The sequence below is a fragment of the Glandiceps talaboti genome, chromosome 1, assembly GCF_964340395.1.
Source record: "Glandiceps talaboti chromosome 1, keGlaTala1.1, whole genome shotgun sequence".
Taxonomy (NCBI): Eukaryota; Metazoa; Hemichordata; class Enteropneusta; family Spengelidae; genus Glandiceps; species Glandiceps talaboti.
The window spans coordinates 23,273,488-23,345,576 of record NC_135549.1 but is presented as its reverse complement, the minus strand read 5'-3'; the positions used below and the strand labels follow the sequence as shown (position 1 = coordinate 23,345,576).

The 72,089-nt window shown below is 35.9% G+C and overlaps 2 protein-coding genes across 3 annotated transcripts; one reads left to right on the top strand and one right to left on the bottom strand.

The window, feature by feature from the left end:
• The first annotated feature begins 31,713 nt into the window (after positions 1-31,713).
• LOC144438770 (uncharacterized) lies at positions 31,714-49,116 on the top strand. Its single transcript, XM_078127933.1, has 13 exons — positions 31,714-31,864; positions 33,930-34,098; positions 35,700-35,747; positions 36,660-36,894; positions 37,471-37,572; positions 40,506-40,712; positions 41,395-41,601; positions 42,162-42,312; positions 43,126-43,309; positions 44,056-44,671; positions 45,229-45,434; positions 46,536-46,693; positions 48,290-49,116. Exons 1-13 carry the CDS (start codon positions 31,774-31,776, stop codon positions 48,487-48,489), a joined length of 2,574 nt encoding a protein of 857 aa, XP_077984059.1. The 5' UTR covers positions 31,714-31,773; the 3' UTR covers positions 48,490-49,116.
• A 5,502-nt stretch (positions 49,117-54,618) lies between these two features.
• On the bottom strand, positions 54,619-67,602 carry LOC144437124 (transmembrane protein 209-like). 2 transcript variants are annotated; one of them, XM_078125985.1, is made up of 14 exons: positions 67,337-67,602; positions 66,211-66,387; positions 65,230-65,426; positions 64,171-64,457; positions 63,002-63,131; positions 62,264-62,350; positions 61,667-61,908; positions 61,077-61,173; positions 59,797-59,922; positions 59,353-59,450; positions 58,835-58,949; positions 58,291-58,388; positions 57,464-57,537; positions 54,619-56,351 (listed from the first exon to the last, which is right to left on the bottom strand). In XM_078125985.1, exons 2-14 carry the CDS (start codon positions 66,366-66,368, stop codon positions 56,297-56,299), a joined length of 1,764 nt encoding a protein of 587 aa, XP_077982111.1. In that variant the 5' UTR covers positions 66,369-66,387; positions 67,337-67,602; the 3' UTR covers positions 54,619-56,296. The 2 variants fall into 2 exon arrangements, with proteins under 2 accessions (XP_077982111.1, XP_077982118.1); XM_078125992.1 differs by having other exon boundaries at positions 62,264-62,341.
• Between the last annotated feature and the right edge of the window lie 4,487 nt (positions 67,603-72,089).

The window sequence follows — 72,089 nt, the reverse complement described above, 5'->3', positions numbered from 1 at the left end:
TAAATTGGACCAAATTTTCTCTCCTAAAATAATTTGCTCAGATGAAGGGTTTCTTCTACAATTCAAAACATTACCTAAGTACTAACCAGGTTAGTCCAGATGGCTTTCACAAATTCACAATCAACAAACAGGTGTATCAAAGTCTCAGATGTTCTATGACAAAATGTACAAGAGTACTCGTCTGTATTCACTAAAAGATGACTTCATCTTGAAAAGCATAGAATTTGTATGGGAAATGTTGTGACTTACTTTCCATTGAAATTCACAAATGGTAACATTTCTTGTTCTTAATTATCCGAGTGCTTTGTTATGCATTATAAAACATTGTGTATGTATGTGTTTGTGTCTATCTGTCTCTCTATCTGTCTGTGTCAGTGCGTGCATGTACAGACAGACAGACAGACAGACAGACAGACAGACAGACAGACAGAAAGAAAGAAAGAAAGAAAGAAAGAAAGAAAGAAAGAAAGAAAGAAAGAAAGAAAGAAAGAAAGAAAGAAAGAAAGAAAGAAAGAAAGAAAGAAAGAAAGAAAGAAAGAAAAAGACGTACACTTACCTAGCAATACTCCATGGGAGAAATACAAGAATTCTAAGCTTGGAGCAAATGTATTTGCAATTAAGCCGATAGTACCAATGATACCACCAGCTAACATTGTCAACCTTTCACCAAATTTACGGACAAAGTATCCTGCTACAGGACCTGAAGAAGGTAATGATACAATAAAAATAATGTATATGGGTTAAAAGGTAGGGGAAAATATTGCATTTGTCTATTTATGGATGAGTTTTTAACGTCAATATGAAACAAGATTTGATTTTAAAACACGTCAATCTCGATGTTGGTTAAGGTTTCATTGAAGGTAGTCAGGCTTTACAACATTTCACTTTCTTTTCTTTCTTATTTTTTACACTTAAAACTAGTAAGCATGAAAAAAGAACGTCGACTCTTAACGCGAAAAATCTTATTAACATTGTTACATTTGATTGTGTCCATATGGGATACATCGATTAAATTTACAATTAATATTTTATACGTTTTAAACTAAATGCATTCCCTAAGGGCAAAATCATAGATTCTTGGGCCAACCCACACTGTTGGAATACACAATTCTGAACAACAGATAAAGACTGCATTCTAAAGGTATTGCCTAATTATCAAAATGTTAATATACAAGAAAATTCAAATAGCACTTTTTAGCATACTCAACTTGCCATAATGGCATATTCTTTTCACACAAACACAGACACAGAGACACAGACGGACACAAACACACATATACACAGATGCGCGAGCATGGATATATATATATATATATATATATATATATATATATATATATATATATATATATATATATATATATATATATATGTGTGTGTGTGTGTGTGTGTGTGTGTGTGTGTGTGTGTATATATATATATATATATATATATATATATATATATATATATATATATATATATATATATATATATATATATATATATATATATATATATATATATATATATAACTCGGTGAGTATCAATCTGCTAAGACAGTGCTCTATACCGCAGTGGCAGAGCCTAATAGTTTTGGTAGTACTGGAACTCTTTCTTGAATGCAACTCGGAGTTTCACGCATAGTGCGATCGTCAGACAACAGATGTAACCAAGGTACGCCTATTTGGTAAGGTTTTCTTTGTAGGGAGTTGCCTGACGATCGCACTATGCGTGAAACTCCGAGTTACAACCAAGAAAGAGTTCCAGTACTACCAAAACTATATATATATATATATATATATATATATATATATATATATATATATATATATATATATATATATATATATATATATATATATATATATATATATAGCACTTTTTAGCCTACTCAACTTGCCATAATGGCATTTTCTTTTCACACAAACACAGACACACAGAGACATAGACGGACACACACACACACTGACGTGCGAGCGTGCATATATATATATATATATATATATATATATATATATATATATATATATATATATATATATATATATATATATATATATATATATATACAAATATTATTGTACCTGCAATAGATGCCGTGGCTCCTGATATTGCAATGACCATGGATGTAGAAGTAGCACTCTCTCCAAAATAGTTCAGTAAGGCAATAAAAAACACTCCCATAGAGGCATAAAATCCAATGTTTAAAAGGCAAGCTACATGGGTACTTAATACAATTACCCAACCCCAGCCACCATCAGGCTCTGTTCCCTCTTCCATCGTTGATGAAGAGCAGACCGTGGCAAGAGGTGAAGTTAAATTGAGATGTAACCAAGGTACGCCTATTTGGTAAGGTTTTCTTTCTTTTGTTCCACGCTGTCTGCGAACCTCAGCAGCCTTGAAATTTGCCTGAAAGTATGCAACAGTATCCTTAGGTTAGTTGTAGAAATGTCGATTCAAATTGAAAATGTCTGCTGTTTTAGATACGGGAACATCCGATCATGTTGACTTATGTTTTTATAACTTAGCAACTTCGTTTCTTCATGATTGTAAACAACGCCATCTATCATGTAGTAAACAAAGTCGCGAGTTTGCTCACAGCTTATCAAAATATGTTGTGTGTATTGGTTCGAATTTTAGTAATTTTAGAAGATCTCTCCGTTATTAGCCACTGAATCCTCTGGGTGGCACTTTTTATCATGAACTGGTTGACCCTTATTTCTGTGATGTAATGACATGACTTTAAAAAATCATCGCCTTCTGAGGCCGAAAATCACAACGTCCGTGGTGGTAAAACTCCGACATCACCAGCGTGTATCAATCTTATTAGAATCCAATGTAGTGTACACTTTGCACTTTATCTTTGGCTGTTACGTTTACTGTCGTTTGTTCTTTTGTGAGCTCTCTTTACATACATCATTTACCATGCAGTGAATCAATTGTTATCTAAAGTGTAAGGAGAGGGATGTGTTTCACAGGGGTGAAGGGGAAACAACATGGATATTAGGGATACATATGGTGAAGTGGGGATGTTGACCTAGGTCCCAATAATATCAGTAGAGCACCCATCTATTGTCTTGTAGTTCTGGCTTTCAGGCCTGCCAATTAACTAATGTAGGAAACGAATTATGCTTTTTAGATTACTGAAATTGTGAATGTGGCATCAAGTCCTTACCATTGATTCTGGGACTTGTCCTTTTTCATCTCTGACAGCATTTTAACTCATGTTTATTATTGAAATATTTAAACAGGGGAGCATCATGTTTTAAAGACACGAAAAACGTGCCTCACTTTTGTTCAATGATGTCTTGATATGTAATACATTCATATTCACATTCATATATTGATCACTCTTGATTTCCCTGGAAATCATCATCAGCATGGGGTAGTGGCGGTACATATAAAGCACTGATCACTCCATCCTTGACCAAGTGGTTCTTCTTCTGAACACGATCTGTTACGAGTCAACTGATGCATTCAGATCAGGTCATGTATAATGCATACCTCTGCCACACTGTTCAAGTGTGACTGGGGGCAAGGGTTAGTTTCCCTTATACCTGTCTTCATTTTGCTACGAAAAACAAGCCAAGCCTCGAAAGGACAGATCTCAACGGAAACGATGTATCTGTGGCCTACAATCTAACATCAGAGAACTTGCAAACCTATGCATGGAGAAAGTACCAACCATTGTCATAATAGTGAAAACTTTCCTTGACTCAGCTGTCCAAGATGGTGCTGACTGCATTACAATCCCAAGTTATACCGTGTGCTGCCGGAAAGACAGGACTGGAACATCAGGAGGTGGTATTGCTGTATATTGCTTAGAAGGAGTTGTCCTCCACCATGACCCACTAAGATATCTTAAAGACCTGGAACTTATTTGGCTTTCAGTAACTCGTCAATCCCAGAAGTTACTTGTAGGAGCTGTATACTGACCATCCAGTGCTAATAATGACATCATTGACTACTTAGACTCTAACACCATGTTAAAGTTTGGAGTTCACTCTGTCAGGCTTGTGGGTGACTTCAATGTACACCATGAAGACTGGCTAGGAAGCCATAGCACAAACACTGCTGGATGCCGGACACTTCAGCTTGCTAATTACCTTGGCTTGGAACAAATAGTAAACGATCAAACAACAGGGGACCAAATCCTTGACCTTGTTCTCACAGATTTACCTGCTTCTTCCACTACTTTTTACATCTGTGATGCCATGGACCTATACATTCCTAGCAAAACATCGTCATAAAGACGGGTGACAAAGCTTGGTTCAATGACAAATGCAAGAGGGCTGCAAGAAAGAAATGCCGAATTTGTCGTCAGCTTAAACAGGACAACACAACTGCCAACAAGGAGAAATTTACTAAAGCAAGACAATCTTACAACATGCATGGCAGAGTAAGAGGCTAGAAGGAACTACAACACCAAACTCAAAGAGGACCTTACCAACAACAACAATCTTAGCAGTAAGAAGTGGTGGAAGAGTTGATAACTCACTTGCTGGCAGAGCTGCTCACTCTGATATTCTAGTCATCATTCATGATGATGTTGCCCACATCACAACAGGGGGGGAAAGCTGAAGTGTTCTGCAAGGCCTTTGCAGAGAAATGCCATCTACCAGATGCAGGTGCTACTGCCCAAACATCTTGACCAATCCACAGCTATTATTAACACCATCTCCAAGCCTAAGATCATCAAAAGACTGTTGAAACAGCTTGCACCCGACAAAGCAACTGGCCCTGAACAAATTCTCGCCAGAGTCCTCAAAGAGTGCAGCACGGAACTTGCAAGTCCCCTGTGTCGCCTTTTCAATCTATGCTTCTCATGTGGAGTATTTCTGAGCCAGTGGAAAACAGCCACTGTCTCACCTATCCATAAAAGGGACACCAGATCTGACCCTTCAGAGTACCGGCCCATATCAATCGCTGCTCTGTATTATCAGCAAAGTCATGGAAGCAGTAGTCAACAAACAACCACAAAGCTACATGTTTCAGAACAACCTGATATCTAGCAGAAAGTTTGGTTTCAGACCAGGCCACAACACAGCAGATCTTCTCACGATTCTCTCATAGAAATGGAACAATACCTTGGACAAACGAGAAGAGGTACATGTTATAGCTTTGGATATAAAAGGAGCTTTTGACAAGGTGTGGCACAATGGACTTCGAGCCAAACTCGTGTCCAAGGGTGTCTCTGGAAACCTGTCTAGATGGTTACAGAGTTACCTACCTGAGAGATCAATTACAGTTGTCTTGTCAGGCCAGGACTCAGAAGCGCCCTTCACCAATGCTTCCATGCCTCAGGGATCTATACTTCGGCAACTTCTGTTCTCTATCTTCATTGATGATCTCGTAGATGTGTGTGAGAACAAACTCTACCTGTATGCTGACGACTAAACACTGTATGCTCCTATACCCTCACTTAAGGACAGAAACGAAGTTGCAGTTAGTCTCAACAGAGGTCTTGATGGGATGAAATCTTGGGCTGATGGATGGAAGGTCACATTTGAGCCAACAAAGTGTAATAATATCAAGAAAGCGAACCCCATCCAAATTGAATGTGTACTTTGGAGACTGTCAGCTAGCTGCGAAGGTCGAGCATGAAATTCTAGATGTAATCATCAACAGCAAGATTGCTTGGTCCAAACACATCTCATCCATTACCACCAGAGCTGGACAGAAACTTGGCGCTTTGAGAAAAGTATCCAACAAGCTTGATCCCATAGGCAGAGCAACGGTATACAAAGCAGTGTCATGGAATATGCATCTCTGTGTCGGATAAATGTTTCATTACCTACCCTCAGCCAACTCGACAACATCCAGAAGAAGGCACTCAAGATCATAGGTGTTGAAGAAGCCACTGCCTGCACTCAATTTTCCATCTAGCTAGTCTAACCCATAGACGACAGATTGCTGCAGTGATGTCAGTACTGTACAAAATGCACACCAGGCAGTGCCCAACAGATCTGTATACCATGCTTCCTCCTCCACTGGATAGACGACGTGTAACTCGGTCTAGTACACCCATGCCAGACCATGCACTCATCATCTCAGTTGCTAGAACCTACTCACTGGGCAAAAGCTTCATCCATTTGGCTGTCCGGATATGGAACAGTCTTCCTGATTATGTTGCTGGGGACATCTCTGGCACTGGTCTCCAAGCCTTCAAAGGCCGGTCGCATGGTTTCCTTCTCACTGGGCTATTACTGATGGCTCTTTTTATTTTCTTCATTTTAGCTGCAGTGAATCATTTGATTGGCCTACTGGAGCACTTATGTTCTGCTGGGTTATTTGTTCACATGTGCATATTATATACAAAAATGGGGGCTGCTGTAGGGGACAAATGTCCCCTCCCATGGTGAAAACATTTTGAAAAATGTAGACATGCAGGAGACCAGACCATATACATAATTCAAAGCCCTAGCTTACATGACTGTGTTCTTTAATACCTTCTTTAACAATTTTACTCTCTGTGCATATATTACTCGCCTCATTCTGATTTAAAGCACAGGCTGACAGACAGACAGACAGACAGACAGACAGACAGAACAATGTCTTGCTATCACCCTCATCAGTCATGTGTCACATAGGTAAAAAAAACTTGTTGCACGCTGCAAGAAAAAATGTTCAAATTTACATATGCTTAAACGACAACACCCAAGATTTAATTTCATTTCATCAAAAAGTCACAAATCAAGAACTTTCAGAATCCCCCCCCCCCTTCTTTTGGTGCCCCTCTCTCCATATTCTCTTCTTGCATGCCCCCAGTACTGCATTCTGCTTGTTATTCAATACATTGCTAGATTGATAAGCTATAGAGTGTGTTTACAGACATTTATGAAATTAGTATACTGACTTACTTTAGTGTGTGATGTCGTTAAAACAATGATATGAAGTAATCGATCACTGTTCCCGACCTAAGGTTCTTGACGGCCTCAAATGCGCAGACTCGAACTAATACAGAATGGCCACTGTACAGTCAAAGTCTGCCACAAAATTCATTCATCGACTCTTCAACAAAATAGTATTGACAAATGAGGCACCTCCACCTGCATAAAACTATGATGACCAAGTTCATTAGCTGAAATGTTTTGTTTACATGTCAAAAGGGGTTGCCTTATATAAATTCCTGTGGCATAATCTAATAGTGCGCTTGATAATTGTAAATGTACGCTGTGATCTATCACAATAGTGCAAAATAACTTATGGTGGGAAAACACTCACCAGATATTTCGCTGATTTTATGGGCTACAATCCGTTAAATAACATGAATTCTCTGGATAGACGTGGTTACATATCTTGCTTGAGTAACTACATATGTAAAAGTGTCGAGTCGAGATGTATTACAATTAGGTTGAACCATATAAAGGCGAGGTTCCCCTCCACTGCCTACTCGTGAACTTAGTTCTTATACATCTAGGTCCAAGGGTCAGAATACAAATAATTGACAACAAAAATCTTAAATAAACATTCTCATGTACACGTCAGAGGTCAGGTCTTTCAATGATCACACCTAAAGTGCCATAACCTTGACAAACATGTCAAATGAACTCTGCTTTACAAATTACCGCCTCCATTGAATTAATCATTAACCATACACGAAATGTTTTATATAGGGTCTGTGAATGACCAATGAATCCACTGTAAAGTAATCGCATTCATATTTATTCAGCATGTATGGTCTAATCAAGCATATTTCATCCTTATATAGTTTCTCTCTGTGTGTTTGCTCGACATGCAGGCGAATTTTAGAAATAAAATGAAAAGCGTCAAGGTTATTCGACTTCGAAATGTCAAAATTTGAGCATTTTCTGCCATGTTGAGCCTCATTCACCTAGGGAATTGTTAATTATGTTGGTACTAGACCAGCATAAGTGACATTTACTTTAAACTGAGTGACTTCTAAGAAAATGAGGACATGTTGAGTGAAAATCAAATGATAACATCTTACACAATGTCTACTTTTCGATGAATACCCCAAAGTATGTTCCGTGAAGTTTGCGTGATCTCTTAATTTTATCACATTATAAGCCTGTACAACGACATGATCTCGAAGTTTAATATTGGAGATACTATACTTTGTCATGTTGGGATTTCTATCGCCTATTATCTATAATTCAAGTTATTATTTCAAACAACTTTATAGTTCAAACTACGTTTTAGCCTCAGCATTAGCATTTTCATCGGGTATATTTCGGCTAAGTTGTTTCCTGCACTTCATAATGTAGCACACAGGTCACGTTCCGTATATGTGAACCCACATTCCATTCATTCAAACCTGGCACAAAGCTGTATATGTAAACCAATATTTAATTGACATCTGGCATAAAGGTGGCGTTCTGTGTATGTATACGAATAGTTCATTCAAATCTGACACAAAGGTGACATTCCGTATATGTATACCAATATTTCATTGAAATCTACCACAAAGGTGATATTTCGAAATTGCTCAGTCAATTCTAATAGAATGACATTTGTTATGGGAATTAAATGATGTACAACAGCGTAATAGAGTGCATACAGATTCGATTCTATCGTATTTTAACTGGTGAATATCTCTTTAATCCAGGACAAAGGTTATTATTCATAAACAGGGAACTATGACGATTGCTTTTGGTGTTTTATTTGTTAACTTATTTTGTACCAAATTGCAGCTATTTACTCAGCAAATCAACAATCTGTATAAATAACTATCGTGATAAACAGAGACCCAATATTTAAAATATTTCCACTGATATTATCCATGTATATAATCTTTTCATCGCTAGTACTAGATTAAATCTAAATCCTGACTTTCAGGGTTCCATATTACATATCACGATACTGTCATACACTAAATATAAATTCTGCTAAATTATGTATAACTCCGAATTGTATAAGTTATAGCTGAGTATTAATGTAGAAATTTCAGCTATCGTGTTCTTTGACAATCTCTGTTATTATTAAATAGCTAGAAAATACATTCGTATACATTTGTAGTTGGGACAGTGTTTCCCACGAAGACTTCTTATAACTCATCGGTTAATGTTGACCATGACTATGAAATGGCCAGAAAAATATTGTACATTTGTAACAGGGAGATATTCCTTTAATCCAAATTGATATTCTCAATCTCCCCTTCACCAGACTTTGTGTTCCCGTCGTCATTGTCATCAGACTGACAACACCACTTACGTCCAACTGAGAGTATTATCAACAGAATTCTGGCAAGCATCATCAATGACCCCGAGATGAAATATATCGGATTGGGTAAATGGACTGTCTCATAAACCAATCCTACAAAAGACAACATTGTTAGTATATTATTCTTGAGCGAAACTACTACTATAATGATTGCTTTGTGCATTTTGAGAAAGACAACTTTAAGAAAAACGTCTAGAATTAGACGTGTAGGCATCTGCATATATATATATATATATATATATATATATATATATATATATATATATATATATATATATATATATATATATATATATACAATGAATTACCTAAAGAGCCTGAATCCAGTACGTAATCTTCAATATGTTTTGAACAAGTAAACACACAGAATCAAATGCCCTTCTAAAGAGGTTATTCTCAATGTCTTTCCTCAAAAGTTAAAATAGATAAAGTTCGAAATCCAAAAAAACTTGACTTTCGATACAAGGTGTATTATGCTTACCTGAAAGTGGCAATGCTACTGTTTCACCAATCCCCATAAACAGCATCGATAAGCCAAACATACCAGCAAAGTCATTGGGTTCTACCATATCGTTTACCACAGCAGATATTGGCATAAATATTCCCTGGCAAAGCCCCAACCCTGCACAGCTGACTGCCATACAGATGTAACTTTTACAAGCAGCCAGCATGTATGTAAATGCTCCAAAACAACTCATGCTTATTGCCAATACATTTAACGGAGAAATGAATCTTTTGTCTACAACCCAGCCGTGTGGCAATCTTCCAACTATCATGCTAGATCCAAAGACAGACATCAAGGTGCATGCATTCATGGCAGGTACACCATGATTGATAGCTAGCGGAATCATATAAATCATGTTTACCTGGAAATTGTAATCGAGAAATAGTTGACTGACGAGGAACAAATTTATGGTTGGATATTTTCTAAGTAAATGAAAACCGAAAACTCTACAGCAACTTATACAAGTAACTTTGTGGTTATTTCTAGACCGACTATTGCTGTTAGATTGGGTATGCACAACTGGTTTTATCAGTGCAGCTGAATCAAATATATTAGTATAAATTCCTGCAAAAATTAGCATGGCACCACGCCAACCATACATATCAATGACGAATTGTCCTAATGGTGGAATTACCATAACACCAACACTGGCACCAGTGAACGCTATACCTGTTTATCTTTTTATCTCTCTTACATGATGTTAAACTGTAGACCCTTCATGTTGTCGCTTTAAGTCTTTGCTTTCAATTCAAAATAGTACCTATGGCGTTGTACCACAACTGTATCGCTTATGTGTTATTTTTATTTGAACAAACCTTCATTGATCAGAAGACATAGTTCCCCAACTGGTGTGTTATTGAGCAAATTTGAAAAGTGTCTCTAGATACGAACCCTCACAATTTTTTGACCAATTTTTTATTTGATCTTGAATACGGAGGTCAAAGTCAAAGGTCGAGATATAAAAAGAAAAGTTGACATTTGGGGTTTAGACATTTAAATGGTCTATTTGTGGATTCAACTTCTTGATTTAATGTAGTACGAAAAAAATGATTTCATTTCACTTTTTAAAACGTTTGTCAAGGTCAAAGTTAATGGTTTCATTCGAAAGTTCATAATTTTGATAATGTGAGGGCAGACACTTCAGTGATGTCCCTAGTTATCAACCTGTTGGAGTTAACTGGCAAAATATAGCTATTTTGCTATACAGGTCAAGTCACGAATAGTGACTTGCATATTCCCTCTCATAGTCAAACCCGTTAAAATGTTATCACTTGAAATGTTTAATTGGAAAAACTATGTAGATAACCCAAACTTTGCTATTTGATTCAGTCGTAAGACAAAATGACTGCATATGTCTCACATGGTATTTTACCTTTGTGCCAGGTTTGGTTGAAATCAGTTAGTGAATACCAGAGATATCAGGGTGAATGCACACACGGATGGATGGCCAGATGGACAGACAGACAGACCAAACCCAATAGCCGTTGTGTGCTAAAAATGTTTATATTCATCATAATTTTACTGTTGTCATTGGCAGCATCTTCATTGCTTGGTCAGTTTTGTCAATTCTGTGAATGTTTATTCACTTGCCTAACCACCTATGTGGTTATTTTTCACCATACATCACCGTTTCCCTATTGCTATGGATATGGTCTTGTTGCTAGGCAGTTGTGTATATTTATCATACTGCCTAACCAGCCGTATTTGTATCTTTATACATGTAATATACACAATCATTTAGCAGTTGTATATATATATATATATATATATATATATATATATATATATATATATATATATATATATATATATATATATATATGTGTGTGTGTGTGTGTGTGTGTGTGTGTGTGTGTGTGTGTGTGTGTGTGTGTCCTTTTTGGAATGTCCGTCCACTTGTCTATTAATCCCTTTTGTTATATTTGCAATACCCATAATCATTTGATTTCTATGGTAGTGATTGCAACCTGATGTTTAATGTGTATCAAACAGTCACACATCAAGAACTTTCAGAATTTTCGGTTTACTGACCTAAGTGATGTCATTAGTAATAGGCCATTGAAATAACGATACGAAATAAAGGAACCATGTTCGTGACCTAAGGTTCTTGACAGCTTCAGCCGCACATACTTGAAAAAATAAAGATGGCCGTTGCACAATCAAAGTCTGCTACAAAATGTATTCAGCAAAATAATATTGACACCTCCACCTGCACATAATTATGACGGCGGAGTACATTTATGAGCTGTACGGCTGTAGCTGAAATGTTTTCTTTACATTTGGACAGGAGCTGCCTTATTACATATAAAGTCCTGTGGCATACATCGACCAGTGGAAGTATCACCCACATCCATGATCTACTGCATTTGATACTTGTAAGGTGTTATCACAATTAGAAAATAAATTGAAGTAGGAATCCACCACTATTTTGCTGATTTAATGGATTACGAACCGTTAAAATAACAAAATGAAAGACCAGAATAGATACTGATCTTGCTCTTACTGTAGTTAATATACATATTCAATGGAGTATAGGACACAATGTCGAGTTGCGAGGCAACCTAACGAGGTCAAAACTCCCAATCGAGATCCAAAGGTCACAATAAAAAGTCGACAAAAAGTTATCCATGTAACTTTGAAAAATATTACCATCTTGGCATAAGATAAATCATACTTAAAGAGCCAAAACTATGACAAACATTTCAACTGACCTCAGTGCAATATAAACCATGCTGCTTTATGTACAATTAACACCCACTAATTGCATTTATATACATTTTAAGCATGTATGGTCTATTATTAAAGTAAAGGTCTGATCAAACATTTTTTTTTAAATTCTCAACAAACATGTCACTCAGTCTACTATATACGGCAGCTACTGTTCTTTATATTTAGTGCTTTAGAACAAGTGCAGGGTTCTTAACCCTAATATTGCTAACATATTAAAAGTTCACAACTCTGTATGATATAGTTTGAACAATACTTGTGAAATCCTCAATCTCCAAATGTACTGTAATCACAAATACCACGGAAAAGTTGAACAGGTAACTATACGTGAAATACTCAATCCCAGTATCAAACTATCAAAGATTCAGTCAAATTGTTTATTTCCTCATAAAATCGAACGCGGTTATCCTTCAAGGTTAAATACCTTAAAGTAATATCATTAAAACACGTCACAGACAGAGACAGACAGACATAGATAGATAGATAGATAGATAGATAGATAGATAGATAGATAGATAGATAGATAGATAGATAGATAGATAGATAGATAGATAGATAGATAGATAGATAGATAGACAGACAGACAGACAGACAGACAGACAGACAGACAGACAGACAGACAGACAGACAGACAGACAGACAGACAGACAGACAGACAGACAGACAGACAGACAGACAGACAGACAGATAGATAGATAGATAGATAGATAGATAGATAGATAGATAGATAGATAGATAGATAGATGGAAACGGATGCTAATACCTCAGGGCATTGTTCATCAAAGTTATGACCACAACTTCAAATATACTGAATCAACAGAAAACATGTAATACTTAATGACCTTTTATTTGGTATTTCTTGTTAAAAATTCAGAGAACATATTAATAAAAACGTCGTAAAAACCACTAGCCTCTTTACTTAGAGGTATTTTTGTAAAGGTACTCTTTACGTAGAGGTAGTTTGCTGCTTCACTCAGGAAACATGTACTTTGACTTGTGAGAATGAGAAAAAAATATAGTGCATCTCAATCTGAATTATATATAATTTCAATAACCTGGAAATCACAAAACTTCAATTCACATTTCATTCAAATCTGATACAAAGGGTGATGTTACAATATGTTACATGTAAACCCACATTTCATCCAAATCTAGCACAAACGTGAAGTTCCATTCTCTGTATACACGTACCCCTATTTCATTTAAATGTGATGATCGCAACAGCGTGAAACACTGTGTAACGGCTCCTGTGTGTCTTACTTGATACTGTGTTATTCATATCGCTCTACATACATATGTAATGAACACTGTTTACTCCAGTATAGAAATACTACATATGCTGTTTGTGTGTGTGTGTGTATATATATATATATATATATATATATATATATATATATATATATATATATATATATATATATATATATATATATATATATATATATATAATCTTTTCATTGCTAGTACTAGATTAAATGTAAACATTGACCTTTAGTCACGTTACATATCATGATACTGTTATTCACCAAATATAAATTTTGCTATTAAATAAAGTATAACACAGAGTAGTAAGGTAGATAATGTAATCTATCAATTTCTTTGACGTCCTTTGTTATTGTAAAATAGCTAGAAAATGCATTCGTATACATTTATAGATGGAACACTGTGTGTCACCATGAAGTCTTATTTTAATGTCATCGGTTAATGTTGACCATAACTTTGGAATGGTCTGAAAAAGTCTTGCACACTAATAATTGCGGAGAGTGTCTTCCACAAACACTTTTAATCACAAATTACATCCAAATTGACATTGCCAATCTCCCGTTCTCCAGAATTTGTGCTCCCGTCGTCATTGTGATCAGACTGACAGCAACACTTACGTCCAACTGACAGTATTATCAATAGAATTGCGGCAACCATCATTATCGACCCCGAGATGAAAAATATTGGATTGAATGAATGGACTGTGTCATAAACCAATCCTACAAAAGATAACAGAAGATAGTATTCTTGAGCGAAATTTACCATAATGATTACTTCGTGCCTTTTGAAAAAGACATCTTAAAGAAAAACGTCTAGAATTAGACGTGGGAGCAGCTATATATATATATATCATTTACCATGCGTAGGTGACTGAGCAGAATTAAAGAGTTGCAGTTCCTCGAAATCCGGAAAATGTTGATTTTTTATCCAAGGTGTATGACTATTTTAGAGTGAATTTCACAATACCGTGCAGCATTTCTGTACGATGCAACCACACGGAAACCAATAAGAAACTGGACATGCTACACGTTAAGATAGCAAGATTGAATAAGTGCAGTTTCTTGCTACATTTTGTGTGAGTGAATGAACCAAACATGCCATCTTACAGACATCAAATGAATACCAAAGGACATTTCAATAGTTTATTTTAGTTAAAATACTATTGAAGTCTGACAGATGCAGTTTCCTATTGGTTTCTGTGTGGTTGTATCAAACATAAAAGCTGCGCGTGTACTATGCTTACCTGAAAGTGGCAATGCTACTGTTTGGCCAATCCCCATAAAAAACATCGATAAGCCAAACATACCAGCAAAGTCAACAGGTTCTATCAGATCTTTTATCACCACAGCAGATATTGGTAGAAATATTCCCTGGCAAGGCCCCAACCCTGCACAACTGACTGCCATGCAGATGTAACTTTCACAAGCAGCCAGCATGTATGTAAATGCTCCAAAAAGACCCAAGCTAATTGCTAATACATTTAACGGAGAAATAAATCTTTTGTCTACAATCCAACCTTGTACCAGTCTTCCAACTATCATGCTAAATCCAAAGATAGACATCAAGGTACTTGCATTCAAGTCAGGTATACCATGATTGATTCCTAATGGAATAATATAAGTCAAGTTTGCCTGGAAACTGTAACCGAGAAAAAGTTGACTAACAAGGAACAAATTTAATGTGGGATATTTTCGAAGTAAATGAAAACCGAAAACTTTACAGCAACTTTTACATGTAACTTTGTGGTTATTTCTAGGGTGACTACTGCTGTTAGATTCAGTATGCGCTGGTTTTATCAGTGCGACCGACACAAACGTGTTCATGTAAATTCCTGCAAAAATTAGCATTGCACCACGCCAACCATACATCTCAATGAGGAATTGTCCGAATGGTGGAATTACCATAACGCCGACACTGGCACCAGCCAATGCTATACTAGAAGCCAACGCATGACGCTTCCTAAAATATGAGCTAAGTATCGAGTTTGAGGCTACAGAAGAGATACCAAGAGCAGCTCCTAAAATTTAAAAAAAAGAGAGAGAGAGAGAGAGAGAGAGAGAAATGCTAAGTGTAAATTGCTAGTACTGTATAGACGATTCCGGTTTAGTGTGTCAAACTAGCTGTCCATATTTTGTTTGTCGTATGTTATGGCGTTAAACTGTAAACCCTGCCTGTTGTCATATTGGGTCTTTCGTTTAAATTAAAATTACCGAAAATTGCATTGTAGCATAAGTGTATAGTTTATGTGTCGTTGTATTGTTATTATTTTTTTTAAACAAGCCTTCATTGAAGACTTAAACTTCCGCAACTGGTGTGTTTTATGGTAAGGTTATTGTGAAATTTGTGAAAGGTGTCTCTAGATACAAACCTTCGGAAATTATTGACAATATGCCATTTGACCTTGAAGATGGAAAGTCAAAGGTCAAGATATAAAAAGAAATTTGACATTTCGGATTTATTTCATTTAGACATTTAAATGGGGTCTTTGTGTATTCAACTTCTTGAGCTAATGTAGAAAGACAATTTTAAAACGTTAATTCTATCATAGTCTCTGACATTCGAAAGTTCTTCATTGATAATGTGAGGGTAGACACTTAAGGTGGTGTCCCTTAAACAGTTGGAGATAACTGGCAAATACTGTATGACGTATGTTTTTCCATCATAAATATGGTAATTTTGCTATACAGGTCACGAAATTTACTGAAAAATTTTATATACGCCATAATTTTACTGTTGGCATGGAAAGCATCTCCATTGCTCGGTCGATTATGTAAAATTTTTGAAAGTTTATTCACTTGCATATAAACTATCCATGTTGTTATTTTTTTCAATATGCATCACTATTTACCTGTTGCTATGGGTGTGGTCTTGTTGCTAGACATGTATGTTCACTTGAATGCCTTTCTACTTGTCTATGTAACATTGTAGGGGCCTATTTGCATGAGTATATGTATGTATGAATGTATGTGTGTGTGTGTGCGTGCGCGCGCGCGCCCTCTGTCTGTCTGTCTGTCTGTCTGTCTGTCTGTATATATCTGCCTATGTCAGTGCGTCTGCACATACGTACACAGACCGACAGTCTGACTGACTAACAGACTGACATACAAACGTGCACTCACCTTGAAAGATTCCATTGGAAATATACAAGAATTTTAAGCTTGGAGCAAATGTATTTGCAATCAAGCCGATAGTACCAAAGATACCAGCAGCTAACATTGTCAACCTTTCACCAAATCTACGGACAAAGTATCCTGCTACAGGACCTGAAGAAGGTAATGATACATTAACAATAGTGTATATGGGTTAAAAGGTAGGATAAATGTTTTATTCGTATTTTTACTGATGAATTTCTAACGTCAATGTGGAACAATATTGTAAAAAAAACGCTGTTGGGTCAAATTTTATTGAAGGTAGTCAAGCTTTACAGAGCTATACTTTTTTATTGTTTTGATTCTGTTAACAATTGAAATCAGTAAAGTATGAAAATGAACATTGTCTAATAGCGTACGTTATTACATTTTCTTTCCTTCAGTTACCATTATCTTAGCAGATTGTCGTCAAATCTTATACATTGCATTGTGACAACACATACTTAATGGCAAATAAAACAAAATGTTTTGTGATGGACGAAGTACATTTTTTGACGATATGAGTTGCATCGATTAATGCCAGCAACAGACGCAAATATAACACCTGAATTCAGAGGTCCATGAAATAGATCAGCCTTGTTGAATTCGTTTAGCCATCTAAGTCATTTCATATATTCTTGTGGGCCACACACACACACACACACACACACACACACACACACATATATATATATAAAGGCTAATATTGTTATGTTGTATTTAAAAAAATGTGCAATTCATTTAAACTAACTGGGGCAAATAAAAAGATACATCTTGGAATTCAAATATTACTTACTGGCCTGCTCAGTTTGCCATAATTGCATCTTCTTATATTTCAGGTACTTGTTATTTTCTTATATATATATATATATATATATATATATATATATATATATATATATATATATATATATATATATATATATATATATATATATATATATATATATATATATATTTGTGTGTGGGTGTGTGTGTGTGTGTGTGTGTGTGTGTGTGATTTTACCTGCAACAGCTGCCGTGGCTCCTGATATCGCTATGACAACTGATGTAGAAGTAGCACTCTCTTCAAAGTAGTTCAGTAAAGCTACAAAAAACACTCCCATAGAGGCATAAAATCCCAAGTTTAAAAGGAAAGCGACATGGGTACTGAATATAATCATCCATCCCCAGCCACCATCAGGCTCTGTTCTCTCCATCAATGCAAGTTAAATTGAGATTTAACATATGTATTTTTGGTAAGGGTGTTGTTGTTGTTGTTCCACTGTCTCCGTCTTGAAATTTGCCTGAAAGTATCCAAAAACATCCGGGTTAGTTGCAGAAATGTCAATCAAATACAATTGAAAATGACAATAACGTTGGGCATTTTAGGTATGGGAAAATTCATTTTGTTTACTTACAATGTTTTTATCACTATAACAACTTCCTTTCGTTAACTTTGTTCAAAGTTTTGGATGTGTATATAGAGAACAATGAGAAGATCACTCCGTCATTGGCTACTTCCTTTGGGTGGCCCTTTGTATGTCTTTTTTGTTTTCATGAACCGGTGGTTCCTCATCTATGTAATGTAATGAAGTAATTTTAAATAACAGACGCCCTCTAAGGCCGTGCCTGAAAAAACGTCAATGGCATTGTAGCAAGACTGTACAATTTTTTTGTTTATGTTATCCGATTGCCTATCCAGCCCTGTTGTAATCTTTACTACATACGTCATCTTTTGGCTGTTGCTTTGGGCATGGTCTTGTTGCTAGGCATTTTGCTTTCACATCACCATTTGGATGTTTATCCACTTGCTTAGCTATTCCTGTTGTTATCTTCACAACATACACCATCATTTGACTGTTGCTGTGGGCGTGGTCTAGGGCTATCTGCATGCATTTTTTGAGTATTTATTCACTTGTCTATGAATCCCTATTGTTATCTTTGTGATATACACATATAATTTGCTGTTGTTATGGACGTCATGTTGCTAGACATATTTGCATTCATTTTTTGAATGTTTACTAACTTGCCTACCGGTGATATTATTTTTTTTCAAAATATAAAGGAATTTGATTGTTGCTATGGGTGTGGTCATGTTGCTATGTCAATAGTGTCAAGATATTTTGAACATCAGCAGAACAACAGTTCTAGAAACATCTCACCAAATTTCGAGTTATGATGATTATAATTTGGGTAGTGTTTCAGTTTGTTTCAGCATTTGCCAACAGTTTATAGCTTAAAACTTTGACATGAAACTTTACAAGTTTAGGCAGCGTCAGAAAGACATATACCAGCTGGGAATTTGACATTTGTAGCTAATTTCTGCACTTGCAACAAACCATTTTTTTTTTTAGCTAATACCCTAGAAACAATTGTTAAGCATAATGTTCTCTCTATTTTTTTATTTTTTTTTTGACCGGCGACAACATTATTTCGAAAATCCTCCTCCCCCTCCACCACCACCCTGAAGTCAAATGGTATACCCCTAATATCAACTTATAAAATGTAGCCAGTCTGCTATAGCTAGCTCAGCTACATAACGTCTCTGTTATTGTGATTTATACACATAAATGGTCTGTATACCCCCATACATTGAAAGAATTTGTTCAAAATTGTACGTACGTTTGTATGTACTGTGTTTTCAATACCGTTTATGTTCTTGACGAGACGCCATTTTGTCCATAACATCAACAATGGAAGACGACCTATAGGCTATATCATGCAGCGCTAGCATGTGAGAGATGACGTATATCGAACGTACATGGATGACGTAAGGTCTGTGATGTTCAGCCACGGTCTCTCTGAGTCTGAGACGGTCTTTCTGAGATGGTCTACTCTATATTCGCGTAATCTCCATCAGCTGGCGCGGCGCTATGCGTCTGAAATACTTTCTCTGTATACTACGCATGTGCAATGAATGATATAACAGAGCTTCACGTACTTTCATAGGTAATATTTAGCATAGGCTAAATGGGGTACGACCATGTTACCAGCTTCAGTTGTTGTGCCATCGACGCAGATTTCAGCTATGCATGTCACAAACGTTTACGAAAAGACTTGAAAAGAACAGAGACAGTTGATCGTTTAAATAGTTCCAATGCTGGATGTCGAACGTAGGTTAGTTGGTGTCGCGACACTTTGCGTGAAATGTATACTGTACTACTACAAGGTCAACGAAGACACCCGTTAATTTTGTACTCATGCATGCATGGACATGTTTACAGTATTACATTCTATCTAGTAAACCATGATGGCGTATAGAGAGCACTGACATCATCGGTCCTCGCTTATCAGCCTCCCCTTTGGTGAAAAGGAGATTAGACCGGGCTCACAACCTCTGATCTGTCAGTCTAGATGAGTACTGCTGTGAGTTCTAGAAATGTTCACATGTCGTCTGGATTATTTTGACAAGTTCGCAGTGGACAAACATCATTCAAAGAAACGATTTTCAATCATGTAAAATGACATTCCAATAGCACATCCATGACAAATTATCCTTGTTTTCAAAAGTGATACAAGAATTCCAATTGGATAACTTTTTCGTTTTTAAACAAGAACTTGAAAAAATGCTAAGGATGTCAATACCTTGTTAGTAATAAGTATGCATGCATGTACTCCTGACAAAATTATACAATAAGCTTAGTTCATGGCAGAGTTACACAATGCATGTAATAAATTAAATAATACAGTTATTTATTGCACTTCCAGAGACAATGACGTTGTAGCACAACTACTGAGGGTAAATTTTAATTTTCTACTATGATTATATTGTCTTGTTGCTAGACATATCTTCATGCATTATGAATGTGTATTCACTTGGCAAGCTTACCCATCTCTGATGTCATATCTGCAATAAAAACCATTGCCTTGACTGTTGCTATAAGCATGGTCCTGTTGCTAGGCATATTTGCATACATTTTTTGAAGGTTTATTCATTTGCCTTCCCTTCACTGGTGTTATGTTGGCATTATACTTCATCGTTTACCTGTTGCTATGACGTGGTCTTGACATTTGTATATTTTCAAAAATGTTCATTCAGTTGCCTACTCATCCCCCTTATCATATATGCAATAAACCCGATCATTTCAATGTTTTGAAAATGATTGCAGTGGTTATCATAGGTTTGGTAGGTAGGACGTTTTGGAAAATACATTTAAAGACATGTAAGTGGCACCAATACCAAACTATACACATAATTCAAATCCATAGAATACATGAATATGGTCTTTAACGCCTTATTTACAGCAAAGTTACTCTCTGTACACATCTCTCTATCTTATCCTCATTCCAATTTAAACTGTAGACAGACAGACAGACAGACAGACAGACAGACAGACAGACTGACTGACTGACTGACTGACTGACTGACTGACTGACTGACTGACTGACTGACTGACTGACTGACTGACTGACTGACTGACTGACTGACTGACTGACTGACTGACTGACAGACAGACAGACAGACAGACAGACAGACAGACAGACAGACAGACAGACAGACAGACAGACAGACAGACAGACAGACAGACAGACAGACAGACAGACAGACAGACAGACAGACAGACAGACAGACAGATACATTGTCTTGGCTATCACCTTCCTCAGTCAAACCATAGATCCTATGGTCGTGTAGGGTCTATGTTTAAACCGAAACATATAATATTGGTAAATGAAGTGTAAATTATTGCAGCTAACCAGCAAAAAAATGTTCAAATATGCATAAATGACGGCACCTAAGGTTTGATTTGGATTTAAAAAGTGGCAAATCAAGAAATTTCAGAATCGTCAAGCCCACCCCCCCCCTCCCCCCTCCCCACGGAGGGGCCTTCACACGGCAATTTTCTTGGTGCCCCGCCATATTCTTTTCTTCCATGCCCCTGCACTGCATTTTACTCGTTCTCTTAAACATCGCTAAATACATTAAAGGACAGGGTGTGTTAGTGCTTACACGTTTTATAGATGTTTTGAAATGAGTATACTGACCCGAACTGTACGTAATCCGCCGTGAAATAAAATCCCGTTACGGTTTATAACAGACCCAGATGTTATTGTTATGTGGTACAACGTGAAAAGGATACATTTAAATAATATTAGGGGTCACCATCTACCATCTTTACCAATATCAGTGAGAGAAAATATATGATAGAAAAGGAAAAGATCATTACAGAAGGGGAAAACTCCTTTTTACTATTATAATTTACATTTACCGTTTTTACCTATGATTTTGTAGGGGGTTATTTCACATTTATACATTAGCTCTGAAATATAATACTACCCTACAATACCTAATAATATATTATTCCTCTCAATAAAGTTATGAAAGCCACTTAATTTCATTCTATATGGCTGTGAAATAATGTCCTAGCAGACTACAACCTGAATTTATCACATGCCTCTCTATGTTAATATAAGCTTGGGATGGGGGGGGGGGGGGGTATTTCATAGCTAACATATGGATGTAAATTGAAATACATGTACTACTTAAGAAGACGAGTAAAAACATATACAGGAACAAATATATCAAAATAAACCAAAGTGAGGTAAGAAGATTGATAAAACGAAGATAAAAATGCGCTTCAAATGTTAGTTGTCAGGAATCTAACTGCTAAACTTTTCTATATTCGTTTGAACAAAATCTTTCTGTTTTCAATTGCTTCAATAAGATATTGTTCTATTTTATTTACTTATAAACTAATTGTAAAGTTTCGTATTATCTCCCATAAATAAAAAAAATAAACAGAATAGTTCTTTCCCTTGTTTAAAATCTTGATATAAGTTCAACTCTCCATTGTTGAGTAATAGTTCTTCTGTTCCTTTCATTAAGATATGTCGTTGTGTAGAAAATGGCTTTCACTTGTAAAAAGAAAGTGTTCAAGTGTCTCATCAGTTTTTCCGCAATAAGGACCTATGTACAATCATCATTATAATTTTTCCATTTTCTCTTTTCATATGCAAGACCGAATGACTATGTCTTGCCTTAAATTTCATTTGTGACACTTTAAAAATTAGTAACTGATTTAAGATACTCTTCTGGTTCTAAAGTTGTTTTAAATTTACAGTAATAGGTAAGACAATATTTTTTGTCATGTTTTCTTTCCATATGAGCTCTTCCTTTTTGAATATGATATGTTTGATTTTATTCTCTGAAAGATTTTGAATTTGGTCTCTATCAATATTAAGGTCTATTAATTTTTTAGTTACAGTTTTGTCATATTTCTTTCAGATTCTTCACTAATGGAATTGAGATGGTTAAAGATACATTTAGTCCATCGTGATTCATCTAAATTACAAAGTCTTTTTAAAGAACTTTAATCTCAACAAATTAAATCTACTTGACATTGTGTTCCAGCCAAGGACACCCAGAACTGGTGACCTTAACTGGAACCATATTTATATATGGTGAAGAGAATTGGTCCCAACACAGAGCTTTGTAGGACGCTACTGAAGGTCATGCGAGTTCGAGAAGTTGTCATTTATCTGTACTGTTTGCTTACGGTCTACTAGATATGACTTGAACCAAGCAAGCGCTTGCTGTACCGATGATGCCCATTCTGTTCAGCATACGGGGTCAGGAGGAGAGAATGGTCGACAGTGTCAAAGGCTGCAGAGAGGTCAAGCAAAAACTAGCAAAACAACTTTTACGATCATCACGTGCCAGAAGAATGTCATTTTGAACCCGTAGAAGAGTCGTCTCCGTGCTGTGTGATTTGTGTGGGCTGATTGCATGATTTCATCCAGTGTGTTTGAGTGGAGACGATGTGTTAGTCTGCTGGCAAGGATTTCTCAACAACTTTAGATATCAATGATAAATTGGACACTGTTCGGTAGTTCTTCAGGATTTTAGGACACAGTTGTGTTTTTGTCAACAATGGTGTGACTATAGCCTTCTTGGGTTTGTTTGGTACATTATATTGACGATGTTGACAATGGTTTAGACATCTATTTACAGGACATCGATTAGCACTGGGTGTGTATATGCTACGAGGTACGTGTCGAACCTCGTAGCATATACATCCAGAGCTAGACATCGATATGCTGTTTTAAGATAGTTGTTGGTATCGAGTCAAGGTTAACGTTGTAGGATTTATTGGTGGATTGGTTTATTGTCTTGCGAACTCCATTCTCAGTAGCTGGTTCAAACGTTCAAAGTTGTGAACCAGTGTATTTGTTGAACCATAGACCCTACACGAAATGGTTGAACACATCGTGCATGGCTGTAACTGAAATGCTTTGTTTACATTGGGACAGTGGCTGTCTTATATAAGAAGTTCGGTGGCATACATCTGATTAACTACATTTGATACATGTAAGATCTTATTTATCACAATTATAAAATAACCTGTGGTAGGAAAATACTCACCTGATATTTCGTTGACTTTATGGACTACCAACAACCGTTAAAAATAACAAAATGAGTTCTTTAGAAAGACCTTCATGGTTACATCTTACCGTAGTTAAATTTAGCCATATGCTGACGGCAAACTTTTTAAAAGTGTTTGTTTCCAATAACACGACTTCAGAAAATAGGGTAGGTGGGTGGGTGGGTGGGTGGGTGGGTGGGAATTTTATTTCATTTTACAAACTTAATTTTTTTTCAAGTACTTCGACCCCAGGATTAGATACTCTTTGGTCACAATACGTCCGTGAGAGTTTGATGAGTTGTAAAAGAATTTAACTGAAGACTGTTATAATTAAGCAGACGAACATATTATGCAGACTGTACTGTGTTATAGTCTAAAAATACCTCGTTTCTTTCTGGAATACAGGTTGTTTTAACGTGACCACTGATGAGTCAAAGGCATGAAGGTGTACACGTATACAGAAGTAAATTGTAACCATTTTACCTTTTTGCATGACGTTTAGGATCGGACGGGTTTAAAGTCGGGTCGGTCTGGTTGGGAAACACACAGTATTTTTTATTTGGCCTAAAGACACAATACACAGTTGAGAGCAGTCAAACTAGGTCACAAATGTCTGAATAGAATGGAAGTAATTGATACTATGAAAGAAGAACAAACAAGGCCAATGGGGAGGGAAATTGTGTATACACAGGCAACCTTGCACATCCATGTACGTAACAACCACATACCTAGGACATGGTTGTGCATACAGCTGTACCAGCTCTGAGTGGAGCCATGGGAGCTGTACTAGCTATGTGAAAAATATCCGTGTAACAGCTCTGACCAGCACACGTCTGCAACATACCTAGGCGTGACAGGCGTGCAAGTTGCAACTGGTATGCCAAACATCCATGTTACATGGGTGTGAGAAATAGCAATGCAGCATGGGTTTTTATAACACCCCTGTACAAGAGCTTTTCCCCTCACCCATGCACCACCTATGTGAGCAATACATGTAACATGGATATTTCCCACAGCCATGTACCAGCTATGTGAGCACACTAGTGACGGGTGTATTTCCCACAGCTATGTACCAGCTGTGTGTACAATGCTGTAACATGACTTTTTTTCAATAGCCCTGTTACTCAGATATTTCCCACAGCCGCGTCTCAGCTGTGTGGGCAATACTACTACACAACCATTTGCCAGCTATGTGAACATAACTGTTACAGATATATTTTCCACAACCATGCACCAGCTGTGTGTGTGCAATTACGCTGTAACATGGCATTTTCCCGTAGCCCCGTTACACAGATATTCCCACAACCATGTAGCAGCTATGCAGGCAATACTGTAACAGGAATATTTCCTACAGCTATGTAGAAGCTATGTGAATATAGCTGTAACAGAGGTATTTTCCCACAGCCATATACCAGCTATGTTAGCAACATCTCTGTAACAGACTTGGCGAATCATTCATAAGAAAAACTCAAAATATAACCGTTATTGAGAAGGTCCAGGGCAGGGTACGGGTACGACGAGTTCTGCCCTGAGTTCTGCCGAAGATTTATCAGCAAGCTAGTACTAGTGGACTATTCCATTTTCTTTGGGAATGTGGACGGCGAAATACAATTTAGTCAATTACAAAAAGAATTCGGAATAGAAATTCTCATAAGATTTACGTAATCACTAGGCATATGCAAAAGCTGTGGAAAATATACCCTGTGACAGGGATGTGGGGCACACAGCAAGTACATAGTTGTGCTCCTCTTCCTAGCGCTAGGGTGTGGCCACATCCTAGCTCTAGGATGTACAAGGTTCCCAGTGTATATATAGACAGACAGACAGACAGGTAGGTAGTTGGGTGGGTGGGTAGGTAGGTAGGTAGGTAGGTAGGTAGGTAGGTAGGTAGGTAGGTAGGCAGGCAGGCAGAGAGATAGGTAGGTAGGTAGGTAGGTAGGTAGATAAGTAGATAGATAGATAGATAGATAGATAGATAGATAGATAGATAGATAGATAGATAGATAGATAGATAGATAGATAGATAGATAGATAGATAGATAGATAGATAGATAGATAGATAGATAGATAGATAGATAGGCACACACACACACACACACATACACACAAGCAAGCAAGCAAGCACAATCAAATACAAGGGAGATACGAACATTGTAGTTAATATGTTGTATTTCAGTCACTATTATTATTACAGTACGGTGCTCTAATCGACAGAATAAAGAACTAACTGATAATCTATTCATCCGATCGGCTGAATGCAGGTTTAGTTTAGTGGTTAGATAATGGTTCTTCAACGGCCCCACTCCAAGAATAGATCCATTAAAGTCTCAAAACATTTCACCACCACAGTTCTTGCAGAGTGTTGGATGACAAATGTACCATGATATTCTCTTATCACCATTGAATATTTGTCACCCCGTTATTTTGTCTTCTTTAGCCCAATAGCATATTCTGGGATCCTCGACTCGACTGACAAGTAAACGCACCATCGCCTTCATCGTCATGGCTCTCTATGCACACCAAACCAGAACCACAGGTGATTATTTGGGGAAGTTCTCCTGGATGGTCGCCGACGAATCCTAGTTCTTCCAAATGTTTCCATGGATCTTCCAGGAACTTTGGGTTTGTACATGGGTCATCTTCGTGTGCTATTTCCGATTCATGCTCAGCAAACCATTCCTTAGATATCAAATATGGATTTAAGGGAGAACAAAATGAGATGACGATATTGGCTGTTTTAGGGAGCCTTCAGTAATTACAAGGCTTAGAATGTCCAGGGGAATTGGGGGTCACATATTCAAATCGGTTCTCGGGAAGGCTATCTTTTTTTTTTAAATGGGATAAGGGGAGGGACACATTATATTGTCTAATTCAAGTTTGCATTATGTTGGGGAATGTGGCATCCCACTTCTGTCACATCGGTTATGGAAAGGGTTAGGGTTAGGGTCAAGGTTAGTGTTAGGGTTAGGGATACCGTAATATCAGACAATGTCAATCAGGTCGCTGCTGACAACCATGTTGTGAATTACATGGTCAGTTGTGATGTCACAGTGGGTCTCAAACAAGTAAAATGGTAATAGTAGGGTAAGATATTAGGAATAATGCGGTGGAGATGTTAACCCCGGTTCCGACAATATCGGGAGTGTGTCTATCTAGTATTTGGGAGTTATAATATTCTGCTCAGTCACTGAGGACAAAACACATGTAGGTTTTGGTTAACGCAGTGCCGATTTCACAAAAATTCTCTACAGTGGTAGCAGTTAGGAAATAACCAATACCTTTTTTTAATGTAATGTAATGGCAGCTATGGGATTAATTTCTTTAAACCATTGACTCGTGGACTTGTAATATCTGACAACATTTAAACTATGATTTTGATACATTTTAACGGTGGGAGGGTCATGTTTAGAGAGAGAAAATTGGGGAGGTCACTTTTTAGCACTGTGGAATAGGGTGTGCTATTTTACTCAACAGCCCGGGCCTGATTTCCCCCGGTCCTCCCCCCCCCCCCTTTGTAATTACTGAAAGCTTCCTTATATCATTGGGCAAGGTATGCCATGACGGGCGCCCTCACACATTCGGTCGATCGCACGCGATCAACCCATCTGTGTGGGCGCAGCGCACTGCGCGACGTATCTTACAACTGAAACGGTTGGTCTTGTTTTTTTGAGGGCGGTGTTATTTTTGTTTGAAAACTTCTTTGTTAAATATAATGACTTAAATAGATCCAGTTAAATTGATATTTGAATCCGCACCCAAAAACCAGCTCCTCAATGAATCACAATGTCAACTTATTACTAAACTATTTATATATTTAAATAGACCTCTAAATTAACATGTACAATTTCTAACGATTGAATTAGTATTTTGGCAATATCAAGTAAATATACCCTTGTCAAATCGGAAAACTAGTATCAAAGTTATAGCTAGTACAGGTTTAACACGATGAGAAAATGATTTTATAAAGGTACGTTATAACACACTATCAGTTCAGTTACCAAGTTTTTAGCAATGAACTTCCGGTCTGTCTTGTCGACGATGCATTATAACCTTTGTAAATCATTTGATCTACCAAGCTGATGAATATTTTGGTCACGATAAGAAAAGATGACAAATATCAAAAAAAAATTATAATAATCACATACAACTATTACACGTCACAGTTCACATTTGAATTATCACTTTGTAAAACAATTAATTTTTTGTAAAAGTACAACCAAATTATTGATGTAAAAAATATTTCTTCCTAAAAAAATTCCAACACACTGTACTTTCCCATTTACGTTATTAGACCAACTTGGTGAGTTCAATTTATTGCAGATATAACGTGTGCTCTCGGTACAAATGGTTTTACGAATGATGCTTACTTCTCCAAAATGTTCGGGCATCATTGAAGTAATGTAACGGTAAATTCTCTGAGTTATAAAATTGAGAAGAAATACATTTATTACATTTTGTTTCTAAAGATACCGTTACGTGACATCAGTTCACAGTAATTAAACAAGGAAAATGTGATATATTAAATGCAATGCCAATCTCAATAGAATTAAAGCGGAAGGCTATATGTTAGTACAAAACAGTGTGGTGATTGAAAAGATGACACTACTGTCTATCTATTTCATTAGTGGAGAGAAGACTTACCTCGCCACCGTGATCTTTCTCTTCCGCATGACGCTTCTCCACATTAATTTCGATACCGTCCAGATCACGAGCAATAGGCAAACTGTGGCTCGCAAGTACAACAAGAACAAGACATAATATAACGTGGGTGCTGACAGCTTTCATAATGTCTGGGAGGTTTTCTCGACTGCTTTTAAGTTGAAGAAATAGGAATGATATTCAACCAGATTTAGTTCGCTTTTAAATGTGGAATGACGCAACACAATCTGCCGTTCTCAAAACTAATAGACACAGCGATGGGTGATCAAACATGGGTTCGACTATTCGAAGATGTCAGAGGGTGTAATTTGAACATAAGCTTATACATGTAATAATAAACTGTAGTAGTATTCTATTCTGTTTTGTCACCCTTTGACCAACTTTATCTTTGCATCAGATATGAAAATAAAAGTCAGATGAAGGATTCGATACCATACCCCTAAATACAACTCGTACGTAGTGACCATCCCTGATTGATGATAAATATGAAAACTAAATATTTTTGAGAATCAATGATTCATAAATACTGAACAAAGACATACCCTCGTAGAATTGACATTTGCATAGATTGACAATAGGAGTCACTTGCGTCATCGTGTAGTCATAATACATGTATGGACATACTCCGTAATGCAGAGTCTGAAAGATGAAAGGTTTAGAGTTGTGGTATACATCCAGCATTTTTAACTTCCATAGGGAAGGTTATGTTATGCGTTTGTTTGTTTGTCTGTCTGTCTGTCTGTCTGTCTGTCTGTCTGTCTGTCTGTCTGTTTGTTTGTCTGTCTGTCTGTCTGTCTGTCTGTGTCTGTCTGTATGTATGTATGTATGTCTGTCTGTCTGTCTGTCTGTCTGTCTAGATCTCTCTCTCTCTCACAGCATTATGTATGTCCGTTTGTCTGTTGTCTCTGTCTGCTTTTTTCGAATTCCATATAATTTGATACATACATTGACAACAACCAAACGTACGTGCATTTTAAAGCTGACAAATGTAACTTTTGGTTTTGATGAGTACTATGCATAATTAATGATTTTTGGTAATTAGGCAATATCTTAGAATGAAAACTTCAAATGTCATTTATAAGTTGGAGATAGATTGACGATGAAAAACTTTCACAATTGATTCTTTCTGATAATTAGGTGATGTCTTGTGAATTCAAGCTTCAAATTTCATATAATTTGATACATACATTTATGATAAGAAATCGTGCGTTTTTGATAATTAATTAGCGCACTTCAAAATGCAATAAGTCGACATTGTTGTATGTTTCTGTTATCAACTTGGTCGAGTTTTGGGAATCAAGTTTATACTGTTCGAATACGTCATTGTCCCTCAGATATTGCATGTGCGACGTGCACTTGTCACAATACATGTAGATTTTATACTATACAAATGATGAACAAAGATAATTCCTTCCACAGCTGTGTCTAGTTCAATATTTCAAAATATACTAATTACATATTGTCGCTATTTATATGGTTAATTACCATTAAAATGTCATGGATGTCATAGCAATTAGAAGTAATTAGTGATAATTGATAGCTGTTGTTTACGCTCAATTTGAGAGCACCCATACATTCAAATCAATGCAATTAGAGGAAATCATAACATCAGATTGAGATCCTAAAACATGTGTGTACCTACTGTTTGATCATGATCTGAAATATGGCGGGAAGGAAAATATATATACAACGTGCGTTTGATCATCTCCAATAATGTGCATTCAAAGCTGGGTATATATAAACCGATTTAACATGTTTAAAGTTCGACCAAATGAAATATTATTCCGCACACACACACACGCACGCACGCACGCACCCACCCCCCCCACCCCCCGCACACACACACACACACACACACACACACATACATACATACATACATCACATACATACATACATACATACATACATACATACATACATACATACATACATACATACATACATACATACATACATACATACATACATACATACATACATACATACATATATTCCCGGCCTTTGCGTGTCCTCGTTTGTCATTCAAGGGTCTATGGTTATTGATAATCGTTGTTTTGAATATAAAGTAGTTTCATTAGACATCGCTGAAACACGTAGTAGGCTAACCTATTGTAGGTAATGAGGGACAGCATTTCAGACAAAATAACGATAAGACAATACCACTGAAGTCACTGAAGGTTATGGCTTATGCAAGACCTTGTATATATGACACACAGTTTCGGCAGTATATGTTGGAATGTGCTATACAAATAACATATAAGGACTTGTTAGTAAGTTCATGATGATAGGAACACTGGCATGAAATGACGTGACATCACATCACGTCACGTCACGTCACGTCACGCACGTCACGTCACATCACATCACATCACATCACATCACATCACATCACATCACATCACATCACATCACAAAAAACATACAAAACACATTGCGACATTCAATGTGAGTATTGCATTGTAAAAACTGTTTCACGCGTACGTTTTACAATGTAGGCTGTCACCCGAGGGAAAACCCAACTCGTTCATTATCTCGTGATACTGTACTGGACACCAGCATACTCTAAATTTAGAACATTTTCAAGGAATCACGATGGACACCCACGTAAAGTGTATGTTAATGAACCGTTCAATCAAACGACCTTTGCTTTGTTACAGTATCGAGACACACACATGCGTATAGACAGGGATTGTCAACACCATTCTCTTCAAAATAGTTCGTGTTATTTTCTTCTGTTAAAAAAATCTCTCATGCAGATTTAAACGCAATGTGTCTTGCTTTTTTTTAATTTGTAGAGGGTGGAGTTAAAGTGAGTCGGCGTTGGTGATAAATCATCCCTCCAAGTTTCGAAAGTTTACCGGGGCGCAAAGCACGCCGGGTTGTAGCATCACGTGATACATTATCATTGCAAGTCAAGATGGCGCATCGCAGTCGATTAGTTTAATTTGACGAAGTTACGACATAAGAATTGTTTTTTACGATGTCGTCCGCGCCAGATGATGACGGTCCGTATTTACTAGATCTCAAGAGTAAGAAGATACACTGTTTGACGAAACGGACGTTCAAAATAGGTAAGGAATGCCAATGTGACAGATCGACACAATGCCAGCTGCAGATTGTTTTTGTTTACACTAATTATCTCTTGGTTATTGGCGTCGGAGATGACTTTTTTTGAGGTTACGGTCGTATCACTGAAAAGGTGAAGTTGTTTATTGTCCGATTGATCACGGAATCAGTATGCAAAGTCTGCATTATTGTAAAATGTAATCCAATGCATTCGTTTGAACTTAGTCACGTTTACCGTATTTCGACGTCTTGAAAATCTAACACCTTTCTGTTCTTTTTTGTACAATAAATACATCATTACATGTATACTGGTAAGCAATGTTCGCGTTACAACACGTTTCTATTCCCATTACTTCATCATGAATCCCTCTAATAAAAGTGAACGGGAATTCTACAAATGTGGGTTGAGATGTATTATCATATTAGGTTTCACTATGACAATGATGTCCCCTCCTCGGTGACTCAACACGTAGGTGTGACCAAAATAGGGTTTCCCTTTCAGTGTGCCACTACTGTCAGTAATTTATTGGTCTGGGTCTTTTCGTAGAAACACAATGTACAAGAGTTGTAAAATACTAGGAAATCAATATTATAGTTATGAGCCAACATTTCACTGAAATCATTTCAATGTGAATAGCAGTCAACTCCTCCCCTAATTGAAATACATGGTTTGTAATAATGAAAACTATAGGCTGTGAACAATCAATACAAGTCGTTGATTCACATCATGTTCTGTATGTAATAATAGGGAGGGGTTTCTTATTTGAGCAAAAAAAATGCACACTCCCACAATGTCCTCCATTACCATTTAGTCAGTATTTGTATACAAAGATCCTCTTGTCGTATACATGTATGCAAGTCACTAATACTATGCCTGTATCTATAATTGGTAAGAAATCAAAGGAACAAGTCGAATATGTCCACAGTAAAAACATCAAAGTGTTTTGTAGCATTAGTCACATCTGCATGTATATGAAAATAATAGGAAGTACAGGAAATGATTTATCACCAAAATGTCCCAAGATTTCAAGGTTACTACATTTTGTATTATAAATAATGATAAAATATTTGGGAAATAAACATGTACATCTCTCACGAATATACTCAAATTTAGACATCTAAGTGTACAATGTTGCCGCTGTCATCACCCTACAAAAAAAAAAATTTTAAGTGTCTCTTTTCACCAAGTTAAAATAAATGTACATATTTCACCCAGATGTTTTAATCATGGAAGTCGGTAATATTTCCAATGTTTTAATCATGTAATGTTGTGTGAATATTTAGACGTGAAATTTCAAAATATCATTGACGATTGAAGTAGGTTACTGATAGGCAAGTGTTTATCAAAGGAGATAGATAAATTTTAACCACACAAAGAAATAACATGAACTCAGACAACCAGCCCTCCTAAACCTTCCTTACTTCCTGATCATATAACACAACAAATACTCATGAATAATACCTTTGTTCACTATCCCACTATCTGTATCCTGTATACTATCCTGTACTTTCATTTCACTCAGTGTCACTGAAAGGTCAGGGTCAAACTAAACACTTTTATAAAGTAAATGATAATACTGTGATGAATGTGACAAAAAAGTCAATTTATTTATGAATTATACATTGTAGTATAAATATTACAGTTCTTCAATATGAAAGTGTAAGATAGGACAATAGTAGAATAGAAATTGATACTTGGCTCCATTTTATGTAGTAATAATAGTGAAGTTACTAATATTGGAATCTAGATTTTGAAGCAACTATGTCACTTTCATCCGAATCACTCAGACATCATCACTCAGCGTAAAAAAACTAGATCCCAATAAGGTAACTTCGCTGTTTTTTATTAATATTAGACAATGTACCTTTGTAACCTGTTTGGGAATAACATTTCTCTAGTAATAATAGTATGTCCAATGTTTAGTAGTCTGTGACATGGATTTTGAACCCCTACTTGGATTATGCAAGATATGTCTTCCATTATGCAAATTAAGGTTTGCAACTAATTTACATATTGTGATGTCATCACCATAAATGAACTAATGAATTATCTATGTTTCTGAACCTTAGGATGGGGAGGTGAATATGACATCACATTACCAGACGAGGACTGCAAAGGACTGTGTTGTGAGATTGTACGTCAGGAAAAAGAAGTTAATTTATTCCCATTTTCCATTCTTACTTCCTGTTTGATTAATGATGCCGAAGTGGATGAGAAAACACAGCTTCTGCATGGTAGGTTCAAAATCTGAGATAAAAAAAAAAGAGCTCGGCATGTGGGTATTTTGGCTTTGAAAGTTTGATAATTCAAGGTCTTGTAGAAATTGTAAAAAAAATCAGTGTGGTCGTGATTATGGAGGGCACATCATGAATAGAAAATTAAAGCAATAAAAATGATTTTGCTGTCAGCATTGTTACAAGTACATATGTTACCTAGTTATTTGAATACCAGCATATAACTAGTCATGTATAGGGTACATGAATATGTATGAAGTATGTACTCTACTACTACTATACAATGTACGTATTTGCGATGTCGTACTTGAGAATAATCAAGTATTAATATTTTAAAAGGTACTAGTATCTTGAGAGTTACTACCCATATAATTTAAAAATCTAAATACCCAATCATGGGCACTTTAAAACACAATAAAAAGTAGTGCAGTATTTTCCGAGTACATCATCTTTGGTCATAAATTTACAACATATTCAGTTACATGTTGATCAAAATGGCAGGTATGTTTTGTTGTTATACATACAGACAACATGATTTACCTAATGATAGAATATATTTATAACATACAATGATGTGTAGAAGAATGTTCATGAGAAAATGTGTATTTTTAGTAAAATCCATTCAAATTTCTTGAAAGTAATAGTTATTGATCTTGTGAACTGTGAAGTTTGATCTTTGGTTATAGATACATGTAGCAGTGCCTTGTTTAGTAAAGTCAATACAGGTAAAATCTGACCCCAGGTGTGTGTGTGTGTGTGTGCATTTAATTTGTGTTCCCTAACATAAGAAGTATTCCATGACACAATAAGTACACCATACCAGGTGTACCATGATACCAGTGTTGCATTCCATAAGTATCGTTACATTTATTTCAAAATTGCCAATTACCCACCCACCCCCCACACCCTTCGTTTCCCTAAATTCTAATGTTTCAACCTAAACATTGTCTTAGGGTTTGCACTAGTGGATTGCATCAGTCAAGCAAACAATTTTTAAATGTCTTAAAAAACTGGACAATAAATCATAAAAACATAAGTCGTTCTACTAGATTTATAGTCTTGTGAGTCACCTACTCTACACCCCTTCATTATTTCTAAAAAAAAAAAAAATAGTTGACAGGTGACAGGAGGAGCATCACAGATTCAACTAGTTGGCAAGCTTTTAGAAACAATGTATGACTATTTTGACGATTGTGTACTTGTGACAACCATCACCCAATAATATCCCATTTATCTTGGATAAAGATGAAGTAGAGATGTACTTACATGTAATTGATATGATGGCCAGAGTGCATGAGAGATGTTTTACACTGAAGGGATTAGACACTTAGGAGTCATGAATATACAACCATAAATATTTCTGCTGACTCCCATAATGCATTGGCCAATAGCAAAGATACCCATCAAAGGCATATGATCAACTCGATGTTTCTCTGAAATCACAAGTAATTGTAAGTGATGTAAAATCATGAAATGACTCTACAGAACCCATAGTTTATGAAAATGTCTCTATTTCTGGGAATGGTGTTCCCCTTTAAAGATACAGAACAGCTGAAACCATGTAAACTAACGTGACAAGATTGGTTTGTTTTATTACACAGGTAGCACTGTCAGGTTGGGAAAGACAAGCTTATTCAGATATGAGGCAACAAGGTATGGCACTATCACACAATATCACACAAGCTTTTTGAATAAACATACTTTGCTCGTTTTTGCCAAAAGTTCCTCCCCCTAAATGAACATTCACAAGTACAACATTGACTCGTACATTATGTAAACCATGGCAAAAATTGTGGCAGTCACACCACTATGATCGATAATGTAAAAAACATGGTAAACACATTAAAATACAATTGGCAACTCAGCGCAGTACATGTATATCACATTGAAGCAGTAAATTGTAATCATCTTATCAACATGTAAGTAGTAAATACAGTACAGAGAACTTGTTATCATTGAAGATTGGTTAGAAATCTGAAAATGAAGTTTAGCAATCACTTTGACAGCAGACCCCCCAACGTTGGCAAAATTTGTTTTTTGAACTTGTCTGACGATTGTCCCCAAGTATTTTACTAGTCAAGAAAATGTGTACGATATACATGTACACTCTCAGAGACAATTCTGTGTTTGAATCCAGAACAGGTTTTATGTAAGATTTTCAAAGCAATGAACTCATCACGATAGAGAATGACAGTACATCTATGTAATCCAATTTTTGTCAGATTCATAAAATAGAATTGTTTGACATGCCAATGTAGATAAGTAAATAATACATAGAAATAGTTGGCTTTGTGTCATGTACTCAGTAACAGTGTTATGTAATTTGAAAGGATGGATTCCCAAAATACATCACATAACTGAGGGTATATATTTTGTTGTAAGGCAGTCTTTACATTACAGATCCTAAACTAAAACAAAAGTATTCATTTTTTCATTCAATGAAAATAATTTCATTGTCATGTAATGAAAGACTGCCATTGTGCTCTCATTTATATTTTGGCACAAAAGCAAATGAACAAAATTTCTAAATTGACGTGATATTTTTTATCCTTTTTTCTCTCTCAGAAGCAGAAGTAATAGAAACAGTGTATCCGATGACACCGATGTGCAGGCAACAGTTGGTCCTCCCCCTAAACCTAAACGACTACAGACCAAACCTATTAGGAATGAGATGGGGACGACAGACAGTAATAGTAATGGCAAAAGGACAAGCTTTGGGGAATTGTCTGATGACTGGTGTGTCATAGTTCAACCTAATATTGAGACTGACTTGATACAACAGTTGCAGACACCAGCACAAGTAGGTTATTATCAGTTGTTGTTAATAGTAGAAATATGAACTATGTCTAATTTGCTTCTCATAGACTCATAGTCTTTATCTGGGATCACTCTTGTTGAATATGTATATGCCATACATTATATGCTGTGCACCAGTTGTATCTTCCTTGCAGAGTATGAAAACATGTCTAGCAAAAAAAACAGGATAATTTCTACTGCCCATAAAATTAAGAATTTTTGCCTGTTTGTATGTTATATGTAGTATGTATAAAATGTAGCAATCCAACTGACGATGTTTATATTCAACTTGTAGTGCATATATTCAGGGCAAGTTTACAAAAATATAAAATATTAAAATCCAGCTGTATGTATGCTACATGTATATAGCTTGTGTTCAGAACAGTATCAGTAAAATCTGTACTGATAGTGGCCAGATATCAGTTCAAAATTCTTTCTAAAAACACTTAATAATTTTGCCATCCTCTAGACTTAGAAAGTTTTTCTTCCTTTTTCAGATTGATTGATAGTTAAAGATGTAACCTTTCAGTTATAGTTGAAACTTTAAAATACATGTGATCTATTTCCGCACCCACTTCAGGTTGCCCACTTGGCATCATCTTATATGAGTAGACAGTTGTTGATGTTAACAGACATGGACATCTCACCTCTGATAGTGGACCAGGTCTTCAGAGCACTCCAGGTATGTCTTTGAGTAGACTGAGTTGTCAGGTTTTAGCTTGTCAACAGTTACAGAATTCTGGGAGATAAGATGTTAGTATTTAGTATTACCGGTTTATCTTGTGTAATGACAAAAAAAAAAGTTTAATTGCATACAATGACTAGTTTATAAATTAATTTTCAATATAGAATGATGTGTTCGTTTCCACAATTTTACATTTTCAGACATTTCAGTAGAAATTCTGATATATTTTGCACATTGTCTATCAATCAGCTGGTAGAACCATTCCATTTTGTTTTAGGGGCTGTTAAATATCCATTGAATAACTGCAAGATGGAACAGTCCCGAAATATTAACAAAGTTATACTGTAAAAGTTGTGAACTATGAGTTTGTTGAGAAAAAAACTTTTGATGACAATGCAACTTTTAAATATATCTGTTTGAGCTGGAATGGTGTGTCCCAACATCCCTCTTTTTAAATGGTGTGTTCCATAGTTTGAGAGGTGAATAGGTTGGATGACATATGTTACCTGTAATTGCTCAAGGCCACCAAAACAATTTATTATTAATTGTAAAAGTAAATAGTAAATGTAACAGGTTGTTTGGACTAGATAATTGTATTTGTTATAATACATGCAATGTAATTAATTATCAGAGGTGGCAAAAAAAGAGGATTTATATACATCTGGCATTTGAGTTTATGTGTGTTTCTGTTGATGTGTGTGTGAATGTGTACCCAGTATGTATGCATATGTGTATGTCTCTGCCTGCCTGTCTGTCTGTCTGTCTGTCTGTCTGTCTGCCTGTCTGTGTCTGTCTGTCTATCTATCTGTATGTATGTATGTATGTATGTATGTATGTATGTATGTATGTACGTACGTATGTACGTATGTATGTATGTATGTATGTATGTATGTATGTATGTATGTATGTATGTATGTATGTATGTATGTATGTATGTATGTATGTGTAAGCACACACATTTATAAATTTGCTAATTTTTTCCTTCTCTTTGCATACAAAATTGTAAGTTAATTTCTTACTAGTTTTTGTGGTAATCTATTTTTGAATGTAGGAATTTACATAGTGGCTGTACTTGCTAATTGTCCAATGACTGCGATATAGATTGTCTAAATTTGTATTCTAGTTAAATCACAGACAATGGTCTCTCCAGTGTCTATGATTAAGGACTAAATACAATCGTGTGTTGCTACCCAAAATTTAAATTCTAATTTAAATTGTAATCTGTAAAAAACATTCTCATCTATCTAATGATTTTGGTGTGGTAACGATCGACCAAATGCCGACGCCAGTGTGTACGTGTGCAACTTGTACAAATGATACAAGTAAGTAAGTTTGTTCGTACCCAAGAATTTCAGTTTACAATTTCAATGATACAAATTGTCATTGTGTAATAGTGTTTGGATCGTGTTAGAACAGGTCCCTCAAAATATAATTTTTCTGGTTATAATTTGTATGTATAAGCTTATAGAAATACGTGTTTACCCCAGACTGGGTGTCTGGCCGTACGTACGTACGTACGCACCGAAAAAAAACGTAGCAGAAACACTGCAACTAGACTTGAAAAAATAAATATAACAAGGGAATCTTCGGATTAGGCAAGAACAACATGTAACCAATATGTGTGAACAGCCACTAATATGTTGATAAACTACCTTGGTCGGATTTACCAAATGCTCCTCCCAGATAAACAAACGTATTCCGTTGCACATGCGCAAACCTACTTCCGTAGCATGGGCACATAGCCTGTTTGGACCTTGGCCTTTAATAAAAATTAACACCATATACTAAATAAGTATGTATTGGTGTCAGACATCAGACTACTTGCTGATTGGTAAAAAAAACTATTTGTAGAAGGGTTTCCAACTGAGAATTGCATGTACACATTCCCTGATGGTTTGTGTGAGGTCATAGTGGGGTCAGGAGGTCAATAGAGGTCATGATCTAATCATTGATAAGTCATATTACTATACACAGTCATTTTTTGTTAACAGTTCAATCTGAGGTGCTTTGGAATTTCAGCTATGATATATGACACAACTATCAGAGACAGACACATAGTTTATAAAACAGTAGTATTAAAAACACCAAATGCCAGACACATTTAGTAATTATTCAAATTTTGAAACTTAGTACATGATGACTGAAAATATTCCAGAGATAAAATGTAGTGTGAATGATATGTAGAATATATAGATGAAGTTATAACAGCACAACTGGTTGATATTATAGCCAGACATGATAAATCTTATTACATAAAATTACTAATATTATATTTCATAATCAAAATGTGAACAGACACTAATATCATTTTATTGTAAAATACCAGTGATGTATATATCATCTTTAAGCATAGACCCAGCCTGTGTTTTGACAGTCATTTACTATCATTACATTTTTTACATGCTTTGATTTTATTGATGCATAGATGACTCAAATTCCTTGGTAGCAGGGCAGCTCTATATTTTTTCTGTTTCTCATTACCCGACCAACCCAAATTTTCAGCTTCGACATCAAAATAAAAAAATATTGTTATTTTGGCCCACCCATCATATTTTGTGAAACAGTGCCCTCTATGGCAAGAATAAGCAAGTGTCTAGGCTGCCAATGTCAACTGCAGTCATGGTGGTGGTGATGACACTTGTTCACAAACAGAGCATTTCTTTAATAACTATATATCTGAAGGAAATAGGCTTAGGAGTCCAGAACCCAAAGTGTATGAAAGTACCTTTATTTTTGGGAGTGGCGTTCCCCTTTAAGTGTAAATGCCAATACTACCGATAGGTCTGTAATACTAGTATATATTACATTCTTCTATATATAGAAAATTTACTGTTTGTATTGCTTTTTCAAAGTGTACTGTCTTTAGTTTCATATCAGTTGACAAAATGTACATTATATTTACTTGTTTCTTCTCCTTATTTGACTCCCAGGAAGTAGCAGAGACCAATGAATGTATCATTGTGGATTTTCTGAGGGATTTTGGGGAGGAAAACAAGAGAATTATGAAGGATAGGGGAATGGAACTTGCAGAGAAAGATAAAGATGCTGGAGGAGAGAGTCCACCACCAGAACCAGCCGAACCATTATGTCATAAACCATTAATTAAACTACTACTTGATCTCCTTAGATATTCACTGGTAAGATTTTCCAATCTCTATCCAAAGTCCTAGATCCTAAGGCTGTTCTGTTTTGTAGTTGTGGCTGTCCCTTACCCAAAACAGAGATATTTCTGGGCCCTTGAATATTTATTCAGAATTTGATAAAAGTGGGAAGCTGTTTGATTTTGTGATAGTCATGCAGAGATCTAGCTGTGTCGGGAAAAATAGTTGACAAATTTGTGCTTTTGTTACTGTTTGTACTGAATTGTATTAAAACTTAAATCCTCAAGTAAAGGTACGTGTGTCTGTCTGTGTGTGTGTGTGTGGGGGGGGGGGGGGGGGCTTAATCATAACATTCTCAATATGCTAGAGTTTAGTGGGTACTTCTCCAAAATATGTTGGGAATCGGGCAATTTTGACTTACCTACCTACCAGGACTACGATCAGTACCCTTAACAAAAACTGCATTGACAATGTATAATACTGTAACAATACTATGCTTCTTTGTCAACTCTTCTTAAGGATATTGCAATGTCTGACAGTATATATTGTAATGTGAACACAATAAAAGAGGGGTTTTTACTTGTCATAATACAGGTGACATGCCTTAAATTATCAAATGTAAGATTGTTTTGTGCTAATGAATGCATTCATTCAGATGGACTTTATTTAATGGCTGTGAGGAAGAAAAATGTCATGACAACTATTTTCCTGGTTCTAGGATCCAGTCGAACACAACATACTGTGGACAGGTCTCCTTGCAAAGCTGAGTCTACTGATGGAGAATCATGATATGTTATTAGGGTACAAGGCAGGGGCAGTACTACTAGGTACCATGGCAGCTCATTTGCAAAGTGAAGAAATTCAAGAAAACACATGTAGTGTACTGGCACAGCTAGCCAAGTATAAACCTACTCCTAAATTAAAGGTAGGTATTATTCTGAACTGACACTGGAATGCTGGGATTTTTGGAATGATGTTCTTGTTTTCAAGCAAGGGGTCACAGATAGTTCATGCAAAAAAAGGTTATTCTTAAAGGGGAATACCACTCCAGGAAATAGAAGCAATTTTTATAAGGTACAGGGTTTGGAGATTCATTTCATGATTTTACCTCTAATTACCTATAGTTACTTGTGATTTCAGAGGAACATCAAGTTGATCATGTGTTATGGGCTATTGCGGCAGCAGAAATAGTTATTCATGGTTGAACAATGAATATTCATGAGAGACAGTGTACACTGAAGGGAAAACGCATGAATGGAATCATGAATATTCATTATGGAACCAAATATAATTATTTTTGGCAATTCTGAACACTGCAAACACATACATTGAATCACCCAGAACCATTGACATCATAGACATGTCCAAAATCATTACAGTAACAGTAACTAACATAGTAAAGTTAGTGTCTTCAACAAACATAAGTTTTGACACCATTCTGGTGATTTGGTTTTATCTATTAATGAACTTTGGGTTTACTTCTAGGGTGCCGTCCGACAGTGTGCAATAGAGTTAGTAGTTAATGCTATGGAGAGACATTTAGACAAACCCAATGTGTTGAGACCAGCCTGTCGTCTATTAGCTAACGTTGTAGATACCACATCTGAGGTGACAGCCATGACCCCTGAATCAGAAGGTAAGAATATGACAATACTGAGTCTATATGTGTTTAGACAAGTCTTCTTTTAGAGATTTTCTTGCTGTCTTACTAAAAAAAAGTGTCTGTGATCGTGACTTACTAAAATCTAAAATATGGACGGTAGAAGTAAATGTGTGAAAAAGTTGAAACTGTGTTAGCCTTTAGACTAAATAAAGGTACTGTACATCGAATGGTAATGACTTTGTAGCCAGGCTGTTAGAAACAATTTCAAATGACTGAAAATTGTTCAAATGGTATTCAAGATTGTCAGTAGAAATGTCATATCAAATTTTCAAACGTCACATGTGAATTACAAGTAATTTTACGTGCTTGATTCAGCTCGGAAAGTAGAAAATACACATATAGTATGTGTACAAGAATGGGAATGGCATGTATGTAATCATCCACACAACAACAAAGGGACCCTTTCAGTTTTGTGACAGTGTTTTCTATAGTATTCTTTTTTTACAAGAGAGAACAGAGACAAGTAGTGTCTTCTGTAGTTAAGGGACCAGGATTCCTTTCTAGGATTTGATCAGGCTATGTTGATACCGTTTTGAGTTAAAATGAAGTGTCAGTGATTATACATCTTATCAGGAAGTCACTGACGAGGTTCCAACATCCTTGTTGCATTGCTTAAGGAGAACACCTAACGAAGTAGATATCACCCTCTGTCCACACAGTTGCAAGTTCTAAATGTTATAATCATGAGTTTGGTAAATTATCTTTTCCCCAAAATTGTAAGAATATTACAAATAACAGAAATATATTTTGAAATTTTAAAAATTGTGGGTTTTTTTGCCTTTTCAGGCTTCAATGCGCAAGAGTTTGACAAGATGATGGTGGCGTCCCTGGAAATGATTGATTACATTCGTGACTATGCTTTACCAGTTCTGGAAATGGCAATGCAGGAATATCCCAAGGATTTTGGTATCAATTTTGATGGAAAACAAGTCCAGGAATATTTCCAATCACCATCAAAATTTAAGTATGAGTAAGTGACAAAAACTCTTGTATTTTTATTTTCTAATACCAGAATTGATTTTGTCGAGGACAAGATGTCTCTCTTTATTCAAAAGTCTACGTACACTAAAAGTGATCTTTGTCATTGTTGTTCATGTTTTATTGCTGCAAAATGACAACTTATGAACAAAATATATTAGACATCTTTGTAGTTATCAGGGTAGAAATGGTGGCAGTTATTGTTGTCCGTTTATTTGTATTCGCTTCATATATGCCATAGTTGATAATATGACAGAACCCCATGATGCACTAGTGCAAGGGTGGCGTACTTGGGATATTTGCATTAATGCTTGCAGTGTCCTCTGTGGCCGTACTTTCACTCACTTACAACAGAAAATACTCAGGACATGAATGCAAATATTGCTGAGTACCCACATTGGCACTCATGTGACATGGGGTTCTGTTATTATTACATATGTTTATCCAACAAATTTCCATAAAAATGACTCCATACGGTCACTTTCGTGTAGAACGAACAATCATGTCCTCATTTGCATATCATTTGCATGCAGGTATGCAGTAATGTTTTCAGTATTCCACTGCAGTGCAAATACCAATTGTATGTGTGCACACCGGTGCAAGTAATCTCTGATACATACGTAACAAAAAAAGTAACACAGTGACTTTGCATAATGATCAAAATATATATTTGTTAGTTTGTCACTCATTTGTACGTCTTTTATGTAAAATTATTAGACAGTTACCTTTTTTTTGTAGGAGGGAAAAAGAAAAAGCTAAAGCACAAAAAGAGGCTGCTAAAAATATAGCACTTGAAGCAAAACAAGTAAAAAAGAAAAAATCTGAACAGAAAGGACAGCTGACGGGAACGGAACCAGACACAAAGACAAAGGCAGGACATATTTATATACATTCCCTGAATAAACAAGATGGTGGAGTTTCTCCTAATGAACTTGATAACTTTGATCAAATGAAAAGACAGCTTAATACTGTGTCAAAGACACCAACATCACGTAACACCAAGGATGGTGATGGTGATGATGTTTTTGCCACTGAGGGCGCTAAACATCAAGTCACATCAGATGATTATGATTCAAGTGATTATGATGATGATGAGGACGATATAGATGGAAGGAGAAGGTGGGGAAAACCAGGTGATCCCCACTATAAAAGGGAACGAAAGAAGTGGGGATGTGCCCAAGAACCTGTGATCCCAGCAGAGTTGGTAGGAGCTGATAGTACAATACACAGTAGACGGAATATGCCAAGGAAAGGCACTAGAAGTCCTGTGCAGGAGATGGCGGTTAACAAAGTGAAAGCAGCACCACAAAATGTAAAACCTCAAAAAACCATGACAACCAAGAACCATTCAGCTGTAAGTAATTTGAAGTGTTGGTTCTGTGTGTGTGTGTGTAGTGGTGGTGGTGGGGTGGGGGGGGGGGGGGGGGGGTTGTCTGTGTATGTATGAGTGTTTATTTGTGTGTGTGTGTGTGTGTGTGTGTGTGTGTGTGTGTGTGTGTGTGTGTGTGTGTGTGTGTGTGTGTACATGCGTTTAGAATGAGAGTTATGTGAATCAGCCAAATAATTGTCTAATTTATTTACCAAATCCAAGTGCAAGAAACATTTGTTCATTGATGGTATGGACATCTTGCCAAGACATACATGTACTGCTTACAAATTTTGGATGGTAGACTTACATGCATATCATCACTGGTATTAGTCACAGTGTATTTAGTAACACCCATGATTAAACTATATGATTTTGTATTCCTTAATATGCAAAGTATTGTGAAACAGCAATAATCAAACAAAGTCGTCATCAGTGTTACTACAGGATACATTCAGTAGCAAAAGGAAACTATCTGTGCAATTTTCTTCTGATGCTTGAACTCGTTTCTGAAAAAAAATCATCTTTTTTCTCTTGTTGTGAAGATAATCAACTTTCTAGGTACTCTGTGGCTGAGTGGAAATCAAGTCCAAGCTGTAGAATCACTGACCAAGGCAACAGAGGAAATCTTACAGGCTAGGAATAAACAGAAGGCCAGTAAGAGAGATTCTAACACAACACCAGATAACTGTATAATACAAACGGATCCCACTGTCTGTGCCAATGCACTCAATGTGTTTGTGTCACACAAGTAAGTATCAGCACTTGAAATAAATCATGAGAGTACACTAAATGATAGACCCTCAGTCTATCACTAAATATGATTTAGCAAGAGACAGTATGGCAGTTTAATAAGTCAGCCTATCGTCCTCATGTTGACATTTTTAGTGTCTGTAAGATATGAGATATTGTGCCAATGTGACCGATTAGAACTGAATGACATGATTCATCTTACAGTGTAGTTGACATTGATATCACTACTAGCAAATGTATCCTTTCTCTCTTGACACTCAGTTAGTCAGTTAGTCTAAGTGTTTTGTTTTGTTTGTTTGTTTTTGTGGGGTTTTTTGTGTTGTTTTTTTTTGTTTGGTTTTTTGTTTTTTTTTGTTTTTTTTTGGGGGGGGGGGGGGGGGGGGGGGGGAGAAAAAGAAAAACCTGTGGTTTTGCCAAAGGTATATATGTGAGAATGAATATTCATGAACTCTGGGTTCATTCTTAGTAATGAAAATTTCTACTCACAGAGTCAAAAAATTCTTAGAAGCAAATCTCCAAAAATTTGGGATTCATTTCCAAGAAATCTTTTGACTCTGTGAGTAGAAATTTTATTGTAATGTATATACTCATGTCGTCCAACCTTAGTGAATAAAAATCAACCAAATCACTATTTCAAACTCTTATTTGGAGAAAAAAATAGTTACTGGTATGTGCTTTATATAATCACCATTAAATACTGTCCTGTTTTAACTCTGAACTCCTCATTGAAGTACAGGTATAAAGTATTTACAAGAATTTAAACATGGCAAATATATTCATGGTTGCACAATGAATATTCATGAGGTATATTTTACATTGAAAGGAATAAGCACTCGGGTGTCATGAATATTCATGGTGCAACCATGAATATATTATTCCTGCTGACTCCCTTGAAGCAATAGCCCATAGCAAAGATACCCTATAAAGGCACAAGATCAACTTGATGTTTTTCAGACATCGCCAGTATAAAATCATAAAATAACTCTCCAAAATCTATAGCGTATGAAAATGACTATTTCCTGGAGTGGTGTTCCCCTGTAACTCCAGCCTATCAAGACATGTCATAACTTTATTGCATTGATTCTCTCAATTCTGATAGATCTAAATGGACACTGACTGCTGCTGCTAGAGTACTGCCATTAACTGAGACGTTATTTGCTAACAAAATCCTAATGAGACCTGCCGCCGAGGTTGTTACCTTAGTACTATCTCTGTATGGTCAAGATATATTGAAACATTCTGCAGCTGTTGAAGAAGGTAATAACTGCCGTTTATTCACTTGACTCGCAACTCATCATAACTGTTAATATATGTGGTGTAACTGATAATCAGATGTTATTCCCCAATAAATTTCTTCGTTCAACCAAGGCAAATGCGAGTGACCTAAGGGGCCTTTGTCACTACTCGTCTAGCGACTCATGGTGACAACCCTTAGATCAAGAGTATTTTCCTTGGCTGAATGAAGAAAAATATTGGAGGATAACATAATTATACCACCGCGAGTAATATCAAAGAAAAGTTTGGGAAAATAATGACAATTTGAATGTTTTGACATATTTCGAACACATCAGAACCAATGACGTAGACGTGCATTGTTGTGACGTGGAACAACCAGAGAATATATTCCATATTTTTGGCTTATGCATGGTATAATGAGATGTTAGTCTCCAATATATTTCTTCATTCAGCCAAGGAAAAGACTAGTGAGACAACCTTATTACAGAATGAATTCTGACATCTTTTCTAGATACTATTAAAAAAGAGCTCCACTATTAAATCAAAATCATGGAGGAAGTGGTTCCTCTAAACATCAAAAACAGATCGTGATGTGACTAAAAAAGACTTTGATCCACATACTCTCAGTTGTTATGCCACAATCATTGTGTTATGTCTGTTGATAGTGTCTTCAGTGTTACGATACCTCACAGATTGCGTTTTGAGATTCAGTGATTACGTTTTGAGATTCAGTGATTGCGTTTTGAGATCCAGTGATGCTCTGAGGTTCAGTGATTGCGTTTTGAGATTCAGTGATTGCGTTTTGAGATTCAGTGATTGCGTTTTGAGATCCAGTGATGCGCTGAGATTCAGTGATTGCGTTTTGAGATTCAGTGATTGCGTTTTGAGATTCAGTGATTGCGTTTTGAGATTCAGTGATGCTCTGGGATTCAGTGATTGTGTTTTGAGATCCAGTGATGCTCTGAGATTCAGTGATTGCGTTTTGAGATCCAGTGATGCTCTGAGGTTCAGTGATTGCATTTTAAGATTCAGTGATGCTCTGAGATTCAGTGATTGCGTTTTGAGATCCAGTGATTACGTTTTGAGATCCAGTGATTGTGTTTTGAGATTCAGAGATTGCGTTTTGAGATCCAGTGATTGCGTTTTGAGATCCAGTGATTGCGTTTTGAGATTCAGTGATTGCGTTTTGAGATTCAGTGATTGCGTTTTGAGATTCAGTAATGCTCTGAGATTCAAAACCATGATGCTCCATTATGGAATGTCTACAATGCAATGTTTACTGAGGCTGAGTTGTTATTTACCAGATAGCCAATACGTCACCACAAACAGTACAGTCATACAAATGAAATTGTCTAGATCTGATTTGCTGCGTTAGTAGACTTTAAGACTAGGATGCAAACATGCATTTAACTATGTATGGGATTTATCATTCTGATGAGGATCGTTGACCAAAACAGATTGAAAGCTCAATGCTAAAAACTGTTTATGGGTTACAACATATGTAAATCATTTGATCTACCAAGCTGATAATCAGTTTTGGCCATACATGTACTGGCTTGTTACCCTACAATTATCATATTAATGTATACAACATGTCTCTTTTCTTGTGTACTATAGGTTGGCCAAGTCCTTTCAACAGAGACAACAGAGAAGACCTTGACGTGTGTTTCAGTGAATTGAGTAAAGTCCATGATCAAGTAGATGATGCTATCTCTAGAGTTAGTGACAGTGGAATAGAGAGTGAGGAACTCATCAAGAGATTACAGGCATTACAGAATGAACTGTTATCATACAACGCTTTTATATCCCTGGCATAGACGGCTTTACAGCTAACTTAGATAGTACAAATATCGGCGTTGGTGGCGCTCTGTTACTGAGCTACATGTGTGTGTAACATAGACCAACACAGTGCCACCAACGATGCTCTGTTACTCTGTGCTACATGCGTGTGTCATGTAGATCATCACAGCGCCACCAACGATGGTCTACAACTATACTGTAACTGTACATGTTTATCGTATCACTGTTATTTATTTCCAACACTTAAAACTCACAGATAGATTTTCTAGCTATCGCAATTACATCATCGTACACACCACATCGCCAGATCATCTCAAAACCCTAAAAAAACATCTCTTGATGACTTCCAACATATATGGATTCCAGCACTACTATATCACACAACTTTATTGTAATCATTGGGTGTATCTAGTATACAAGAGGTTGGCTTTCAGATGACATTCGATATTGTCATTTTTTTTCCCACCAAAGACTCTGTTGTGATCATTTTGGTCACATTGCATTTTCTCAGCGCATAGATTTAACTAGTATTTAATATTCACATTAATCAAGTATAGACATAGCTGTAATCAAAGTAGTGACAAGTTCACAAGGACACAGTTTTCTTGTCCATGTGTCAGTGACTTGTATATCCATTTAAACCTGCAAGAGTTGTAAGGGGTGGGGGGGGGGGGGAGGGAAGGTGTTAATTTCTTTCAGTCAGACAACCAACAATATATATTCACTAAAAATAGTTCAAATACCACTAGTTAGACATTGTACATGTCAATTAGAGGTCTATTTTATCTATGAGTACATGTAGTGTAAGAGTAAGTGGTGGAAATCATGATTCATTGGGGTGCTGAATTTTGGGTGTTGACCCAAAACTCAATTTGATTGGTTATATTGCACCATACTATGGATACTGCTACACAAACATGTTTACCTAAAGTGATTCAGTACATCTCATGGTAAACAGTATAAAAAAAAAGTCATTGTATCTAACAAAACAATTTCAAAAAATATTCCAATTGCAGCTAGTGCAGATTTACTAGTTGCATCACTTTGTAGCGTCTTTTAAAACAAAAAATTTAAAATGTTTAAAGAAAGAGAAGCTCCCTACTTCCAACTACCACAGACTGTTAAATAAGAAACCTTTAGAGTGGATCACAGAAATGACAAACTGAATGATTATCAACTATGAAGGAGTCCTTCAAATCAAGATTGGTTAGTTATGACATAATGCATGCAGGTGTCATTTTAAACTTCCTAATAAGATTTTTTTTTAAATAGATTGTTTTATTGTACAGCCCTGTAATAATTGTATAGAAATGTACGTTTATATGTATATAGCTAAGAAAGTGAAGGTGATTTTATGAAAAGTACAAATTAGAGAATATTGTGGTTTTTACTCTCTTTGTGAAATGTGTGGATGAAGTTCCCATTTTTAAAGTAAAACCTATAAATGTAACTCCTTTCAAATTGTTAAACGACTACAGCAGACAGAAATCATAATTATGTTCAGTTTCAATGATCAAAACATGCTTGCCACTTTCAACCAAGTAACATCAACAAAACAGTTAGATAAGTAACATCTGTCCAATTAGTGTAAGTAATAAACCACAGTGGGTGGACACAACCAGATCTATTCTAGATACTCGTCAACACAAAGTTTAAATAACTCAGGTCAACTAGAACTTGGTTAGTCAAACTCTGTGCTTACTGTGTACAGTAGAAATCAAGTTACACTTTATACCCATCACCACACTTACATCATGTATACTAATCAGACACTGGTTACTATCTCAGTTTGTTGGTGATGGATTTTTTGGGGTTGAATGTAGCTCTTTATTCAAACATGCTTGGTCATTGAAACTGAACGCAATTATAAATTCCTCTGTACAATAATGTGATATTTCAAAAATTAGTATCATGTATAAGATAGACTATAATAGTACTAGGAAGAGATATTTTAATAGAGAGTTATTTAAAGCCAAATCACTTGCCTGCATGTTGACCATTTGGATTAAATACCACAAATGCTAATTTCTCTCCGGGGTATTTTTTTTTTGGAATTTATCAAAAAACGTAAGTGAAATTTTTGAATCCTTTATTTTGATATCTTTTTTAAAATATCATGCTTTTTTTGGCTGCCATGGTTTTGTAGATGTTTTACCCTCTATTATAGGCAATAGTCTATGGGAAAGTGATTTAGAAATGTTTCCAAATTTGGTGATGGAAAATTAAGTATAATATTTACATGGCAAAGTTACTGAAACTTTTCACTCACTGACATTGCAAGTTACTGAAATTTTTCACTCGTTGACCAACCTAATTTAGTAATGAACACAAAAGATATTTACAAAAGAAGCAATGGACAGAAATTTGATGAATGCAGGGTGACATTCCTATGTTCTTGTTCTGACATGATATATTTAGTATCACAATGGACTTCACTTCGCAGTTCAAAAGAACAAAATACAGCATAGGAAAATTGAGAGGTTTAAAATCAAGTAGTACAGAAAATTTATCAATCAAGTCTTATAAGTATGTTTACATTTTTACAAATTGTTAAGGGGACACAGTCTATAACTTATGCCTCGTTGTTTAGTGGAAGTCAGTGTACACGATCATGCAAATAAAAGTAATACATGCTACGACTTTAATATTCAGAAACAAAGCTGAGTTGACTCAGCATATTAGCGATGGTTAGATATGTACAAAGGGGCTTGATAACCAATACAGGTGGTTTTTTAGTTTATTGGTAACCAATGAATTATGTCATTGTCATTTTAATAAACTGTCTGAATACCTGATAAGTCATCATCCAGTTCTAGAAACGATGATGACATAATTTATTGGTAACCAATGGTATGTCCACAGTGACCATTTGACATATAGGAAAACATTGTACTTGTTGCATGTTAGACAACTGTTGATATTGATATGCAATTACCTTGTCGTTCATGTCCATCAGTATTTATGTTTTTGTTGTCATTATTTTTGTTTTTGTAAACATAAATAACTTGCTGTGAGCCCCCTGTGTAACCATGTATCTAGGCAAAATGATATTCATATTATTGTTGCAATTTTATGAATCTATAATTGGATGTGCTTTATACACACATGTGTTATAGATATTGATTTTGTTGCTAGTAAGTTTACTGTGTCAGTTGTGAAGTCAGTGTGGAACTTTAGGAGTGTGGCACCGATGTGTCGTTGTGGTTTTCACATGTATTTCCACTGTAATGTGTTGTATCTTGGACATCTAGCCAGCTAGTGTTTGAGTTGTGAAATAGTGTATATTGCAGAAATACACCAAACTGTGTATGTGTCCGTCTATGGTAAATAGAAATATTGTTTCTATCACCTTTTTTTTTCACCAGTGAACAAGTACACGGATGACCTTCAATCTTTTAAATTATTTTAGCGCCATAGTGGGCTTTTGTAAGAAGTTTCTCTTCAGCACTTAGTATTTACAGCGTCAGTACTTACATGAGTATTTTTTTAAGTTGAAATTTTATAGACCTTCCAAAGTTGAGGTTTTTATCAGTTTTGATTTTAGTGTCACCAAAGAGAAACAAAATACCCTGATACACAAATTTACACAAGCTTCAATATCTTGTGTCAAATTTATGGGTTTTTCGTATGTTTCATTTGCTTGTTTTTACCAGGGTATGATGTGCCTTGGTATTTTGAAAAGTGAAAACATAAATGTGTATTGCCATAGAAAAAAAAATGGGAGAAAAATTGTTTTGAAAGACAAATGTGTATATTCAGTTATTTATTCAGATGAATACAAGAATGTAGACTAATATAAATGCGTCTTCTACGATAGAACCACCAATGATAAAGTTTGTAAAACAGTCTTACTTTTTACAAACGCTAGTTTACCAGTGCTTCTTATAGTTGGGCCATATTGTAGAAATTCTTTGTCAGTCAGTGTCTATGGCCTTCATCATAGGATTACACTACATCTAAAAACACAAAACATTTTATCTGACTTTCAAAGCTTTGCAGAAATAAATATTAAAACATTCAAGCTAAAAAAAAAGTGTGTTGTCGTGATATTTGAGTTCAGTGTACTTTAGTTGTATGTATATATAGTCTTTGAGAATTGAGACTGGAATATGATACCTGATTTACCACAGGTGACAGCGAGTACGTAATTGATTGATTGATTGATTGATTGATTGAATGATTGATCGATTCAATGATTGATTTTTGTAGTGAAATAGAACTTATTTTCTGTGTGATATTGATCAATAGATTGATTTTTGTGGTAATATAAAACTTTTTTTCTTCTCCTGACTAAATTTCTCTTGCCCGGCTGTATATAATTCATTGTTTTTGTCCATTCTTCTCCTCTTATCTAAATTAAAACACCTCTAACCTTTCCAGGGGATCAATTACACCAACAGTTTGCTTTATCTCATATCTTCTGGGAGATTATCACACCAAATAAACACTCAACCATGCATAGATTTGTATAGAAGAGAGTATAGAGCCTCAGACCACTAGCGGTCTGAGATAGAGCATAGATCCTCCACCAAATTGATTTAGGGTCTGTGCGTAGAGTCACAGATAGAGTATAGCCTAGCAGCTAGAAGAATGCAATCCCTTGTCCCTACATGTGATATTTTCATGTCATTCCTGCATTTATGATCTCCCAGTCAAAGAGGTGAATGTTTTTGTCATGTAATGCGGGGCTAACACCATGTAATATACTCAATGGGATTTTTCTACAATCAGAAATAATCATTGAAATAACTTCAGTTTCTTTGTTTGTGAAGATATAAAAAATGACTACATCTACAGAGCAAAACATCACAGTTAGCTTGCCAATGTTGTACTTGCCTGCATCTACAGACCAAAACACCACAGTTAGCTTGCCACTGCTGTACTTGCCTACATCTACAGAGCAAAACACCACAGTTAGCTTGCCACTGCTGTACTTGCCTGCATCAACATAGCAAAACACCACAGTTAGCTTGCCATTGCTGTACTTGCCTACATCTACACAGCAAAACACTACAGTTAGCTTGCCACTGGTGTACTTAATCCAAGGGTCAAAAGTTTAGACATTCCTAACATCTCATTCTGTGGTGATGATATGATTGAAAGCATGTAGGCAAACTATGAAAATGGTTCACTTGGGAGTAGACCAAAATATCCTTAGCTGTTTGTGCTCTTTTTCTTTTGCTGAACATTAGTCTAGAATCCAGGCAATTGATGATTTTGATTTCCCGTCCTGTACAGAGTGACTAAAGATACACAATAATGAATCTCCAAGTCAATTAGGAGCTGAAAATTTTGAGCCAGTACACCAATTGCAGTATAAGTTGTAGTGTGTCATAAATGTATATCACAACATAGAGTATTTCAACATACTGATTGAACTTTACATCAGTCATGGTTAATAGTGATACAAAGTGAACCTGACCACTAGAGGGCGACATACTTTGTCAACTGTAGATATTTAATATCGCAGTCCACATCCCTCAATATCAGCAGACTTTGTATCCTGCTATATGTTCTGAGGAGTATTTTCAACCACGCTCGATCAAAAACTCAAAACTATTTCACAAATATCTCTAGATTGATACAAGTCAAACACTTTCACATCTCACAACACATCATCAATCATGACAACAGTTAACATTGTATCTCACATGAGAATTGTTTTTTTATTCTTTGTATGGCTATCATCTACAGCATAACAAAATATTGTTTACACTCAAAGTGATGATGTTATCAGCAATGAAAAAAAGAGCTGATACATATTGCTCCGTTATAATAAAAACTCTTTCACACAGGAATGGCAGTCTTTCACTCTTATAAAATTTATATCTAACCTTGATTCCCACCACAGGGGAGAGGAGGAATATGTGAAGATTTACATGTTTATTTTTTACTACTTTTATGTTTAATAAAGATGATAATGTAAATATTGAGCGTAATTTACTCTAGACTACCTCACAGTCCTTGGAGCTTCACATCGCTAAATGGGTTGTTTTATATGTACCGATATCTACTACATAATTGTATTCAAATATCCTTGTACTATGTGCCCTCATTGACCACATTGGGCTAAGCATTCGTTGACATGTTACTGCAATGCTCCGTATGTGGTCGATGGGGGCGCACAGTACAAAGATATTGAAGTACAATTATGTGGTGGATGTCAGTACATACAAAACAAACCCTTTTAGCAATGCGAAGCTCAGAGGACTGTGAGAGAGTCTAAATTTACTCCCATAGCTTGTCCTTCGCTGCTATCGGCTGATTCTCAGAGAATACACATAAGGTGTTAATAGCGCCACCACACTTCTATTTCTTCTGTAAACATTTACTATCTAGCTTATATGGTAACACTATTAGTATCATTTACTGAACATCTTTGAATATATTCCTCCTGTCCCCTGTGATGCCACTTCAACATTTGTTTAGTACAGTATTTCTATATCGTAAATAAAATACTGATAGTTGTTTACAATCTAAAATTCAAACTACTAATCTACAGTTGTAGCTTAGACATGTAGCTGCCATTCATAAGTTGGATTACAAGTCTAAATTCTAAGTAAATTATCTGAATTCTCTTTAATTTGCATAGTTCAATGATTTATAAAAAACACTATGGCCACAAAAAAAAAGAATTGTTTCTGGTCAGCATCACTTAAATAACCTTTTTTTGTGTGTTTATAACAAGCCCATGCAGTCTGCAGATCCATGGGGAAAACACAAAAATAACCCTCCCTACTTCAGTGAAGACAAATGCAGAGTCAATCATGAACAAGCCAAATGACATCTGCCTCACATACACACTTCCTCTAAAGTAAGTACTGAATAAAAAGAACAGTAACTGCCATAAAAAGTAGACTGAGGGACAGGTTTGTTGAAAATTTAAAAAAATTGCTTTGTCACACCACTTTAGACAGAATGTCCTGGCCAGAAACAATTCTATTTTTTTTAACCTAATGTTCAAAATCTACAGTCTTACATTTAGTACTATCTTATCAGTATAGCTATAGGGGTTGGATAGGGGCTATTCTTTTGTACTGGACCAATTTTTCTACAACAGCTCTACATGTACAGGACAACCATTTTTCCACATCCAAGTTTCAACCGTCATCCCACATTGGCCTTTAACAAGGGGGCAACACTTTACAGGACACCTGGAGGACTCAAAGAACCTGCCCAGTATCCATTTAGCTAAAATTACTCTAAACTAATAATTCAAATATTTCTCGGTGTGGGAGTACTATTTTTTGAGGATATCCAAGCATGAAAAGTCTATGTCAAGACAGACTATAGACATAATTTACAGTGTTGTCTTGTCAATATACATCCCTATTCTGTCATATGCACACTTACATGGGTAGAGTAATGTGATACTAATCCAACTGTGTGGGTATTTACTGTTCTCACCTCTCCCCCACTACTCCACCCAATATAAAGTTAAAACATTGCATAACAATGTGACGCCACGCATCATCAGGTGGGGAAGCTTGAATACTCTCCTCTATTAAAGGCCCATGATTCAATCCCGTGTTCTCACATTTTTATTGTTATCTTATCAGTGTAGCTATATGGATTAGCCTAGGATTAGACCAGGACCATTCCCTTTGCTCAGAACCAACCTTTTTCTACAACATCTCTGCCAGACAACTGTTTTTTCTCCTCCATATTTCAATCATTTTCAAACATTGGTTTTTGAGTCATATTTGCAATGTGGGTCACATGAAATTTGTGACATTGTCAGTAAAGCTCTGACATTATGATCAATGGAGACAGACCAATGTTTATGTTGTTATGACAACATGACAAGATAACACATTTTTGTCTTCAAACGTCCAACACACAGAGTACGTTGACACCAGATGAGTTCAGATTCACCCTCCTAGAAAATAAAATATGATGACATGAAATGAATATGACTGTGTGACCTGTACTAATAATACAAGTCAATGTTGTTAGCAGATGATAATTAGATGATATTCCCCGATATTTTTCTTCATTCAGCCAAGGAAAATATGTGACCTACGGGGCGTGTCACTACAAGTCACAAGATGAGTAGTGACAAACCAGTATGTCATGAGTATTTTCCGGCTGATATAGCGTTACCCCCTCAAGCATAATTCATGCAAATTCAGAAAAAATAATGGTGATTTGGAATGTTTGGCCCATATTTCAGACACCACAAAACCAGTGATGTAGACACAGGTTGTCATGACGTGGAACAACCAGGGTATATAATCCATATTTTCTGTTCGAGGGCAATAACTTGGCTTGAGTATGGTATAATAACAGTTGTACCTACCAACTGCCTTTTCACATACATAATTTTAAAAATTCAATTTTTTATAGATTATAAATGTAGGCTATTTCATGGATTGAAGACAAAAAATACAGTTTGCAAAATTATGAATCTAAAATCCATTAAGATCAAACTTTAAACATTTGAAATATTTGTAAATAAATCCCTACAAATAGTGAGTCACATTTACATTTCAAGTGTTCTCCATATAATTTTTTCACAAACATACTTTGCTGTTTTCGTGACTTGTTCTGCCATGAAGATTTGCATGTTATTTATTAATTGATTTATGAAGGTTGGCAGTAGCTTATGCTAAGTATGTTGTCATAGAGTTGAAAGGTCAAAATCAGATTCAGAATCAGAATTACTTTATTTATCCCTCTACAGGAAATTAAAGGGACATGTACACAACATTCTGTTCCTTTGTACATCTGCTCTGATTATCACTTGATACAGTAATCAGATATTACTGTATTCCCCAATATTTTCCTTTGTTCAGCTGAGGAAAATACTTGTGAGCTAAGGGGCCTTGTCACTATGAGTCAATAGATTAGTAGTTTAGAATGACTATAGTATAAAAAGCCATATTTTCTGTTGAAATGTGTTCAACCTGGCTTGTGTGTGGCATAGTTGTTGTTTTTTGACTGAAAATCCAGTGAACACCACCTCATTCACTTCAATGGGAAACTACTCACCCCAGCATTCCGTGTTCCTTTACTTTGATATGATGTAAAAAAAGAAGTATGGCTTGGAACATGTTACTTCGTCCCTGTAGAAAAAACATTACATCAACAATATAAATCAAACTTCCATTACTTTCAACTTGGCAAATTGTAAACAAACATTTAGTTGATAAAGGCAGAGCACTGACTCACTCTTAACAAATTTGATGACATCATTTACAATTGTCATAGACTATTTTATCATGAGATGATTTCACGAATACCGTTTTAATAAGACAATAGATGAAATTGAAGAAAAATAACTAAAAGTAGAATTTAGCATGCTAACAAAGAGAGGGAAAAAACAAAACAAATTGGAACAAGTACTAGTAGTAATGTGTTTAATTCTGATTTTACATTTTAATAGGATTCTAACAGTTTTCAATATACATGATGTATGATGTCATTATCTCAGATGGATGGATAGGTAGATAGGTGGGTGAGTGGGTTGATGGATGAGTAGTCAGACAGACAGACAGACAGACAGACAGACAGACAGACAGACAGACAGACAGACAGACAGACAGACAGACAGACGGACGGACGGACAGAAGAATAGACGAACAAACAGACAGACTGACTGACTGACTGACTGAGACAGACAGACAGACAGACAGACAGACAGACAGACTGATAGAGACAGAGACATACAGACATACAGACATAGACAGACAGACAGAGACAGACAGACAGACAGACAGACAGACAGACAGACAGACAGACAGACAGACAGACAGACAGACAGACAGACAGACAGACACTGATTGACTGACAGTATAAATATTATAATATCTTAATACCTTGACTAAATCCCATGTATCATCTCCTATAATCACCTTGTAGTGAGGAGGATTGACTTTGGTTTGGAATATCAGTAAGTTATCTTTCTTCTTCAAATCTACAAAGAATAAAATATAAAGATGGGTGTTAGTCTTGGTTTCATTCACTGACTCTGTTATAAATCTTGACTAATACACCATATCCAAGTTATCAGAAAACAAAAGAATTATATAGTTTGGCCACTAGGAGTACTATTCAGAAGCAGTTTGGACAAGAAATGAGGGTCATGATAGTCAGATAAGATGGCTTCCGTCAAAAAAAAAATCATCAATTCCCAGTGAATCATGGCAAAAGTTACATGTAGTTGCATTCTCAACTAGTCAAAATATTCCACCAACTTTGTTTCAGATCACACCGTTTTCACAAAATCCCAGAATATTGTTGGCTGCTTCATTTACTGCTATATGATTTAGCCCTCATTTTACCTTTTGTGAAATTTGAGACTACATCACGAATGTGGAGAGTTTTATAGTATATATGCACCACAATTACTATACATTATACCTGGTTTATCTGGTGTCTTCATGAAGAATTGACTGGCAAATGTTTTGCCATCTGGGTACTTGGGATGAGGTGGTAGCTGTGAATCCATGTATGTACAGAGTGCATGCATCACGATCTAGTCGAGAGAGAAGACAAAACCAAGTAACGTGACAGTTGTAATGCTGATAATTGTGCATGGCAAAATATTCATTCAGTGATATGACTTTCACCACTATACCAAAGTCGTTCTGTGGTAAAGTTTAAATTCGATGCTAAGGTGTAAGAAACACTATAATTGCTTTGAGAGAATACATTACTTAAATATGTTCAATCACGTAACATTAAGTTCTCCAAGACAAATTTATCCAATGACAGTATTTGGTAGAATCATCAATGCTGTAATCGAAACATGTGCAGTTATCAAAGTCTGCAATTTTTATCTTGCTTCTATTTTCTTTGCTTTCTATAAGCAATCAAAAGACAACTCAATCTTCTCTCATCTTGAACCTAAATAAAGACAGTCTAATAAAGGAGCTAACCACACAGTCTGTTGGTAAGTCCTGATCCCATTTCCTTCCCTTGTAATCAGTGCCTCCATTCCAGTGGAAATCACTCATCACACCTCCTTTGGCAAGCTCTGAAATCAAGATAACAAAATGACATTTATTTCACCAAAACATAGCAAATCAGAATGACTTTATAATTATATGTTAAAACACTTCACTTAAGTGTATCACTCTCATCACAATGTACAAGAAAATATTATTTGTACATGTGGTAAATTAGATTAGTAGTGTGTAGTGATAATTTTACACAATTCAAGTCAAAAAGTCAGATAGAGATAACTTTTGGCCAATGCAAGGTTGGCGCTAAAGCTCACCATAGTCACTTCTACTATGTGTGCCTACCGATCTATCGATAACAATGTAACGTAAATCAAGATATCATTTACTACAAGATATAAATCTTTATAATTTCATTACCTCGTAGCCTTTGAACCAGATATTCTTGATTAGCAGAGACCTCTAAGTAAGGTAATATCTTCTGTAGAGATGGAATCAGTTGGCGTTTGGAGAGTGAAATCTGACGAAGTGATGTAATGCTTGTTTCTATGAAATTGAAACATCAATGAAATGTATAATTAACACCTAGTAATAGTTCTACATAGTTAAAATACATAAAAACTTATACTCAAAACTCAAAAAGTATTTTCCATGTTTTGAGGCATTTGATTGGAATCATTTTATAACTAATATACACTACTTACAGCAAATACACCATACATGTACCAATATCAGTATAAACCTCTCATCTGCACTCGGAACATTTTCAAAGAAAAGCCAAGGATGACAATATCTCTGATGTGGCCACTTTAAACTCAGCAAAATTGCATGTGGGTCTATAGCAGATAGACTAAACTATCAATGACTTTACAGTGTATTTGCTAATATACTGGGGAAACCAGTAACACAAAATAGGAAATCAGATAAAACTGGCAGAGTGACCTTATACAATGTACCATGATATCTGTCTGGAAAACTTGGTACAATAACACTGGGACTCGGCTAGATTTTTACCTACTTACTAACTTGATTTATTTTTAAAAAAACACTATTTTCTCGAACATTAATTGCAGTCATTACATTCAATCTACACATATAAGGGCAAAACCAACTCAAAAGAATAGTACAGGTATTAACCCTTTAGTAACTTTTCTATTTAATATTTTAATTTAATATATATTTTCAAATTTGTCATTATGAACTGTGAAACACACATTCTGGTCATCAACTGCACTGTTACATTGTGTTCAACATACATTACATATATGTAGTAATGGGAGAATTTCTGAGATACATTAATTTTTACCACTATTATTAGTTACAATTACCAATAATTTTGAACCTTGACAAATGCAGTACATGGAGTCTTGGTAGTTGAATGGTTAGAGTGGCCTGCTTGGAATCTACAGGTTGCAGGTTTGAGCCCTGTCGCTGTGTCTAAGTCAACCCAGCTGTATAAATGGAAACCTACATTTTTGTAGGAGGATAGAGGTTGCAGTGTGTATGTTTTAATCCTATGCACTTACAGAGGCTGCGATGGATTGCATGCTACCTAGGGAGTTGAGGAAGTATAAAGAGCCATTGTCTCGCTATAGTTCCATGCCAGGGGTAATAATTCAGTGCTTTGAGCACAGTATCGGAAAGTACTATATGAGGACTAACATTATTATATTAATATATGCAGTAACGGGATAAAATACCTCCAATTTGAAGTTCAGGAGAACCCAATCTTCTCAATGTGGCATTAATCTCTTCAATTTCCCCCATCAACCTCCTTAGAATGGTTTGTGACAGCCACTGTAGAATAGAAATCAAAACAAGACAATATATTTAAACCCCTAATGTTTGGGTCCCACCACAATCTTGGATTACTGGATCATTATTTTGTCCAGGACTAACATTTCTATATCTCTGCCAGACTTCGACTCTGCCAATGGTAATGAATCACCTGTGGGTACACATAACATGGTGCAATGATTTTGGGGTCCGTACCCAAAAATTAGGGACAAATACACTCTCAATTTCAACCTGTGACTGTACTACAAGTACTTCTGAATACAATCGACCTCTAATGAACATTGTATAACTTCTGTTGGTATTTAAAAAAATTCTGAGAAAATTTTGTTTGTTGTCTGATCGAAAAGATAGTACTCTAGTTACAGCTGGTGAAGGTTTACCTTAAGAAATTGCTTTCCATTATACAGCATTTGTTTACTTTCCATACATGCAAAGATATATGAACTAGTAAAAGATTTATTGGTACATGTACATACAACGTTAATTGTCATACCTTCCTGAGACTAGCTATCTCGTTCTCTACCTCGTCCCTGGGCACGCCCATTTTTAACCATGATTCATTGGCAGCAAAGGTTGCAGGGTAGTCTGGGTCATCATCATTCCTAGATGACTGGGACTGAGGTGAACGGCTTGCAATCTGGTATTGGTACTTTCGCAATACTGGAGTGAAGTCACTAGCTGATCTGTTGTATGCCCAGTAGGATGGACTTCCAGTGGGAGAGGAGTCAGTACTTGCTGTGTTTGTAAAGAATGGCAACAGAAAATTACAGAAAATGACTCAAAGGTGAAAAGACACATAATATCTACCTCGTAAGCAGTGTTCCCACTATTAAACGTTTATTTGTGCGTAACTTGCGCAATCTCTCCGTCTGCTCTCACAGTCAAATTTCATATTTTGCGCAACCTTATATCCAAGCATCAAGGAATATATATACAAATAAAGTACATTTAATGATTAAATGATATGTTGCCATAGAATTTTATTTCTCTCGATTCGGCATCCAAGAACAGGTAAAAAGTGTTCACTTCATATTCCAAATAAACATATGATTTTGCTTCAGTCCTTCACGTCTGAGAGGGGAGTACAAACCTAGTTGGTTTCTTTGTTCTTTCTCTTCATATGACTTAAGGTAGTTATTCAGCGATGCCATGTCTGTAATTCGTTCATCTTGACTGGCTGTTATTACCGGGGTAAACAAATAAAAAAACAAAGCAATGTATTTGGTTGAATTGAAATCAAGGCAAGACAGCTGACTACTCTCCAACAAAACTGGTTAACAATGTTACATTGGTCTTAACATAATTGCTGTTGAAAACTACTTCACATCAAAACAGTAGAATTGCTTTGAAAAGAGAAACAAATCTTCAAAATACTGACTGATGTACAAATATATTCTATATTCACGATGTGTACACAGAACTGTTTCCTGTAACAACTCTCATTTTTCACATCCTCGTTCATTCCTGTACTATGATGTCACTTGTTTGAAATAATTAAATTTGTTTATCCTGCTTTAACACCAGGTACATGGCAAGACATGGTTGAAATCAATGAATTCCATAATATGTATACAACAGAAGTAAGGCCTGTATGCTCTGCAGCTAGGGAGTTGTGACTTACCACATAGAATGTAGGAAATACATGAGTCAGGGGGTAATAACTTTATAGTGTTCAGAGTTTGCAGCAGTGTTCTTTACATAAATAATGTTTCGATTTCGAGGGCAAACGTGATCAGGTTGTCTTTTGACTGACATACTACAACAATCTGTTGTACTTGTAGTACTAGTCATGAATACACTCACAGGGAAAAGGAATGTTGTAACTTACCAGGAGAGTTTCTTGCAGGTGATGCTGACTGGTGTCTTGGTCTGAGAGATGATGATGTTGGACTATCTCTGAATAGATTTGAATAATTCATAGCACAATTTGATGACATGTGTGGACTTCCACTGCCAGGCTGTCAGTAAACACATAGTGGTGTTATTAACATTTGCGGAAAAGTGTGAATCAGATTCATAGCACAATTTAATGACATGTGTAGACTTCCACTGCCAGGCTCTCTAGTGGTTTTATTAACATTTGGGGGAAAAGTGTGAATCAGTATTTCCTCAGTAGTGTCATAAAGAAAAAGATTCTCCACACCAAACTCAAATGCATCGATATCCCATAATATATCACTGCCTTCAGTGGTGCCATGTTTGCCTTATCACAGAGTTTATATTACACGTTCGCCACCTTTTTTGAAATGGATCCTGTGACACACAACTTTCGGGTGTTGATAGTAATCAATTTATAAATAGAATACACTATTCAAATCTGAAATATATGGTTAAATTACGATGATTAACTATTCCACCAAAAGCTAGTGCAGCGTATGTATATACAAATATAGTAGCTGTAAGTCAACCAGCAACCAGTGTTCCTGAACATTTCTGTTCTATTTATATCTAGAAATTTCACCAAAGTGGAATACATGTAGTTATTAAAATTGTATCATTAAAGAACAAATCTGCTCTATGCCTTAGATAAATTTCTTACTATTTATATTTGAACACTTTGGTTTTGGTTTTACGACAAAAATCCAATATATCCCCCCACCCCCACCCCCCCACCCCCCACCCCCCCCCCCCCCCAATGAATGCAGCGCTACTTTGAAAAGTTGGACCAGAAGTTGTGTGGTAAACTTTTGTACAGTAGTGTGCTGCATAGGAGCTTGTCTCCACACTAGTATATACACACATCATGCACATTGTCATAACACATTGTACTAACAATAAAGAAACCATGGCCCGCGTAACTCACAACAGTATAATGCCAGATAACAGTTGTACTTAAATGTGCTTGTAAATTAATCTTTAATATTAAAGTAATATAAGAGTACAAAAACAGGTGAATATTTATAGTTGTTTCTACACCAATATAAAATTAATGGCACAGAAACACACAAAAAAAATAGAAAATAAATATTCAAGCTAACATAAAAAATGAACACTCACCCTTGACAATGTTGTAAATGAAGACTGCTGGGGAATTCCTGAATATGACCCTGAGTGAGAACCATATGGAGATGTTGACTGCTGAAGGAATGGAGTATTGGGATAAGAACTGGAATATCCGGAAGGTGACAGATAAGAAGTATTGCCATGAAATGAGGAGAAGGATGTCGATGCTGATCCTATAGGACTTGCTGTCATTGAACTTGACAGTGATGTAATTTTACTGGGTGATGGTGGAGTAGGTGAACGTTGTTGTTGTTGTGGTGGACATGTCTTGAAACCAACAGCTGTGAATAAAAAATAGAAACTATCAACGATTCATCGTTATTATACCATACACAAGCTATATTATTGCCTTTGAACAGAAAATATGGATCATATACCCTGGTTGTTCTACTTCATGACAACCTGTGTCTATGTGACTGGTTCTGTGGTGCTCAAAATACATGTGTAAACATTCCAAATCATCTTGATTTTTCTTGATTTTTTTTATAAACTTTGCATGAGAAGAAAAGAGTTTTGTCGACTGCCCATCTAGTATAGTGGCAGGACCCCTTAGATCACTCATATTTTCCACCTAGTATAGTGGCAAGACCCCTTACATCACTCATATTTTCCATCTAGTATAATGACAAGAGTCGAAGACCCCTTAGCTCACTCATATTTTCCTTGGCTGAACAATGAAAAATATTGAAGAAGCACTACATTCATATAATTTATGATTTTCACATAAAAAAATGAAAGATTGAAAAATTTCATGATATAGACATTACACGAAACTTAAACAAGCCTATTTCTACATAGGGTAACAAATTTGAGGTTTGTATTCAACTTTTTTTGCCCATGAAAAATAAAACATGCACAACAAGCATTTCCATAAGTAAATGGATTAATTTCATAGAACTTATATTAGTAGTTTTAAAGAACTCCAGGCCCAAGGCAATTCACACAGGAAATAAGATTATTGACAGGCATTTGGACAGGGTACGGATATATGCACGTTGCTGTACAATGTGTGAACTGCAAAAACAACACAGGACTTTAAAAAGCCAGTTTTACCGTTCTGTTTGACACCAAGGAGAGTTCTCTGTTGAGGTGACAGTATTATAGGTTGCTGTGTCAGTCCTGTTGTGGGTCCTAAGTATTTGGCAAAGTCAACAATTGTATTGATGGTAAATACAGCAGCCAAGGCACACGCTATATACCATGTAGATTGATGTTCCAGTTCCACAAATCTTGCAATGGAACTAAATGTCCTGTGAAGATAAAAATCAATTTATGTTATTTGACAACTATTTCTCAATGAATAAACTGTTACAGTTCAATAGTAACATATGAACTCGGTACTGACATTTTATTACATAGAACAGCACTTTATTCCATGCATAGATTGTGAACAAGATGTGAAGACAGATACATGTAACACAGGGTTTGTCACTGTCAGTTCCAAAGGTAAATACTCACAAAAGTGTCGCTAGTATAGCATTATATGACAATGATTACTCAATGTGATTACGCAGTTTACTACGGTAAATGGAGCTGTAACAAATTTTTATAACACTTTATAATATGTACGAGAGTTTAGAGACGTTTGTGTTCTGACATGTTTTGCCTTCATGTACTATACTGCCCCACAACTCAAAACTAAAATTGATCTTCCAATAATATATGTGTATAATCTGTGTTCAATCAGAGCAAAGTAAGTAAAACTTTTGACAATACACTTATAAGCAAAAGTGGCATATACTTGTCTATGAATTGAAGGTAAAGTGAACACCTGATGTATACAAGAAAGACTGTGAGTTAATTGTTGCTGTTTATAGTGAACTAACTTCAAAATACACAATGTCTCCAACTAGTACTACACACATGGAGATTTGGAAACCTAGTGAACTTTTCGTGAACTCGGAGTACAAAACTGTGAAGTTGATTTACTGAAGACAAAAAAGACAGCACAAACAACATGTATATGATGCAATACAAGTTAGTAACATATCCCATCAAAGTCTTCCTTTTTTTTCACTTTCACAATAAACTTACATTTCAAAGTAACAGACTCCTGCCATAAAGAAGTTGATAATGCCCCAGGACAGTGCTGCTTTGGCTGACTTCATTGCATGTTGTCTTCTGATTGATCTCTCTACTATAGGACTTTCAGCATGGCCAAGTCTAACTGGGCTTCTTCTAACAATTCGCATTGTGAAGTCTTGTGTAGATCTGCAATGGATGGGTAGCACAGTAGAGGTCAAGAATTGATTTCTAATTTGCCAGCAAAGTGTCAGCTAGTCTAGTAACTATACATTTAGTCATTTTCTATGATCTCTCTCTGTCTCTCCACTGTATAGTCAAATGGCTTTCTCTAGCACAACAGTTCTTACCAGTAAAAGTAGTTTATTGCTAGTGGAGCATTGATATAAACGTGATGACGTTAACATATTCTCACATAATTTACTTTAAGACTGGCGACTGAGTTTGTAGTAAACTGAATGAAGTAGCCACTTACAACCACCTATTAGTGATGTGATGGATTACTACTGACATGCGCTGTTCACCCTTTCCTAGTCCTGCTTACATGACGGTGCCGTATGCAAGCAGGACTAACCCTTTCCCAGCAGGAATTTTAGCTAAATTTTCGGTAGATTGGTTCATTTCACTATATGAGGTGAGCGAGAGATCATACAGCCCTGTCATAGAATACAACCACGTGTATATTTACTAGACTAAGTGTCAGCCAGCCTGATGAGTGATGTCAACATTAACTGGTGAGGGTACACGTCAGTTGGCGAGGTACAGAAGGAATTCTAAACGGGCTAATGGCCGATATTTACTTCATGCTCAGACCTAGTCCTGCTTGCAGACAGTGTACGGGACGTGATACTTACTATGTCCCAGGAGGGACAATGTCAGAATCGCGTCCCGACTTATTCCGTCTGCAAGCAGGACTAGCTAAGACCGAAATCATTTTAGGATAAGGTCTGCTATCGCGGGTAAATTCCCTAGATTTGAATTTGAAAAACTAAATATTGCATCTGCATTATTTGGCCATCAGACAATGTGTGTATTGTCGATATTAGTGTAGTTAGCACAAAACAGCAGCGGTAGCACATTTCAATTTTCATAACAAATCTGATTTGTATTAAACTAAACCCCCATGATATTACGATACCTGTAAAAGACTGGGAAAACAACCAGTACCACTTTCAGATCAGTTTGTATACGACGCCCTCAGAGTTACGGGGACAATCCTGTTTCTATTTCTATTCAAGATTTCAACAACTCCGTTCAATATATCGATTTCGTCCCATAGATACACCACGAGGAATAGGTTGAATGCCCAGAGCAGACAGAAAAAGCCAAAAGAGAAAGTCAGTAGTCGTAAAACATCAAGCATGTCAGGCCTTATGACCACACTTAAGTTCACCTGTCGGCGACGTATCCTACATCAGTATTGTGGTATTTTTAGAACATTCTACGACATTTTTTTGTCAAGTAGAATATTCATATTTCAAATTATCAAAGCATGGAATATAAATATGAAAGTAAAATACAATAAAAATGCTCAAAATATATATTTATTAGTTTAAATGAGTAATTAGAATTTCAAATACGAATTTACCATATTTTATTTTCGACGAAACCGCATTGCAGAAATATTGTGACTCCAATTTACCCACGTGATCATCATCTACTCAACTCGAAGAGTTCTTGTCTGGTCGTGCTTTCAGGAAGTGTGGAATCCTTTTTGCACTGTTTTTGCTGAAATTTCGAAGGTAAAGTATTGCATGCCAAATGTTTACAATTCGATATATGCACGCATAACACTTGCCTATGAAAAAAAACATGCTTTTGTGGATATTCAGGGATAAAACGTCAAAACCCGAACAATATGAACTTGTTGACATCTGTTGAGACTACACAGTACACTTATCCATGTATATGAAATTTGATAAGTCATTGTTTATATTTTAAGAAGGGGTTACCTTTGTCTTTACAACAACTAGTTTTTGCAGCACGGACTTCCAAATTATGAGGCTTGAAATTTGACATTTCCTTGGGTCACCGTCATTTTCAACCTTTGCTTATTCAAGGAGTGTATTTTTTGTGTGGAGACAAAACAACAATTGGCTTGTCTTCAGATTGTGGGCGACATATTGAAGTTAACAAATTGCTGCGTAGCTAAGAAACTTTGACCTATGCGCCAGGTGAACCGTACCTTTAGCACGCATACATTCACATCGTTGCTGTAAATATCTCTGTTTCATTTTGTCTGCGCTTATGTTGCAGGAATATATCAGATTGTCTCACCTTTAATTTTTCAGCGCAATAAAGTTAACTTCTTACATGATATACCTGAGAACTTTTTTTGTGTTGAATCAAGAAAACCGGAACGAATATCAAAATGAGGAAAATCAAGTTAAGTCCTCACGAGATTCGACTATTTTCATCTGAAATTGATGGACAAGATTATCAATTTTTCAAGAGACACACAGATGCCTTCAAACGAATGTGGGAAGACCAGGTAAACATTTATTGTTATTGTTATTGTTATTCAATTTTTAAAACATTAAAGCTGCACTAGCTGCAACCAACTGGAACATTTTTGGAAACTCTTTTGCTAGACATAATGACTTACTCATATATTGTGCACACTGAACAGTAATATTGAATCACCTGCGGTTAAATGTGTGCATGTAGTTTTTGCAGCTGTACACATACATGTACAAAGTGCTATGGTATGGTACAATAAATCCAAAAAAAAATTGATATTTAGGTCCATACCCTAAAATCAGCACCCCAATACAATCATCACAATTTTAAACCTGTTGGTGTACTATTTCTGGATACAATCAACCCATAATTTACATGTACAGTGTCTAATTATCGGTATTACTTTCAGTAAATATAACATTGTTGGCTGTCTGATCGGAAAAAATAAATATTCCAGTTACAGCTAGTGTAGCTTTAATTGTAGCCTAAGGGTTACACTACTTCATAATCAATTCATTGTTGTACTTGCAAAAAAAAGCACTGTAAATAATCCAAACATGTGGAGATGCAGTCAACTAAATTCTCTCATGCCTGTTGTAGATTTTGTCTGTAATTTTGTGTACATTTTTACCTCTCACGGAAGTAATTCAAGTGAAAGAATCCTATGTATGGAATATATATCAAAATTTTAATACTATTATAACTGAAATTTTGTTGTGTGAAATTTTGTTTTCAATTTTTCATTAGTTCAAACGATTTTGATCCAGTTTATCAAAATATATTGTTTTTTTGTTTTAATACCTTTGACTTCATAAGTTAAGTTCCTAGTTTTGTTGCTGAATAAATCCTGTTTGAATAATACATTGTAGATACACACCATTCATGCCAGGGTGTTGGTAAATTTACGGAACAATTTTAAAACTCAATTATGCTTCAGAAGGCCACATATGATCTCACAAGATTTCTATATGTTTTCTGTCTAAACATGTCTTACTCATTCACCAACTTACAAGTATAAAAAAAAATATGCTTTGATCAATGTTTACATGTACATGTACTTGCATTCAAACAAATATCTTTTTGCTATATTTTTTTTTACACCATTGTATGCTATGCTGATGTCTGTTTATATATGGACAAAGTAACAACACATTTATTTATTTATTGATAATAAGTAGTAGTATAGCTAAGTGGGTTTGATTGACTTTACCAAATCCTATTAAGTTATAATCCTTCTTAATAGGATAAGAATACTGATAGACTCCAGGGTGATAGACCCATTATAGATAGACTCCAGGGTGATAGACCCATAGATAGACCCAGGGTGATAGACCCATGGATAGACCCTAGGGTGATAGATCATCGATAGACTCCAGGGTGATAGACCCATAGATAGACCCTAGGGTGATAGACCCATAGATAGACTCCTGTGTGATAGACCATAGATATACCCCTTGGTAGACTGTAGATAGACTATAGGGGCTATGCATTGACTAACTATATCTCATTATCATGACAATCATTGGATTATTGTAAACAAATTTAGGCAACAGCTTGTGTGACTCAGTGTGACATCAATATCATATAAGTTTGTTCTGAAGAATAAATCAATATATGGCTTGTTTTTAGGGCAGTGAATAATTACAGTGCTTTCTCTGTACAAGGGTATGTCTATTCTATGGTTGAAATTACAGATTGCGAAATGTTCCTTTATTGTGGAATAATACGTACAGATGAGAGTCAAAATAGTCAATTAGAACTTAAAATAATGTGAATAAGATTGACATCACATGTATAAATGCATATGAATTTTCATTGATTTTGTAAAATTTGAATTTTGACAGTTTGTATTTAATATTTGTCCTTACTATTTGTACAAAATTTGACTCTTTACTCTTTTCTCTCTCTCTCTCTCTGTCTACTTTTCCTTTCAAATCCAGGGACGTATCTTCTGGGATAGATTTGTTATTTGTTACAGAGCATTTTCAATAAATTGTGGTGTTCTCAAAGAGTTTCCAGTTAAGGTAAGAAAGGCTATTGTTGGTAACAGTTGTATAAAATAGCCCAAATCATGCCACAGCCATTATCTTTTACATCAATTTGACCTGAAGATTGTTAAAATTAAACTATTACTAAAGCAAATTCTATATTGCAAGATTCAGGACAGCATTTGAATGTCCTCTGTGTTTGATGAAGAGGAAGACAAAAACATATATAAGGCAAAAAAAAATTGTTTCTGGTCATCAGTGTTTCAGTTAAATACCCTCGTGTTGGTCTCTTTGTATGAGTGTGTGTGTCTGCAGTCTGCAGATACAGGGAAAACACAAAAAATAACCCTCCCTACTTCACGGAAGACAACTTCAGAGGCAATCATGAACAAAAAAATGACATCTGCCCCACATACACACTTGTTGTAAAGAACTAAATAAAAAGAACAGTAACTGCCATTATCCCCATAAAAAGTAGATTGAGTGACAGGTTTGTTGAGAATTAAAACAAAAACAAAAAAATTCGCCTTGTTGCACCACTTTAGACAAAATGTCCTGACCAGAACAATTCTTTTTTTTTGTGGGGGGTGGGGCTAATGAAGAATTCTTCCACATATAAATGGAACAAGTTCAGTCAGGTTGAATAATGGCCATGGTAACCTGTCAATAGTGCTATTTCGAAATGTTTTGCCCCAGACTCACTTTGGGTAGGTCACAGCCCACTTCCATTTTGTGGTTGTAATCGATTACGTTCACAATAGCACGTGCGGCAGCATGTGGCACATGATCTAGTGAAAGCACATCTGAGTTTCTGTCTTAGAAATATGTACCTGTTATGATATGTAGAGATACATGTACTTTAGTTGTATTCAGTGTTTCAAAATGAAATAATCTTAAATAATATTGCAATGACAGTCATATGATCAACTCTCAGTCTTCTGAAAGTACGTTTGCTGGATAGCGTGCCACAGCGTGCACTATCACGGATGTGATCGGTTGTAGGCTGATATTAAGTACATGTAAGCACTTGTCTAATTTCTAGGGTACAAAGTTTAAGTTTGGGTTTCTAATGCATAATTTACTTATCATAAAATAGTTGTTTGAAACACAGATATCAAAAGACTATTTGTTCATATTTTAAGACTTATATTGTTGAGTGTAAATTTATGCTAGAAGAACTGTCTCAGAATGTAGAAATCGATTGGTCTTATCCAAAAAAGAAAATGAAACAAGTCTCAGTAAATGTATAAACATGAATTGTATTTTGATTATTGTGAATAGACATGGTATTGTGCCAAGTTGTGATAGAATCCTCCATGATGTCATTTCTGTTTTCAGAAGTTCAGTTGGCATAGACTGGGCGAGGGGGTTTGAACTGCTATGGGCCTGAAACTTGGGATAGATAATCTTAGATATTGTTTTGGCTTGATTTGGGTCACTTAC

Excerpts from the sequence above, each read along its gene's own strand:
- LOC144437124 (XM_078125985.1), bottom strand. The coding sequence starts at position 66,368 with ATGCGAATTGTTAGAAGAAGCCCAGTTAGACTTGGCCATGCTGAAAGT. Across the intron at positions 59,451-59,796 it reads TCTGGTTCAAAGGCTACGAG|AGCTTGCCAAAGGAGGTGTG; the intron begins GTAATGAAATTA and ends TCTTGATTTCAG. Across the intron at positions 58,389-58,834 it reads GAAGACACCAGATAAACCAG|ATTTGAAGAAGAAAGATAAC; the intron begins GTATAATGTATA and ends TATTCTTTGTAG.
- LOC144438770 (XM_078127933.1), top strand. The coding sequence starts at position 31,774 with ATGTCGTCCGCGCCAGATGATGACGGTCCGTATTTACTAGATCTCAAG. Across the intron at positions 34,099-35,699 it reads ACACAGCTTCTGCATGGTAG|CACTGTCAGGTTGGGAAAGA; the intron begins GTTCAAAATCTG and ends TTACACAGGTAG. Across the intron at positions 46,694-48,289 it reads TTCTGCAGCTGTTGAAGAAG|GTTGGCCAAGTCCTTTCAAC; the intron begins GTAATAACTGCC and ends TGTGTACTATAG.